We start from the raw sequence: 72,089 nt of genomic DNA, 5'->3' as shown, positions 1-72,089 counted from the left end.
GTAAGAGCCTTTCCAACATTCATTGCATTTACAAGATTTCTCTGCCATATGTATTCCCTTCTGGTGACTAAGGTTTGAATGTGTAAACCCTGTATGCCATACTTGTAATCACAAATGCCAAGGGCAATCATCCCCTATGGACATTGCTTAATTGTTTTTCCTTTTCAGTCCTGCTGAGACTACTTGTATAAATTAATCACAAGAGATCCCACTGAAAACAGTTAAAAATACATGTACCTACATATCTTAAAGTGCAGTGCTTCTAGCAGCCTTTTGGGCAATTTCTGGGAGTTGAAAAATGCGGATTACTAGCCTAGAGGATGATACTGGGGAAAACAAGGCAGTAACCCAAGCTACAGAATTCATGAAAATCTTTGTCATGGTGAACAATAGACAAAACCAGCATTGCCTGGAAGGGGAAATTTGAGTCTGCAATCTGTTAGACTTTACACACTGATAAGAGAAGGGATCCTGCACTGCATTTTGAAAGGAGTACAGTAAACACAATTCCAGTCAGAACAGGTCATTAAAAGTCTCTCCTGCCTCAGGCTTAACATGACACTTAAGTGCTACTACAAGTGAAAAGACAAGGCAATTCTGCACTCATTACAAACTGCTCTTTTTGTGTCTTTGGGGCTAAAACACTAAAGGAAGTCTTTAAAGCAGGGGAAATCTCTATGCAAAGACCTGTTTTGTTTTCATTGGATGCATTTTTTGTGCAAGCAGAACAAATAACATTTGGTCTAAATAGGACTAAAAGCAAAACTATGCAAAGTCTGTGGTTTGACTAAATGCAACAAAAGGGGCTCTGTCTTCAGACTCACTATCCTAGGACACAGCAGCTTTCCAATACAAAAGCATGAATGAAGCAGCCAGCTTTGAGCTTTGCTGTGCTTAAAACTCTCTGGTTTTTGAGTGCTGTTTTCAAAAACTCCAGCTGCTGCATTAAAATCATGCAAACATGAAACATAACTTATTTTATTCTTCATGAAAATATACTTGATAACAAATTATTCTCTGAGGATGAAATAAGACTAAAAACAATGCAGTGTCTCCTGTATCACAAGGCTGGACCCATCTCTCTGCTCCCAAGAATTGCCACCTGCCAAATGGGGTCATGACACCACTCAGGTTTGGCCCAGCTACTCCTATGCCATGATGGGAAGGTGGCTGGGCCATATTTGAATGAGGTACATTGCAACCTGTCACATGGGGTCACAGCACCATTCACTAAAATTTGGCTCAGCCATCCTTCCATCGCCATGATGGAAGGGTGGCCAGGCCAAACATGGCTGTTGCAACCCCATGCTCCAGGTTGCAACTCCCTCAGATGTGAGCTGGGCCCAGCAGAGAGAAGCCACCACCGTGGGGTAAGTGTGGGGTTGGATCAATCTATAACCCTGCTTCCAGGGCTTCCCACCCTCTGGGGGCAGGACGCAAATTCCCCAGGACCTCCAACCCCCAGGGTAGGATTGGACTCCCCAGTGTGGATAAAATGAAATAACACAAAATTCTCCAAAAATAAAATGAAATAGTGGGAATTTCACAGGACTCTATTTATGAGTTCTGCTATGCTTGATGGAAGGAAGGATATTATCTAACATAGATTTTTGCTCGATGTTATGCACATAAAGCAGCAAAGTAAACTTTTACACTTTATTCGGACTTGCAAAAGTTCCTCGCAAGATGCTATTAAGGAAACCAAGCTCATTTGGTTTGAGAGGGAAAGTACAGTCATTGAGCAGAAACTGGCTAAAAGATGGAAAACAAAGAGTAGGAATAAATTGTTAATATTGAACAGAGTGAAAGTTAACTTATGATGAGAAGTGCTGTTTATTAAATATTAAAAATCTCCCAATGGGATGAACATGTAGATGGTAAAATCATTTAGGAATGATCCACATGGCTAATTATGTCAGTTAGGTATGTGATTTTTTGCTGATATATCTATGCCAGTAAAAGCCCTGATCTAGACACAGTTATACTGGAATAAAATTGTCTTACACCAGTATGGTTTATTTTGGTTTCTGAACTGGAATAATCTGTACCGGTATAGGCACTTTTATAGAGAAATAACTGCATCTACACTAAGGGATTTTGGCCCATTTAACTAAGCCAGTGTTGTTAGAGTGACAAAGCTATTTTAAGGTAGACAAGCTCTTAGTTTGCTCTTCGGTAGACAAGACTGTGAGAAAATTCAGAGGGACCTAACAGAGATTCAAATGATGTCCTCCATATCTGCATATGGGAGAAGTGGAGATGGGGTCATTGTCTCCCCACTAGCTCCATAAGGAATCCCTGAATTACAGCCTGCAGCCTCCCAGAGATTTCCCAGGTTCTGTGTAGATCCTCAGGGATCATCCAGTTTGAGGAGCAGGCTCTGAGGTGTATCCCATAGGAGGCCAGAAGACAAACCTACCCCTCCTCTATGCCCTGATGGGATGATGATGTGGGTGGAAGTTGGATCAACATGAGAAGGGCATGCTAGGAGTGTGAAATGAAAAAAATGTCTGTGCCTTTCTTCCCCTTAACTCCATTGCATGTGAACTAAGCTCAGCCACAATGTGCTTCGTAGCTCTTTTTATCCTTCTTCATAACTCAATTGTTAAGACTCTTCATCACTTTTGTTTCACTTTGCTGAAACCCTTCTAATTTGTCAAGACCTTTCTGGTACTGTGGATGTGCCAAACTGGAGAGAATATGTTATGATGTGACAAGGAAAAATTTTATCCTTATTGATACCTCTGCAACTCCACATATGTTAATAAGGGTAGAATTTGGTCCACAAGGTCAGCAAGCTGAAGTAGTCCAAAATACAGGCCTGATTCAGCAAGGGAGTAATTTTGAGCCCACAAGAAAGTCACTGAAGTCAGTGCATCCACTTACATACTTAAAATTATGCACTAGGCCCTACAATCAAAGTATAGACTAGGTGTCAGACGTTAAAATTCTCTTAAGCAGTAAGGGCAGGTCTACACTACAGCCGGGATCGATGCTCTGAGAGCGATCTACCAGCGGTCGATTTAGCGGGTCTAGTAAAGACCCGCCAAATCAACTGCAGATTGCTCTCCAGTCGATCCCTGTACTCTACCCCTGATGAGAAGAGTAAGTTATTCACATAGCTGGAGTTGCGTAGCGTAGGTCGACTTACTGCAGTAGTGTAAACATAGCTGAAGTTTAGTGAGTCTGACTTTTTCTTCTCCATCTGCTATTTTAATTTGGTGTTGCAAATATTTGAAATAATAACTCGTTACTTAGATACTTCCAAGGCTTCTAATACACACAGACACACACATATACAATGAAAAATTATAAGTCTCATTGACAAGGATGTACGTTTAAATAACCTAATGCCTGCAAAAGAAAGGGCATTCAGAGATAAGGTTGAGAATTCTGTTCTTTTACTACTCCAGTATGATTAAGTGCTACAGCATTATTGATATGTAAAATCATACACCGATCTGATATCCTTACAACACCAAAGTGCAATGTTCACCCTGAACTCAAAATGAGTTGGATTATTGAAATTTGAAGATCAGACCCTTCATGTTGCTGGGTTTTTTTGATGATTATTTCAGAACTGTTTTTTGGTCAATTAATTTCCTTGTTTTGGTTGTTATTATTTCTGTTCCTAATATAAAAGATGAGAAAATAAGGTGCCATGAATTTACATGAGGATTGACACAATAGAATATTTTATCTCTTTCAAAGCCACGACAGTCTATTATGTAATAATACACATACTACATAATAATATACATTTGTATGGCATATAGGAAATGTGTGCTATTTACCTGATAGACCAAAATAACTGCTTCAAAGCTGTTAAAGCCTTTAGGGTAAACATGTATTTTAGCATGCATACTAATTTTGAAAACATATACTATTTACCCCATATGCTGTAATTACACAGTCTATTGTACAAATCTGTACAAAGGCACATTTTCTTAAATGGATTTTTGTCATGATGGCTCATAATGGTTCCTTTGGAGCTCTTATGTCTATCATGTAAACTAAATGCTTAGATCATGTAAAAGTCACTCTTAGACACTGTTACTTATTTTTAAAACAACGACAGTAGACAATGGGCAACAATATAAAAAGTGTGAGTGGAAGTTAGTGTGCAGTAAAATGTGTGTGAGCATGCACACCCGTATTTGTTTGTGCAAAATCTGACTTTGTATACAAAAGGTGAAATTAATCCATGTGCAAAGTGTCAGAAAAAGGTCTAGGCAGCCTGCATTAAGCTACACAAGTCTTTCACTGTTCCTCTGCAAAGGGGTGATTTTCACCCGCAAATAACTATTTAAGAGCATCAAATACCAAATGGTGTGCAATTGTTCAATTTACACATGGAAATGGGGGGGGTGCAAATGAGCCAGTGAGGGCTAAACAACCAGCAGGCTGCGTGACCCAAAGTCAACCTTTAAGGACACATTAGAAGTATTGAAATGGTAAATAGGGCCATTCCTTGTAGACAGTTAGCAAAGCCACGTAATAAACTAAAGCCCTTGATATGTAGGCCTGTATTGTTAGGGGATTAAGAATATATACTAATTGTATTTGTCTGTGTTTACCTATACCTCATTAGAAGTTTTACAATGTGATTTGATTAGCCTGTAGATGCTAAACTTTGGTTCCAGTCTGTAATGTTTCATTACTTTATTCTATTGATTCAGAGATCAAAAGGGAATATTAACATTTAGATGAAATTCATGATATAATAATATAATGGTATTTATTTATCTTGGAGTAAACTATGTATGAACTGTTTGAATGGTTAATTGCCTTGTGGTAATCAGTGCAACTAGTTATGGGTATATGCCTAGGAAATAGGGGTTTATGTCAAAGCAACAATATGCATCCAAGGGATGCCTGCTATGATAATTTGTTGACAAGAGGCTAATCAGCTGAGCTTTAGCTATAAAGGAAGCTTTGGGCCTGATCCTGTTTTATCTCAGATCTGTTTAAACTTTGTGAGGGTAAGTTCAAATCGCAAGACTGAGGTATCCAGGTGTAGCCTAGATTAGTCCTGCAAATTCTCATGTAAGAATTGGAACAAACTCTACACGTGGACTGCCTATTGGACTATAACCCATTGAACTGATTCTGGAAGGACTTTTACAAATAAGCAGCCTCATCATCTCTCCTATGAAACTGACCTAAGAACTTTATTCATATCTGTATGTATAATTAGGGTGACCATATTTCCCTATGCTGAATATGGGACACCTGGTAAAATTACTCATATTCAAGCGAGTTCAATGGCAGTCAATCAGAACTATGCAGTACAAACGTTCAAATTAACATCAAGTTGACTGAGACCCTGTTAACCGAGACCCTGCGTAGTTAGATTATTTTTATTTACCTACTTATCTTTAAGGCTTTAGGGTTCACACAGGGAGAAGTGATACACACACACACACACACACACACCCCTCTCTCTCACACAGGGGATGACCGACCCGACCCTCCCTGCTTGGCGCTATCCACCCTCGCTGACTGTCTGGGCCCCCAGGACGGACCCACCTCTCCTGATACTTGACACCGCATCTTCCTGAGGCAACACATGTGGGAGGGCACACAGGGTCAGATGCCCTTCTCCCCAGATTCCTGCCAGGGTTCACACCAGAATGTGGCCAGCAGCATCCTTTTCGCACTGTGCGGGAGGAAAGAGATGGGACCGGCTTCCAGCCGCAGGGGACAGTGTGGGGAAAGGGATGACTGACCCATGTCTTTGCAGAGCTCATCTTTAAGAAAAAATCAGGACACCTGCAGGAGGGCTTAAATACGGAACCGTCCCTTTAAAAATGGAATGCCTGGTCACCCTATGTATAATGATCTTTTAACCCAGTAACTTGGTTTTCCTTTGTAATAAATCTTAGATTTAGTTAATAAGAATTGGCTGTAAGCGTGTATTTGGGTAAGATCTGAAATATTCATTGACCTGGTGGGTAATGTGTCCAATCTTGTGGGACTGGTAGAATTTTATATATGGTGAATAAGATTTTAAATTACCCTCACTATACAGACTTGGCTGTCTTGGTGGGAGCCAAAGACTGTATTGCTTAAAGGGAACTGTATTTTAGCTTCTTGGTAACCAGTAAGCTCTTCAGTTACTGGCTTGGTAAATCGGTTTATAAAATAAACCACCAGTTTTGGGGATCATCTGCCCTATTCTTTACAGTTTGCCTTGATTGAGCAATCAGTATAGCCCCTCCAGCGACTATGGTCATACAGGGCTTTGTACATACATGTGTACACATTTTGGCACATACAAGTAGTCAAACTTTGATTATTTGTACTGTTCACCATCTTTCCATCTTTGGCCCCAATCCTGTTCCCAGTGAAATCAGTGGCAAAGCTTCCACTGAATTAAATGTACTCTTTGTCTGTTTGGTTTTGTAAATTAAAGATGCTATGAATTACAAAAGCACAAAAACCAAGCTTTGACGAGGACATTTTTTCTTCTAAATTTCAAAATGTCCACAGAATATGGAAACCCTCCATGCCAAATTTCAGCCATTAGAGAATATTATTGTTATTATTTTTTATTGATTTGTGTTGCAGTTGCTCCTACAGATCAATCAAGACCAGGATTCTATTGTGGTAGGCAATGAGACACGGAGATAGTTCTTATAGGTTTAAAAACACTAAAAAAGAAAAGGGGAACTCTTTTAATACAAAATTTGGGGGAAATCGCTTCAACAGAAACTTTATGATGCCCAAGAGGGCAAGATATGAGGCTTTGCTAAAAGAGTACAGATAATTAGTAATAACTGCTATAAACATTGCTTTCCAGTATGATTATATGATGGGGTAGATTTTGATATCTTTGTTAATGCTAGGTAGCATCATTAGTAAAATGGAGTAAAGTGGTTACTCGGCATAAGTAAGATTATCAAAATCTGGCCTTAGATGTATTCTGAAATTCAATTTTATTTCAATAGTTCAGAAACCAAATTTCATTCTGACTGTGATCATTTAATTTTAAGAAGTGTCCATGATGCATTAAATGTATAATGAAATGGGAAAGATGCAAGGAAGAATTTGCAAAATTCGGTATATAGCTGTGTGTGCAGTCCTGAATAGTGCCATTTGCTTTTTAAATAGAAGAAAATACCCATATTACTTAGAAAATGATCACTCGTTTGTTGCCTCCCCCCTCCACTTTTATATCCAGCTTTCAGATATCTGAAATTATAATCATGATCTCACTCAAAACAAAAGCCATTTGTTGAATGGTGCTTTGTGTTCTTTTCACAAATGAAATTCAAAGTACTTTGGTACTGCATCTAATTTATGTATTTAGTTAGCTAGTTTTATCATTTTTAAGCTATATAAAACTGTTATTCCTGAGGCTTACAAATGACCAGAATTGTTACGCTTAACATAAACCAGAGACAATTTAACCTCTGCTATGTTTTATTGTGCCATGTCAGAACAGTATGACAGCTACTAATTGTCAGCCGTTGCTTTTTGTTGCCTGAGGGATCGGCTAAAGAAAAAGAAAGCTTCAGAGAATTGGAGGTGGAGACAGAGGAAGGGTCCACATATCACTTCATTGCGTTAGTATAAATAAATATTGTGCAAGGAATCTACACTGTAAAGTGGAGCTGCATTGAGCAATATAGTCCATATACTAGCTGTTTTCCATTTTAAATAGGTACTGAATTCTTTCCAGAAATTTAAACGATATTAATAACAAAGGGAATTCTTTCCGCTTTCCAGACAAAAGCTCTCTGTTTACATGAACAAAATGAGGAGTGCTGCTAATGAAAGTACACCCAAATATTTACCACTGTTAAAAAGACAGACAATGCAAATGCAATCATCATAGGTATTTCTTAACATTCTTGATGTTAATGTTGTAGGGCCTGATCCAAAGTCCACTGAAGTCCATTGTTTTCATTGGGTTTTGGCTTAGGGCCATAATATATAAACCTCACACAAACAAAGACTATGGCCCTGTTCCGTATCTTTTAGTCAGTGGTACTTTATGTGAGTACCACATAGGGAAAGAGTGAGTACCACAGAAAGAAAGAGTGGTGAATACCATCAAGAGGATGGGTTGGTTCTGCATTCTGTACGTACCTATGAGTTTTGGATGGAGAAAAATGCTATTTGAAGGTTTTCAGGAGGAAAAGAGAAACCTCACTGCAAGAAGAACTAAATGACTGAGGGGCCAGTTCTGCTCCCATTGAAATTAATTGCAAAACTCAGGATGACTTCTCTTGGAGCAAGGATTGAGTTAAACATATTTTTTTAAGGATTGATCTGTATCATCTGATAAAAGTCCAGTGGCCACAATTAATAGACATAACTGACTTGTCTAAAATGACTTCATATATATGAGTAAACTAAATGTATGTGAACACCTAAGGGACAAGACCCCAGATCTGTTCATAAAGTTAGTGGTAATTCCCAAATAAACTTCATATCCTACAAAGACAAAATGTTGTTAGACATATGGTCTGATTCTCTCTTATCAAAGTAATAGCAAAACCTCAGTTGATTTCAATAAGAAAGGAAGCTGGCCCATATTTTTTATACAATGGTTAACAATTGAGAAAAATAGTATTGAATGCCCTTTTTTAAGGGAGCAGGCATACACACTGGTTGGACTGCACTGTATGTAATATCTATGGGCAAATGAGATTGTATGACCTTAGTCAAGTAAGCCTATTCACATAATATTGTGCCATTTTTGCACAAAAATAAAAATAGTTAATACCATGTTTATATTCCTACATGTTTGAGCAAATATGTTTAAAAAGACAGTAGAATTAAAACACCTTGCTCATTATTTTATATTTTAAAAGAAAATAATACAAAACCAAATACAAGGATTTTTTTTTTCCCAAAATAATGGACATGTGAAAGATTTTGTAGACCAGAAAACTACTGTCTAAGGTTAGAAAAGCTCTTATATGATTTGAAATACACAAGCCTGCCCTTGTTATGTCTCCAAATGACTGCCATAAAATGCAGGATAATGTCAGATTACTGTGGAAAATAGGAAAACGGGATCCAGAATGTGAAATTATCCTCTGCTATAAGGGACAGTTTAATGGTCTGAATGAGTAAAACACAATACATATGTCTAATAATAATGCAGAAAACACAAGGGATATTCAGAAATGCTAACAAGCAAACAGACCAGGAGAATATATAACAATCTACCAGTTACTATGCAGGCTATTGTAAGTTTTATCTCTAAGGGGGTGGGGGTGGAGAGAGCTTAAACAAGGCCTATTAGCAGTAAATAGTTCTGCCAATATCCCTCACAGTAGGGGAACTCCTCCAGCAATTTTCACGATTAATTACCAGTGGCAAGCGTATTCATAATCTGGTGTTAATTTTGCAGCGTCTGAATGAACTCGGCTCTGGCACGCTCAGTTATTGTTTCCCTGCTACTAGTAGGATGAACTACTTGTTCAGGTCATGCTGTGTCAAAAGAGTGCTAATGTGTTTATATAAACACTACAAGCAGCACCTGCTTTAACCACACTTTTTATTATTTTTTCCACCACCAGTTAGAACATATAAAATTCTCTGGTACAGGAATGCAAAGGGAGAAAATTTTGCTACAGCCTGTATTTTTCATAGTGATTTGAAATATAGTCAGATGGCAAAGTTTAAAAGAGATGTCTTTATAACATATCTAGATTGAAGCCTTTTCTCTCTATTGCTTTATTTTATAAGGTTTGGACGGAACGTTAGTAGCTAATTTGTCAGCTGCTCCTCAGTACCTTGATGCTTTTATTGAGGACATCACGTATTAACAGGAGAATGAATTAGACAGAAGGGATGAACAGAATAGATACTTTGCATTCTTTTTCCTATTCTGGTTTATTTCACTGTCCATGTTTATCCTTTTGGTCAGGAAAACATATACTTTTATAATATATTTTGTAATACAGTTTTACACATCTGAAATGTAAGAAAAGAGATTTTACAGATACGAATAACTGTTTGAAATACACAATGACTTGCATAGAAGAGGCAATCCTGATTGGTTAATGAGGATTCTCAGCTGTGTAATTATGAGACCATATCTGTACAGGTTGGAATGCATTTCCTAAGACATTGAAAGAACTATGATTTTATAAAAGTAATAATACACTCCAGGATATGCATTGTCAACCTTATGCTCTCACCATACTTGAGGCTTATGTAAATGACACCATAACTGCACAACAGGTCCTACATTCATTTAAAAGATTTATATATACAAAATCAGAGAAAGTAAATCAAATAAGACTCTGACATGTATTTTAGCAAGGCTAGTGAAAAAAAATTAAAGGACATATTTTGGTCTAGCTGTGTATGTAGATAGATTCCATTAATACAGACAATCGTGTATTAGAAGGTTCACATATTAAAATATAAAGTATGACAATATTTTAAATGATGAAAAAATGAAATATTTAGTTACTTAGTTGACTGAATTAAAAAATGCAATTTCAAAAAAAAGAAAAAAGAAATATTTCAGGCAAGGTTATAAAACAAGAACCCAAGAGTAATTCTATTCTATGAGGTAAACTAAATATGCATTTATTTGCATGATGAATTTTTATGAAGTATTTTATTTTCCATCACAGACTACATTTATTAATTCTTTAAAAGCTTTTTGGTCAGTCAGGTCTATAAGTATTGATTAAACTATTTTAAGTACTTATAGGGTGCTTACAAAAGTGATAAACCAGAGTAGTGGCTTTAAAAAAAAAAAAAAAGATTTTATGGCCAAATCCTGCAGTTTGCTTTTGAGGCCCTCACCATCCCTGTTCATCATATTAATTAGCACCTACCTTCACAAGTACCTTATTGAAATTAATGAGCTATTCATGAAGTGAGGTTTAGTAAAGTCCCTTATGGTTTCCAACTAGCTCCACATTATTCCCATCAAAAGAAGGACTCATAGATGGAATATCACCAATGAGCTCTTAAAAGACCACCCCAATGTAAGTAAGGCTGGCAAAATTCTGCCCTGTGTGCCCATGAAAGGACACAGAATAGTTTTAAAGTTAGGGTGGCTACTCAGAGAACCTGCAGCACCATAGACACTGTGCATTGCATCACTTCACCTCCCTGAGCACTGCTGAGATGTTCTCCATCCTGGTGTCTGCAGTTCCCCCACAAAAGCATTGCAGGTAAGATAAGGGGAGGACTACCTGATCCATTTAATGTACATACTCACAGGGATGAAATCTTGAGTAAAGAAGAGCAATAGCTTCCACTACTACAGTATTAATTGCCATGATTTGATTGCCCAACAGCTTAGCTCTTTGAGGCTGAGGATGATTTTTAAAAGCCTCTGGTACTTTGAATGCCTCAGTTTTTGGGTGCTTGACACTTTCTGAAAATCAGGCCCCTTTAAGTGTCTCGAGAACCAAGGCACCCAAAATAGAATATTTTTTTAAAAGTCTTGTCTAGTGTCCCTCAACCCCTCGATGTTGTCATCTGAGTAAAATTCTCTTATGTGGTCTGCCAGAATTTGGCCCTTAGTCATTTAATTCTCCCACCACCACCTTCAGAATACTTCACCAACTAGCCCATGCAATATATTTGAGTTCTACAAGTGCAAAAAAGCAAAGGAAATTGGAGTGAACGTCTATCTGATTCTATTATCATGCTACGTACCTTAAATTGATCAACTAATATCTTTGGCCATATCAACCCCAATAAGAATACAACATAAGGGTTAGAAAACCCCAGGGGTGAAATCCTGGCCCCGTTGAAATTTTGGTTTTAATTCAGCTTCTTTCAGATCATTCAAGCAGGATACTAAGGTTCCCTAAGATCTGCAAGGAAATCTTTTTGGAGTGATGTCCTCCTTAGTTTACCTGCTGGCTGGTGCTCCAAACCTCACCAAAACCACAGTGTAGAGTGGAAAGCAATATAAGATAGTGATGACTTGGTCATAAAATTCTCAGCTTGAAATAGGAAAGATACCACTGGGAGAGGCCATCCTTCAGTGCTGCCTTTCACCACTCAGCAATGGCCCCATCCGATCCACATATCCTCATCCCTGCACTATTGTAGGTACTAACAGTGATTCCCCCAAGAGACAGTGACCCCCTCATAATTTGGCCCCCACACTTTAAAATCCAACAGTTTCACCAAGTACAAAAATCTCTTGGGTCTTCTGTTAAAACTTGTAAGCTACTGTCTGTAGAAACCATTGATTATATCTATCCTGTGACTACTATGTAAAACTTACAAACAAGTTAACTGACTTTGTTATACAATGTAAACAAACACTATAAGCTGTTAAGTGTCTTTCACTTCATTCAACTGCTCCTAGGACAGACCCCCACCCTCTGTGATTAAAGGGCCGGGAGTCTCAAATGAATTAGCACACACTCTGAAAGTGGTGGAGACAGTAAATTAAAATATGGTTAAGAGAAGGAATGTATGCTGATGAATGCTTGATATACATGGATGGTTAGGGAGGTGCCAGCCTAGAAAAGGAGTATCCATCGGCCGAAGAATGTGTCAAGTGGATGACCAGAAACCCCCGGAGGGTAAACTGGGACCCACCCCATCACCTGGAAGGATGAGAAACACAAACTTTGGACAGTGTGGAGCCACCAGGAATGTGCCACTTTGGACAGGAATGTGTGCCATCTGCTGATTGAGTCAGCAACAGCAGGATGAAACAGCTCCCATAGACTAACATAGGAATTAATTCCTATAAGAAGGGACTCTAAAGACTGATGACTTTGAGTCTCTGGTTCTGCTGCCAGCCTCCAGGAGCATCAGGTGCACCTGACACAGACTCGGCTCCATCCTCATGACCAAGATACCTGGCCAGTAACTTGGCATGAGCAACTTCTAGGCTGGTAACTATAACACCTATACAGAACTTGAATGAATGATTGTGTGAATGAATCTCTCTCTCTCTCTCTCTCTCTATATATATATATATGTGTGTGTGTATGTGTGTATGTATAAGAAATAAGTAGTCAAACAACGTTGTTTACTTTTATCTTTTGCTTTATCAGTATATTTACAATAAATGTGGCATCTTTGCCTTATCCCTCTTAATAAGATCCTGCTGGTTTTTATTCTATTGGTATAACACTATATCACCCTTTGTGAGAATGAGGGAAAGAATGGAAGGATACTACTGAGTCCCAGCTCTTCCTTTTGAACCATTCTCTCCATCCAATGTGTGCTCTCTCTGTGACCCCTTGGTCAACACAAGTGGGTCAGGTGTTTGGGACTTTTGAAATTTGGTTAAAATCATTATTTCTGCACTGAATTTTTTACTAGGAAATAGATTGGAACGGACATCACTCCAATAATAGTGTTGGGTTCTGCACATTAAACAGAGCAGCAAAAGTGTGATACTGTGACTCTAACTGTGATTCCAAATGGGAAGAAAAAAAGTTTGTAACAATGTTTTTATTTTGTGTGTGCGCGTGTGTGTTTGGAGGAGTGACAGGGAGAGACAGAGAGAGGGTTGTGGAGGGTTAAAGGGCTAACATATGGAGCCTGAAGTAGGGCAGAGTGTGGTTTCAGTTCTTAATGCTACCATGGGGCCCATCCTAACCTTCATTGTTGAGAAGAAGCCACCAGCTGGATGAAGATTTGTAGCCAGATTAGAAATAAGTTTCCAGGTCTCACTGCTCCAGGCAAGGGATTGTGAGCAGCTGTCTCTCTTGAGAAAGGAGGTCTGCTGCAGTGAATCCTGCAGTGGTGTTTGTGACCTGTCACTGACAGAGGGTGCTGATGCAGCCATACAGATGGGAAATCTAAAAGGCAGGAATCAGGGTCCAAAGGGGAAAGTAAAAAAGCTAATGATAATTAATGCTGACTTTTTTTAATAAAAGGTTTAGTAGAAAGAAAATTATTCTTATCAGAAAGCTGTATGCCATCTACACTTTAAGCTATACAGGAAGTCATAACATTATTGGGATATGATAATCCGGTGTGAATTATTGGGCTGTGAATTAACCCTGCTAGAACACTTTGAATCAAATTCTGTCCAAACCAAGGATTGAGTTTTTTGTTGTTGTTTTGTAACCAAGTTAACTGCAATAAACTCTCTCATGGTTTCAAACTAACTGTGTTGTTCTCATCGAAAGAAGGGCACAGTAATAGAACATCACATTTTTAAAGTGCTTCTTCAAACACGTTCATGCTATTATTAACCAATCTGGCTCTTAAAACATGACTTTTCTTGAAAATTCAGTCACTAGTTCTTTTAGATCCAGTTTTCCAGCTATTTCATGCTCTATTGACAAGTCCAACAAGTCTCTCTTGCACCATTGTTGAACGCAGATATGTTTTTATCAATTTTAACTTTGAGAAGCTATGTTCCCCACTAGATACGGAAACTGGCAAAGTTAAAAGAATGCGGAGAGCTATAAAAATGTTTGGAAAACTGTCTGAGAGTTTACAAGAGGAAACTCATTAATGGGGAAGAAATTCATCGGAACTGGTTACAATATTCAGTGTCGAAGGACTTGTGTTTTGCTTGTTTAGAAACCAAGCAATTGGTACATCACTTTCTGAAAATGGTTCGAAGGACTGGAAAAACATATCTTCAATTCTCTCTTCACATGACAGAAGTACAGAACATTTGGCATGTTTTCAAAATTGGAAAGAACTTGAGTTATGATTGGAAAAAGGAAAAACTAATCGATGAAGAAAATTTATGTGTGATCAAAGAAAAAAGAAGAATATTGGCAACAAATGTTAGAGCATCTGATTGCTTTAGTGAGAGTTCTCGGTGGGCAAAATTTAGCATTCCACGGCTGCGGCAAAAATGAAAAATTATACACTTCAAGTAATGGAAACTTTTTAAAATGTGTTGAATACTTATCTTTGTTTGATCCAGTCATGAAGGAGCACCTATGTAAAATAACTGATCATGAAACACAGGTTCATTACTTAGGAAAAAATATGCAGAATGAACTGATTCAAATCCTAGCAAATGCATTAAAAAGAAAATTGTAATGCTGAGCAGAGAATTTTCTTTTATTTCCATCCTTAGGGAAGGGAAATCCATGAACCTGTATGGGTCCATATTCCACGAGAATTTGTCGCACACCATCATCACATCTGGGCCATGAAGCTGGGTCCCCATACTGTACCTTGTTTGTAACTTCCTCATCCTTTCTTCCTTCTACTTCATTTACTTCAAATTTCTGCATGTGTCTCTGAAGGTGAATACATTTTCTCCACTTCCATATCAGTCTGATGCTGTGAACTGCCTTCATCTAGAAGTAAGTTTCCATCATCTTGAGTTTCCAAACTGCTTTTTGTGGATGTGAGCTACCCTTATCTCAAAAAAATATACCTTCATCTTGATGTTCCAAACTGCTTCCATGCGGATGTGAGCTAACCTCCTCCTCTCCAAGTAAAATTCCTTCATCTGGATACTGTGAATTGCTTCCATATTTATTTGGATTAAAGAGAAAATATTTCAGGAAGGAGCCCTGCTGTTTTGCTTACTCCTTTTACTTCTCAGCATTTTGTTTATGATACTCAGCTCCTGAGGGTTTTCTTTTTCCTCTTTCTGCCATGGGGCATTTGAATATTGTTATGTACTGTGCTCCCGACTGCAAGCATTATAGCGTTAAGGATGGCTGACACACCCACCACATGGTTGGCTATTTAAACCACATTGCAGCCATCCCAACACATCTTTTCACTGCTTAAAGGTTCAATGATTAGTAACATACACTCACTTACATATTAAAACAGTTAGTTACGGCGTTTACACAGAAACAAAATGACCTTTTTTGATGTTATAACCCGACACCAGTTGTTTGGAAAGTAATCCCCTTCCTCACAGTTACCTGTTTGGAATGTGACATCATCACTTTCATAGTATATTAAGCATTAACGCTGTTATTTATTACACATGATCCCGTTATAACAAAGAAACGTTCATAATTATACAGCCTGATAATAACGCTAAGGTCTAATAACACTTAAAGATACTCACATTTTGGATTTATAATGCTGAAATTCTTAACCATCTACCTGTGACGTGTGTTAAAATGACCGTTTGACATGTATCAACTCACGATATCTCCACTCTACCTGAATTTCCGTCTATGCGACCTTGATGTATATTCGAGTTAGGTGTCACTAGCATTGAAGCTCTTGCTGCTGGTGAATGTGTTCCATTGTGGCTGAGTTATTGCTTATCAAAATTTACTTCACAAATTGAAAACCCCCCCACTAAAATATTGTTTAGTTTTGGAGTAATAAAAGATTTGACCTATTAATAAATTCTCAGAAATGTAGAGAAATGAATTATAATTCATATTTCCTCCATATGCGCACAGGAATTGAAATAATGACATCTTCGTTATTTTATTTGTATTTTTTTCCATCTTTTTCATTTGATTTTTTTCCTCGAATTTGGTGCCTCATTTAACTTGGCACCCTGGGCGACCGCCTAGTTTGCCTATATGGACAGGCCACCCCTGAATGTGACAGATTTTGAGGATAATGTTTTTGCTGATGATTATTGAACTGCAGGGTCATGAAATAAAGGTTTAATGCTAATATCATCTTTACTCCAACCTGCTGTTGTGTTTTTCTTTTTTAACTTGGTTCACTTTTGCTCCTTTATTGAACATGGTTTTGGACAGAGCTGGTCAAAATTTTTGCATTAAAAAATTTCCTGTTGGAAAAACGTAGATTGACATCATCAGTTGATTTTCAGATCAGGACAATCAAAATAAAAACAAGTGTTTTGAGTCAACATTTGAAACAAAACTTTTTTTGTTTTGAAAGGTCAATTTTTAAACAAAAATATCATTTCAAAATACCAAATTGTATTGTTTCCATTGAAAGTGTTGATTTTTTTCATGAGGACATTTCTGAATCAAAACCTTTTGGGATGTTTGTTCTGCCAAATGTTTTGAATATTGAATTTTTGTTCTGATCTAGAATGGAAACAAATTTTTAAATGTCATAATTTCCTGTGGGACAAAAATTCTAGTTGTGGACTTTATTCAAGAGGATTCAGTGAGTAACTTAGACCCTGACTTTCAAACATTAATCTACTTGGTTAACTGTAGTCATGTGAGCAGTCCAACTGAAGTTGAAAGTTAAGCATTTGTGTAATAATTTGCAGTGGACTAAGTACTGAATTCAAGATACTGCCTCTTAGCACTCAGACTGAAAGAAACCTAAAAATTCTTCAAATTAAATGTACATCAAAAACTGAACATTAAAAAATTAAAGTATTTTATGGCCAAACTGATGTGTGATTTATACATTATTTTACCACTTGTGTAAGTTGATGCCTCTTGGGGCACTAACCCTGGATAGTGACACCCTTGAAAGAGCTGCAGAATGATTACAAAAGAGCATCCTAGCACAAAGGGGGGGGGGGGGGAGAACTTTTCTGGGTTTTATGAAGTGTGGTTTGTTCTTCTACTGGAGTCTGTGAATTGATAATGATTAACTGAGTTGAAATTATCCCCTTTTTGGTGTGGGAGCATAGATTCCCTAGGCTGTGAACTGCAGCTTTCTTTTCTGCTTGTGCATAATCTGTTTTATTTAACAAATGGCTATGATGTGTAGCAGATTTCAATGTCCTGTCTCATAGCATCCTGTAGAAGAAAAGAGGTTTTTAAAAAAATATTTGTAATCTGTAAATACTTTTAGGATTGTGAGTGGTCTCTCTTTCCTATCACGCCTGCTGAGAAAGAGAATGCAACCAGCTCACCATCCACAGTCAGATATGTGAGGTTCTTACCCACGAAAGCTTATGCTCCCAATACTTCTGTTAGTGTTAAAGGTGCCACAGGACCCTCTGTTGCTCCCTACCCTAGCGTTTCCTGATGTGGCAGACAGCAGGGCTTGGACAAATTTGCTATGAAGGCTGTGCCTTTAAGCACAGCCCAAAGCAAGGAATGATGCACAACTTACACCACCTCAGGTTGTAGTGTTCCTCGGAGTCACCACTGTGAGGCACAACTCTTCTGGAGTTTCCTGGCTTGCATGGGGAGAAGTAATATGCTACAGCTCTTCACATACTTCAAGCATACTTCCCTCCCTCTTATGTATCTGAAATGAGGAGTATGGTCATGGCTCAGAACCTTCATCTATACAAGGTACTTTTGTGGCCTTAGTATCTGACCACCTCATAATCTTTATCTTTATATCTCTGTGAGTTAGGGAAGCCCTATTATCCCCATTTTACAGATGGGGAACTGAAGCACCAAGAAACTAAGTGACTTGCCTCAGATCACACAGGGAGCCTATGGGAGGGAAGAGGAGAGAATTAAAAGGTCTCCCCCAAATCCCAGGCTACAACTCTAACCACAGAACTATCTTTCCTGTCTTCATGTCCCTCCTCATCCACTTGCTTATGGTGGTGAGCATCAGATAATACTCAGAACTGTGATCCAGGCAGGTCTAACATTGATGCACAGAGTAGATGATGGTGCCATGCTCCCCTTTATTCCACTGTGTGGCTGACTTAAAGCCAGCCCAGGGTCTAGCCCTATAAATGCAGCTGACCAAACTCAGCCTATGGGAAACAAATACAGCAACCGGAATGTACCATTACCTGTATTTGAGGAATCAGTTGTCTCCTTGCTTGTATGTAGCAAATTGTTAATAAAACGACATTTGTACCCAGTAGCCCTAAGCAGAAAACTCTAAATCAATTTACATATTGTCTTTGTCTTTACTCTGGGTTAAGATAATGTATGTTTTTTATTAAGAGTCGCTTGTGACATGGTAGGTGCACCTGCCCTGAATTTTATTTCACTAGGAAACAATTTTGAACATAAAGACACAAAATTATTTCTGGTCACTTTGTGCTAAGTACAGTATATGTGGCTTCTTAGCTATCAGTATGGGCTTGTGTTGCAGGTAATGCCATAAAAAAACATGCTCTGGGTGCTCAACTTTATAGAGCCCTGGCTCAAGGTATATATTTGTTTTGTATTGAGGATGTAAACAGACTTTGGGGTTTATTGCTTCAAGTTGCAAATGGTGTGTGAAATGAAACATTGCTTCCCAGTACAGGAGAATACTGACAATGCAATCATTGCTGAACTGTACTGTATAGTTTGCTGTTATGGTTAGCTTAGACACAGAAGCCTCCTAGTATCACCCCAAGCCCACCCAAATACTTGTTTTTAAAATATTTTTTTAATTAGAGGATCACCTTCCTGTGAACATTGATTTTTTTTCTTGTTTTACAAACAAATGTCTGAAATAGAGTCATTGCTGGCATTACTAGGGAGACAGAGAGCTCACGACACAAACAATAGCTTACAAGGGAGGGGGAGAGTTTAGAAAGGCTCTTTGTGCTATTGCAATGCTGATTCAGACTGAAAATGTAAATTTTGTGATTCACTGTGATGGTGGTGGTGCGAAAGAGTGGTCAATGGTTCTGGGAAGCCCCTGAGCATTTTCAGACTTGTTAGGCCCATTTCTAGCTAAGTTAATATAAAGACTGTTTCTTAAAAAAAATCTTTCAAAACTTTAGCATTGTGGTCAAGGTTTCCAGTTCCCATGCACTCTGATGCAATCACCAGTTGAAAAGAGAATTGAAAATGAGGCAGCACAACATAGCAATGCATTTTTAAGGTTGGGTATAGCTGGAAGATAGATGTGTTACTTATCTTGAAAGGTTAGAGAGTTGTAGGATGTCACAGGGATTCCTGGCTCTTTATAAAGCAGGGAAGGATGTTGGCGGGAGGAGTCTAGTCTTAAAAATAGGATCATTTTAGATTAGATGCTCTTGTTCCTTGTGACATATGAGGCAATCTAGTGTTTCCATCTCTGTCTATCTAATGCCACGTTTCTTACTCCATTGTAGTCTGTTTCCATGACAGAGACATCTTTCTCAATTATCAGAGGGGTAGCCGTGTTAGTCTGGATCTGTAAAAAGCAACAGAGAGTCCTGTGGCACCTTTAAGACTAACAGATGTATTGGAGCATAAGCTTTTGTGGGTGAATGCCCACTTCGTCGGATGCATGTCGACGAAATGGGCATTCACCCACGAAAGCGTATGCTCCAATACATCTGTTAGTCTTAAAGGTGCAACAGGACTCTCTGTTGCTTTTTATCTTTCTCAATGGTTTTCTTATAAAATAACCTTAAAATAGGCGAATGTTTGAAACCAGGGGATCTGAGCAGGAGAAGCTATTTTGGCCATTGTTGGAGGGGGTTGGAAGAACAAGGGGCCTGCTGATGGTGGTGTTTGGACAAAGGACATATGTATGGGTGGGGGGGAGGATCTGGGATAGAACAGCAGGATGCAATAGGCTGATTTAAATCAGATTTCATTACTGTTTCTAAACTTTAACAGGGAAAGATACCCAGAACCACTTGTATTTGGTATTTTACCCTTCCAGGAAATTCAGCTTCTTCCTTAGCACTTCTTCTTGCTCTCTCCATTCCCCTCCCCATTCAATTCTGAATCCATCTTCCAGAAAGCATCTCTCACAGGCAGCTTCCGCTACTTCTCGTCCTGATCACGCCCATTTATTTTAAAAGGTGAACCCTGAGCTCGTGTGAGTCCTAATTTCCCGTACACATACCTCTGATCACTGCTAACATCTGCTACTGTATGCCTGATGTGACTAAACTACAAATACCAAGAACGTTTAGATTAATTTTCCATAGCATGGCCACAGCTGCCCCTCTTTGACCTTTTCTCTTAATTTGTGGCAATGCTCAGTGCAGAGGCTGACTCAGGAGGTAAGAAATGAATGACCCTCCTCACCCCACTCAGAGGAAAGAGATGGATGCATAATATGATGAGACACTGCTGCTGCTACAGCTGTCATATCTGTCCCACTTCTTGCTCTTTCCCATTTACAGAGGAATCTGGTGCTTTACTAGTAGCAATATTCTTATTTTCTCCTCCCCATTTAAAATGGCTTATCCTTTCATTTTCTAGGATATTTTTTCTTCAAGCTTTTAGAGCACCCAAGTTTTTTGAGATTCTGGATGTGATGACCAGGGGTCAAAATAGGTCCAGGCAACCACACAATGGGCAAGGGGGAGGAAAGCACTCGTTCACTGAGGAGATGATCTCCTGAGGAAGACAGCCCTCAGCTTGACCTCCATCTGAAGCAGCCATATTTCCTCAAGGAGGACACCAGTAACCTCACTCCAGTGAAACAAAACACCAATTTACTCTTATTCTCTGATGATACAAAGCAGGCACAAACTGGGGTTGTGCATCAAACTGGCTCAGAGCAGCTGGAGCGTACCTGGCTAAACATCTGTTTATAGAAGGCATCCAAAGTAGAATCTCCTTAGGGAGGCTACCAATGGCCCAAGCCCTTCCAGAGATGTGGCATGTCTTCAGGAAGGCAGCTCATAGTCTGGTTAAAAATAAATCCAAAACCTCAGGAAGAAGTTAGGCCTTTTTGACCACTTTTGGAGCAATGACATCTTTATGAAGGAGCTACTCTATGGTACCTCCTCTGAAGCCGATTCATTCAGCAGTCTTTCAGGGACCTGGTGACACTACATTTTTGCAGTTAGTCTCTTCCTGTGGTGAGTATAATGATACCGAAAAGATGTGGTCAGTGTAGCCCTTAGCGTTAGACAATTTTGTTGTCACAGGCTCTGAGACTGGATAAAGAAGGGACAATTTGAAGCTGCGCTCTGCATCCACAACTGACTCAAACAAAGAAAGGCAATCACAGAGGTCGGTAGCCTCACAATTCAGCTAGATGATCCTCTCATTTCAGACTCTAGCCTGGACACCATTTTCAAAAGCAAATTTCCTAGGCTCTGTGTATGGTAAAAACTGGAGTTAAATCTTAACTATCATCAAAGACTGATTCATAAGCCACTAACAAAGAAAATTCAATGACTTAACACTGAAATGGAAAGTTCAAAAGGCGCTGCCTAATGTTCTAATAAAGGATAAATCTCTAATGCATCAAAAAATACAGAGCTTGCAAAAATCAAAGTGACTGTAAGTAATTGACTTTTAGTGGGAATGGAGAGCAATTATTCTGATTCTAACCTTGGGCTATATTTGAATACATTTAGAATTTTTAAAACAATGTAACTGTCCTTTTAAATCTTAAGTATATTTCATGTTTTAATCAGGTATCCACAAATTCAGGGACCAAGCTTCTAGGATCAAGCTTGCAGAACTCAGATTGTTCTTTTCAGGAATCTAAAGGGGAAGGAGAGTTCTATATTTAATGTGGGGGGGGGGAGGGAAGGAGAAATTCTCTCCTCTCAGGGCCTCTGAATCCACATAATTTCTGATCTAGCTAGACTAATAGAGTCTTGGCATAGAAGATTGATTTAATTAAAATCATACTTTTTCTAATTTCATTATTAAGACAAAAAGAGCCCTTTTAAACAGGTCTTGATTTTAATGTGTCAAACCTGCAATCTGAAACCAGTATGGAACTGAAGAGTCTATCGAACTCATCTGAAGATTTCTCTCAAGATTTCATCATTCTAGATTGTGTGAAAATGCTAGGATTTTGTTTGCCTCTTTTTCTCCCATTATTCTTACTGCATTATTTTGTCTCCATGGGAGTGCAATAGAGGTTAGAGAGATGGGACAGTAAAATGTTCCTCTCCACCCCTTGCATCTCTGAAGAGAGGCCAACCACAATCACAGACCTTGTGAGGACAGGGAGGAAGTAGTGCTATTTACTACCTTCCAACTTTCTGTCATGGAAGGCAGCACATAGTGTACCTGTAGTGTCTTTTGCTTTTTACATGACATATGTAATATGGAGGAATGACATGGGGACTGTGAGGGTCCAAATAACTGTGCTTCCTAAACATATGTAACACTCAAGACCTAGCTACATGTATATACTGCTGCTCTGGCAGGGTTCTGGTGGCTTCAGAAATGTGGAAGATTGTGAGGGCCACTAATGGGCTCACAAATTTAAAGGGATATACCCAATTCCTATATACTACAGTACCCTCTTAAAGAGTTGCATAGTCCTTGAGCATCCTCTAAAGCACTATGTCTCCCAGAGCACATGCTGGGACTATATGGCTCCTTACTGACCAGCCAATGATTAATGTGGCCAATGATTTGGACCTTTATGTACAGCAGGATTCTTAAGGGTTTTATGAAAATATTGATATTATTCTTTTGATTAGGCTTTGTACATTTATTTGCCCTTTGCAGACTTCTAGTCCAGTTATGTCAATACGTTCATGTGATTTGTATTGAAAAGTGAGAAAATAATAAGTATAAATAACAAATAGCCCATGTCTGACACACATTAAAGATTAATATGTTTATTTGATTTCCATATTTTCTCCCCCATGCAAGATTTGTGAAGTGAAACAAAGGATAAAGTTTTCAAAAAAACCCTAGTGACTCAAAAACATAAATCTCACTGAGTTCCAATGGGTTTTTGAAGCCTAAACCACTTAGGCACTGTTAAATATTTTAACCCACGATCCTCAAAAGAAAGATACCAGCTTCTGAAAAGACAGATGCAATGTATGATAACTGAAAAGTATGAACTTAAAACAGAACACTGCTAACTATTTTCAAAGCTCAAAAAGGTTTGGGTTAAGTAGGGCTGGAGATTTGGTTTGGCTCATATTATATACCAATCTCTTTAATGATCCCTAATTGATACTAAATTATATATTGATCTTGCTTTTGATCTTTCACTTTCAGGTTTCCCATCACCCCTGAGATCAAACACCCTTGAATTTTGCTTAGAGCAAAATCTGGATGTGATGGGCTATCAAAAGCCACACAGCACAACAAAGGGATAAGGAGCTCCTTTGGGCTCAGCCAGATCCACTCTGCAACATCTGCAAGGCATGCACAGGCTGGAGGAAGAATTAAAAAGGAAGCAGAATAGCTCAATTGTTGGGAGACCGGGGAAGAAACGAGACCTTCAACCCTCATCTCCTGAGGAAAGGGCCAACTGAAGGCTGGAGCTTCTCAGGCAACCACTGCCGGAAGGTCCCTCCCAGAGGGAAGGGATGGCCAGATCCTGACACACCCTGAAAGGGAGGCATTCCCCCTTTTCTCTTACTAACTCAGTTTATTTGTGTTAATTCCCCTTGCTTTTCGTTTATGGACTACCCTGGAAAAGGAGAGACTTTGAAGTGACCTGGTCGAAGAGTCAAGTCACAGGAAGAGGCAGGCCATCGCAGAGGCAGAGCAGCCACTGGCAGGAGATCCCAGTGGAGAGAGGAGAGCTACCGTGCCACGCCCGGCCATGAGGAGGCGCCGTGCAATGAGCCAACCCCTTCACACCTGGTAAAGAAAGTAGGCATCCTTCCAACCCCTGAAGATGGGGTTGAGTGACTGATCCAGATGTTTATACACCCTCAAGCTAAAGATGTGGGTTGGTAGCACAGACAACATGGATCTAGAGCATCTTCTCAAATGGACAACTGAAAACTAGTAGCAGCAATAGGCAGCCCAGCAGCAGCAACAATTCCTGCAACAAATGGATGCCCAGTGGCAGCATCTGGTCTAGGCTTTAGGGTCACAACAGCAGGAACAGCAGCAATGGCTGGTCCAAGCGGTAGTGGCCCTGATGTAGCTTCAGGGAGTCCCCATGGCTTCTTCTTGAGGGACTGAAGATGTGGGCTCGATGGCCCCACCCATGACAGTGAAATTCAAAAAGATGGGCCCTGTGGATGCCCCAGAGGCTTTCCTGGTGACATTTGAACAAGTGATGGCAGCCCAGTGGCCACTGGACGAGGGCAGGGTGAATATTGGGGTTTGGATGCAGAGTCTGCCCAAGAATTTGTGCATGTGAAAGTGGCCATACTTGACTATCTGGACATCATAGAGGAGACAGAGGTTCTGTGGGAAGAAATACCCTCTGGGAACTCGGTCCAACATGGTCACCAGAAATGAAGAGACCTATGCTGATTAAGGCTGGAAACTTGGATTGGAGTCATCATGGCAGAGCAGTTTGCCCACATACTTCCAGCAAGTGGTAGGGACTGGGCACTCAAACAGCAGCCAGAGTCCCTTGCCAGTGTTGTCTGGCTCATAGAAAATTATTTAACTGAGAAGATGGCTCTTGTCATATCACATGAGAAGCTGCCTGAGGCCAAGAGAACCCTTTGAATCAAGGAAGAACCCAACTAAGGGAATTGGTGAGCAGTGCGGTCTTGGAAGCACCAACCTCTAAAGGGTCCAGCAAGTAGCCCGGCCCTGGGCTGGCCCCCATTGGGAAACCCAATGACCTCAGGGCCCAGCCAGGACAAAGGCCCCTGTAGCCCCTGTGGGCTCCTCTGCTGGAAAGTCAGGGGGTGGGATCAGACAAGCCACACAGGGAAGGGATACCTCTGACAGACTCAGGGACAGTGACCATGTAGCCAGCAGTGCAGGCTTCCTTTTCATGTGGGTGCCCAGGTCATCAGGATCATGAATACCCTTATATGGAGTGTGGTTATGGACAGGTGTGGACAGCAGAAAGTCTTGTAATGGTCTCTGTTCAGATAAATGGAAATGAGGTAATGGGTCTGGTGGATTCCAGGTGTGGGCAGACCTTGGTCCAGGACAACTTGGTCCCAAACCCTGAAGCTGCCAGGGAAATTATCTTTCTACAGTCTATCCATGGAGACATCAAACCCAGTTCACATGTGCAGTTGACTGTAGGGGAAAACACAAAGTCCCTTTTAGACAGGCTAGCCTTAACACTAGCCTACCACATTAACTGGGGTTGGAATTGGGAGCATTTCTCTGAGATACTGGGGGGGGGGGGGGTATAAAAGAGCCCCAGAGGTCCCAAAGGGAGTAACTGAGGGGACCTTGGCAGATGGAATCTCAAAACCTGTGATGTTGGCAGGTGTAGGTGAGGAGCTGGACCATGGAGAGTGAGGATTCAGCCAGAAGGAAGCTCCTCGAGAAGGGCCACCTAAACATGAAGAGATATTTGAACCCCTACAGGAGAGGGATGCCCTAAGTAGACCACTTGACTTCATAAAAGACCAGAGAGAGGATGAAACCTCGATCCGGGTTTAAAACCAACTGCCAGTGGTTAAGGGGGAGGTGACAGACCTACAGTGAACAGAACAGTAGACCCGGTTTGAGCTCCAGGCAGAGCAACTGTACCAGCTGGAGAAAGACCAAATGATGTGGGAAGTTTAACGGGTTCAAAGTTATGCAACTGGCTCATACTGTCCACTCTGCAGGTAACCCTGGTCATGAGAATACCCTGACCAGGATTTTGGATAGTTCCTTTTGGCTCCGGATTCATCAAGAAGTTAAAGACTTTAGCAGCTTCTGCCATGAATGACAACTCGTGGGACCTAAAGAAGTGACAAAGCCCTTTTGCTCCCACTCCCCGTAGTCCACATCTCATGTGAAAGGATTGGACCTCATTCGGCCCCTGTAAAAAAGTGAAGATGGGTACAGATGTAACATAGGGGTTACATGGACGAGAAGCTGGATATGAGTCAACAGCATGCCCTTGTTGTCAAGAAAGCTAACGGCATTTTGGGCTGTATAAGTAGAAGCATTGCCAGCAGATTGAGGGATGTGATCATTCCCCTCGATTCGGCATTGGTGAGGCCTCATCTGGAGTACTGTGTCCAGTTTTGGGCCCCACACTACAAGAAGGATGTGGAAAGAGTCCAGAGTCAAAAATGATTAGGGGGCTGGAGCACATGACTTATGAGGAGAGGCTGAGGGAACTGGGATTATTTAGTCTGAAGAAGAGAAGAATGAGGGGGGATTTGATAGGTGCTTTCAACTACCTGAAAGGGGGTTCCAAAGAGGATGGATCTAGACTGTTCTCAGTGGTATCAGATGACAGAATAAGGAGTAATGGTCTCAAGTTGCAGTGGGGGCGGTTTAGGTTGGATATTGGGAAAAACTTTTTCACTTGGATGGTGGTGAAGCACTGGAATGGGTTACCTAGGGAGGTGGTGGAATCTCCTTCCTTAGAGGTTTTTTAAGGTCAGGCTTGACAAAGCCCTGGCTGGGATGATTTAGTTGGGGATTGGTCCTTCTTTGAGGAGGGGATTGGACTAGATGGCCTCCTGAGGCCCCTTTCAACCCTGATATTCTATGATTCTATGAATCCCACTGCACAACACCAATTCAAAAATTATTACAGCAGAACTACAAAAGTCTTTGCCATAGTTGGGGTACTTAATTCTCACTGTTCAAGGCATCACAGTTACATCTTGGCTGCTGAAGGAAGTATGCAACCTACTAAAAATAAAGACTTTATGTATGCCTATCTATCATCCATAAACAGATGGGCTGGGTGAACAATTCAACCAGCTCCTGAAATGAATGTCTAAAAAGTTTATTGCTGAGGCCCTCATCACTGGGATCAGCTGATCCCTTCCCTGTTATTTTCTGTTTGAGATTTCCCCAATCATCTACTGGATTCTTCCAATTTGAACTCTTATATTGGAGACAACCTCGGGGGGATTCTTGACCTAGTCCAAGAAACATGGACAGAACAGGTTCCCAGGATGGCGAATGTTATTCAGTGCATAACTAAAGCTCTGGGAGAGGCTCAAAATCCTAGGGGTCTTTGCCAAAAAAACCCTCCTCAATGTTCAACAGGCCCAAGAGCAAGTCTACAACAAAGGAGAGAATATGCACATATTGATGGTGAGTGATTGCGTATTTCTACTCCCAAATGCAATGTCCAAGTTACTCTCTAAATGGCAAGTGCCATACAAAGTAGTCAGCCAAGTTGGGCCAGTTAACTATGAAATCAGGTCGCTTTACAAGACGACACTAACCCAGGTCTATCATGTTAACCTTCTGAAGCCATGGAAGGAGCGAGAGAGCTTATTTATCCCTCCTTATCTTCCTGAGCCAGAACTGGAGCTTCAGATGCCCGTCTCACTGGACCCAGATCCTATTCAGATGGGGGAACACCTCTGCCTGGAACAAAGGGCCCAGGTCAGAGGCCTAGTAAAAGCCTTTTTGATGGTGTGTGTCTCCCATCTGGGGCAGACTCATCTCATGCAACACAATATCCAAACAGAACCTAGGCAACTAGTTCTGGAGAAATCACAGCCACACACCCCAAAAATGTGAGAGGCCATGAGGCAAGAAGTCCAGGCAATGTTGCAACAAGGGGTTCTTGAAGAATCCTGCAGCAAATGGCAAAATCTGGTTGATTCATTCCAAAGCCAGACAGCCATATCCTGTTTTTCATAGATCCAGGAGGGTCAATGCTTACACCATGTCCCAAGTGGATGAGCTATTACACCAGCTGGTTGAGGTCTGATATATCACCACATTACAACTAACCAAGGGTTACTGGCAGATCCCATTCATACCGGCATCAGAGGAGAAAACCGCCTTTGCCAAGCCATTGGCTTCTATCATTTTAGGACTATGCTTTTTGGCCTCCATAGCACCTCAGCAAAAGTTCCTATGGTTCACTGATCAAGTTCTTCAACCACATGGCTCATATGCAGCAGCCTTTTTAGGTGATGTGGTCATCTACAGCCAAGATTGGGAGGAATACCTAGCACAAGTCACTGCCATAATTCGGTCCCTATGGGGGGGGGGGGGGTGGCTAACTGCAAAGCCAGCAAAGTGTAAGATTAGGAAGGAAGAGACCACCTACCTGAGATATACTTTGGGAAAGTGCCAGGTCTGGCCCCTTGTGGACAACGTCCAGTCATGTAAAGCACGCGAACCAAGAAGAAACAAGTCCAAAGGTTTTGGGGCTCTCAGACTACTACTGCCCATTTATGCCAGGGTTTTCAATGATAGCAGCCCCCCCCACAGTTCTAATTAAGGACAGTAGCCCCAAGAAGGTTCACTGATCTGAGGCCTGCAAAAAGCCCTTTCAGAAGTTGAAAGACCACTTGTGTAAAAAGCTGTCCTCTCCAAAAGAGTTTATTTTACAAACCAACACCTCAGAAGTGGGACTAGGTGCAGTATTGCCCTACTAAACAACTGGAAAGGAACACCTGGCACTCTATTTGAACCACAAACAGTTCCATTGGGTGCAGGAATATTCTGTGATAGAAAAGGAAGAACTTGTCATGAAATGGGCTGTGGCCTCTCCCCAATATTAACTCATGGGAAATCCATTCGAGCTTGTTTCTGACCATGCCCCCAATTGGCCCCAGTTCTCGAGGTGCCATCTTGAAGGGGAGACAGTGTGTTGGGGGTATACAAACCCCACACTGGACAACAAGAGGTTAAGAGGCTGCTCTGGACTCAGTCAGCCCCACTCTGCCATATCTGCAAGAAGTGCATAGGCTGGAGGAGAAGCATAAAAGGGGAGAAGAACAACTCACTTGTGGGAAGACCAGGAAGAGATCAGACTTGCAACCCTCAGCTCCTGAGGAAAGGGCCAAGGGAAGGCAGAAGCTTACCAGATAACCACTGACTGAAGGTCCCTCCCTGAGAGAAGGGAGGGTCAGATCCTGATATAAACTTACCTTTCAGAGTAGAATTATTGTGTTATAAATGGAAATACTTCCAAGGGTCACTCTTTCCCAAAAGCACCAATCAAAATTTAGTAATGGTCTGTCTCAGTGGTGGTATAATTCACTCTGCAGGTGAGAGCTGGGAGTGGGGTGGAGGTGTTACACCATGATAAAAGGTTTTAGAGTGGTTTCCATGATAAAAGGTTATTTAATGGTAGACAAAATAATATACTGGTTCTAAATAAATAAATAAATACATAACAGGGATTATATTTAAACCATATGTGACAAAGTTCCTCCTCTATCTTGGTGGGTCCTGCACTTATTGGTGGATTTTCTTGCCTCAGAGATTCACCATGTGGGTTGGGGAACAGCCCAGAGACCTTCCCCTCTGGAAGAACCCACAGTCCAGGTCAAGTTGGGAGGTTTGGGGGGGAACCCAGGCCCGCCCTCTACTCCGGGTTCCAGCCCAGGGCCCTGTGGACTGCAGCTGTCTATAGTGCCTCCTGTAACAGCTGCATGACAGCTACAACTCCCTGCGCTACTTCCCCATGGCCTCCTCCAAACACCTTCCTTATTCTCACCACGGGACCTTCCTCCTGGTGTCTGATAATGCTTGTGCTCCCAAGTCCTCCAGCAGCACACCCTCTCACTCTCAGCTCCTTGTGCCTCTTGCTCCCAGCTCCTCACACTCGCACCACAAACTGAAGTGAGCTCCTTTTTAAAGCCCAAGTGCCCTGATTAGCCTGCCTTAATTGATTCTAGCAGCTTCTTCTTAATTGACTCCAGGTGTCCTAATTAGCCTGCTTGCCTTAACTGGTTCTAGCAGGTTCCTGATTACTCTAGTGCAGCCCCTGCTCTGGTCACTCAGAGAACAGAAAACTACTCATCCAGTGACCAGTATATTTGCCCTCTACCAGACTCCTGTACCCCACTGGTCTGGGTCTGTCACATATCCCTCCCCCCTGCTCAACGCCAAGGGGTTCGGCAGCTTGGGATGCCAGACAGTGCACATGTGACAAGTCATCGGCGTTGCCATGACGGCTCCCTGCTCTGTGTTGCACACGGAACTGGAAAGATTGGAGGGATAAGAACCATCTGGTCACCCTTGTGTTCTTCTCCTTGTTCTGCTGCATCCATTGAAGAGGGGCATGGTCGGTCACAATGACAAATCTGCACCCGAGCAGGTAGTAGTGCAATGTTTCCATGGGCCATTTTACAGCGAGGCGTGCTCTCTCCACCACTGCATATTTTTGTTCCCTTGGAAGGAGTTTCTGACTGAGGTATAGAATTGGGTGTTCCTCCTCCCCGACCATCTATGATAGAACGGCCCCCGACCCTACTTCCGATGCATCCGTCTGCAGGACAAACTCCTTAGTGAAATCAGGGACTATCAGTACGGGGTTACTGCAGAGGGCAGTCCGTAGGTCTGTGAATGCTTCCTCTGCTGCGTCAGACCATCTCACCAGATCAGGTCCACGGGCTTTCACTAGGTCTGTCAGGGAGCTTGCCCTTGTGGCAAAGTGGGGGATAAATCGTCGGTAATACCCCACCATACCTAGGAATGCCCAGACTTGTTTCTTGCGACTTGGTCGGGGCCAATTTTGGATGGTCTCTAACTTGTTCACTTGGGATTTTACTAGACCTTTTCCCACAATGTAGCCAAGATATTTGGCCTCTGTAAACCCTACAGCGCACTTGGTAGGGTTTGCTGTAAGGCCAGCTCGCCTGAAGGTATTGAGGACTGCCTCCACCTTCTCCAGGTGGGTTTCCCAGTCTGGGGTATGAATGACCACGTCGTCCAAGTAGGCAGCAGCATAACTGTTATGCGGGCATAATAGCTTGTCCATGAGGCACTGGAAGGTAGCTGGGGCCCCATGTAGTCCAAAAGGGAGGACAGTATATTGAAAAAGACCCTCTGGTGTAGAGAACGCAGTCTTTTCCTTTGCGTCTTCCGCAAGGTGAATCTGCCAGTACCCCTTTGTCAAGTCTAGGGTAGTCAAGTACCGGGCATTACCCAGACGGTCTACTATCTATGCGAGGTATGGGGTACGCGTCGAACTGGGATACTTCGTTTAGTCGCTGGAAGTCATTGCAAAATCTTGTGGTGCCATCAGGTTTGGGCACCAGCACGATTGGGCTGGACCACTGACTGTGGGATTCTTCGATGATCCCCAACTCCAGCATTTTTTTTACTTCAACTTTAATTTCCTCCCTTTTTGCCGCTGGCACCCGATAGGGCCTCATTGTTACTCTGGCCCCAGAGTTCGTGACAATGTGGTGATATGTCTCAGTTGTTCGACCCGGTTTTGTCAAGAACACATCTTGGTTCCAGAAGATCATCTCAGACACCTTATTCTTCTGGTATGGTGTTAAATCGGGAGACACTCTCACCTGTTTGGAAGGCTTGTTTTCCTAGGTTAGGTCTTTTTGGACCGTTGTGCATGCCTCTTGTGCATGCCAGGGTTTCAGAAGGTTAACGTGATAAATCTGTTCTTGTTTTCTGCCTCCTGGCTGCCGCACCTTGTAGGGTACTTCCCCCACGGGTTCAACCACCTCAGAGGGCCCCTGCCATTGGGCCAGAAGCTTGCTTTCTGCCGTGGATACCAACACCATAACCCGATCCCCCGGTTGGAACTGTTGCACTTTTGCCTGGCGATGGTAATGGGTTCGCTGGGCCTCCTGTGCCTTCTCCAAATGTTCCCGTACAATAGGGGTAACCCGGGCTATCTGGTCTCGCATCTGCATTACATACTCTATTATATTTCTCCCTTCATTGGGTTCCTCTTCCCAGATCTCTTTGACGATATCTAGTATGCCATGGGGGTGACGCCCGTATAATAACTCGAAGGGGGAAAACCCAGTTGAGGCCTGTGGTACCTCCCGGATAGCGAACATAAAGTAGGGTAGACGGGTGTCCCAATCCTTCCCATCCCGACTTACCACCTTCCTTATCATAGCCTTGAGGGTTCGGTTAAACCTTTCTACCAACCCATCAGTCTGCGGATGGTAGACCGAAGTGCTCAGGGTATGTATATGGAGCAGCATACAGAGGTCCTTCATTAGCTTCAACATAAATGGGGTTCCTTGGTCGGTTAATATCTCCTTCAGTAGCCCCATTTGGGCAAAGATCCCCACCAGCTCTTGGCTATAGTTTTAGAGGCAGTGTTCCGCAGGGGGACGCTTCTGGGTAGCGAGTAGCATAGACCAAAACAACAAGTATATATTGGTGGCCCCGAGCCGTCTTCTCCAGGGGTCCCACTAGGTCCATGGCTATTCGCTCGAAGGGGACCTCTATGATGGGAAGGGGTACTAAAGGTGCCCTCAAGTGGGGACGGGGTCTGTGCAGCTGACACTCTGGGCAGGAGGCACAGTACCTCCACACTTCTTCAGGTACTCCGGGCCAGAAGAACTGTCATAGGACTCGTGCCAGGGTCTTCTCTACCCCCAAATGCCCCCCAAAAAGATGACTATGAGCAAGACTTAATACAGCGTTCTGGTGTTTTTGAGGTACTAGGATCTGCTGTACCTTCTGCCCCTGTACTGGTGCAACCCGGTATAAGAGATCCTTCTTCATTATGAAGTAGGGTCCTGGTCCCTGGTTTTTCCCTTCCATGGGGACCCCATCTATCTCAGTCACCTCCTTCCTAATGTTGTCATACCTTGGGTCTTCTGTCTGGTCCTATCCAAAATTTCCTCTCCCGGGTCTAATCTGCCCAAGTTCTAGGGGCCCAGTCTCTGTTGCCTCTACTGGTTCAGAAGCATTAGGGTGGGGGTCAGACTCAGGTGCTTCTCCCTCCTGCGTGGCCTCCTTTTCAGCTGCGCGGGTCTGCCTACCTACAAGAGCAACCCTCTGGCTTTGGGTCAATATTCGGGTTCCCAAGGCCTTAGCTGCCCTTCTTTCCCTTTTTGTTTTTCTACCCTGTCTGGGAGTGGAGAACAAATCTGGGGATATTTCAGAGAAGATTGGGGGTTGACAGTCTGCTGTGGATGCCTCACCAATTTTAGGGTCCCCATCTTTCTCCAATCCCCCTACTGGGAGTAAGTTTCCAAACCCCGGGAAGTCCCTCCCTATGAGCACCGGGTATGGGAGTTTAGGGACTACACCTGCTGCTACCTCAGTAGTGTTCCCTTGGATCTCGATTTTTATTGGGATGGTGTGGTAGGAACTAACTGTCCCATGGACACATGTTATCCCCGTACATTTAGCCTGCAGCAGCTGACTACGCTTCACGAGCTTCCCTGAGATAAGCGTGATAGCACTCCCCGAATCAACCAGTGCTGTGGTCCCTACCCCATTTAGTTTCACTGGTCTGGTATACATATGTGGGGTTAGTGAGACCCCCACAAGGTGGATTAGGGAGCATGGATCTGCCCAGTTCCCCAGGTTACACTGCATAGGCTTCTCAGCATTGGGACACTGTGCAGCTATGTGTCCCCACTCCCTGCAGGCATAACATCAGTATGGAGCCCTAGGCATTCCCCGGTCTCTTGGTTTGGGCAGTCTAACATCACGATCCTCGTCTCCCTCAGTGCTCCGACTCTTTGTGGCCTCTGCTGGGCCTTCAGCCTCTTTCTTTTTCCACCTGGGCCTCCTGGTGGCCCAGTCACCCGAACTTTAGGGTTTGGTGCTGCTAGTTTAACCCGGGGTGCCTCTTCCTTAACTAGTCGTGTCAGCTTCCTCGCTGTCCTTCGCCTCTCTACCAGGGCGACAACCTTGTCATAGGTGGAGGGTTCATTCTGGCTTACCCAGGCATGAAGTTCTGGTGGTAGTCCCCTCATGTATTGGTCGATGACCAGAACCGCTAGTATCTTTTTCAGACTCCTAGACTCTGTTTGCAACCACTTTCGTGCGAGATGGATGAGGTCATACAATTGGGACCGTGGGGTTTTGTCTTCCTGGTACCTCCAACCATGATACTGCTGGGCCCGCACTGCTGTCGTTACCCCAGATCTGGCCAGGATCTCTGCTTTCAGCTGGGGTAGTCTGCTGCAGCCTCTTCAGGCAGATCATGGTAGGCCTTCTGGGCCTCCCCACACAGGAATGGGGCAAGGATGCCAGACCACTGATCTCGAGGCCAGGCCTTCCGTAGGGCTGTCCTCTCAAAGGCCAGAAGGTATGCCTCTACATCATCCTCCCGTGTCATTTTCTGCAGCCAATGGCTGGCCCGTATGAGCCGCATCCCATCATGGCCACGATTAAGCTCTGTAAGGGACTTTACCTGGTTTACCAGTTCCCGCAACATAGCTCGGTCTTGAGCAGCCTGGTACATCAGCAGGCGATTAGTCTCTTGCTGCAGCCGCACTGCCTTCTGTTGGGCCGCCGTAGCTTGTATCAGTGCCCGCACTACATCATCCATTTTGGTGAAAAAAAATAAACCCTCTCCCTTTTGTTTGTTTGTGTTTTTTTTAAATCATCCTCCTTCTTCCGCCGCGCTGTGCACCCCAAGATCCCACTTCCAACACCAATGTGACAAAGTTCCTCCTCTATCTTGGTGGGTCCTGCGCTTATTGGTGGATTTTCTTGCCTCGGAGTTTCACCATGTGGGTTGGGGAACAGCCCAGAGACCTTTCCCTCTGGAAAAACCCACAGTCCAGGTCAAGTTGGGAGGTTTGGGGGGAACCCAGGCCCGCCCTCTACTCCGGGTTCCAGCCCAGGGCCCTGTGGACTGCAGCTGTCTATAGTGCCTCCTGTAACAGCTGCATGACAGCTACAACTCCATGGGCTACTTCCCCATGGCTTCCTCCAAACACCTTCCTTATTCTCACCTCGGGACCTTCCTCCTGATGTTTGATAATACTTGTGCTCCTTAGTCCTCCAGCAGCACACCCTCTCACTCTCAGCTCCTTGTGCCTCTTGCTCCCAGCTCCTCACACTCACACCACAAACTGATGTGAGCTCCTGTTAAAACCCAGGTGCCCTGATTAGCCTGCCTTAATTGATTCTAGCAGCTTCTTCTTAATTGGCTCCAGGTGTCCTAATTAGCCTGCCTGCCTTAACTGGTTCTAGCAGGTTCCTGATTACTCTAGTGCAGCCCCTGCTCTGGTCACTCACGGAACAGAAAACTACTCATCCAGTGACCAGTACATTTTCCCTCTACCAGACTCCTGTACCCCACTGGTCTGGATCTGTAACACAGAAGAAACAGAACTGGATTCCACATACCTAGAATAATGTTAAATACATGAGGAATATATATAATAAAAAATAACAATTCAAATACACACACACAATAACTTACTACTAAGTGTATTTAGCTAAATATAACCCTCTAAATAAAAATATATCTATATCTACTGTTATATGTACAGGCTATTAGCATATAGGTTATTAATTATTGTTATTATTTCTCTTTTCCCCAAATCTCTCACTGGATGCTGTCTAATGCCCAAGTCAGCCTTTGAGCCTCAAGTGCCTCTTGTGACTTGTTGAAGGAAGGACTTAACTCCAGTGGTGCTGGCTTGTGGAGGTGTACATTAGACCAGACCCAGACCAGAATCTTTGGTTCTCCAGATCTCTGGAACAATATGAATCAATGACAGGAGAGGATGGGAACTGATGCTCAGGAACAGATGCTCAGAAACATGCCATCATACACACACTGACCTGACCAACCAGCTTTAAAGTAACGGGACTCTCTCCCGCACATCTGTTTGTCCTGCCCCAGCTCAGTCTCTCCACTCACTCTCGGCTTCTCTCAGTCCCAGTTTTCTTCCAGCCCTCTGGATGCCTTTCTCCTCATCCTCTTTCTCTCAGTTAACTCTCAGATTCTCTCTTTCTCTCAGGGCTTGTCTACACTTTCAGTGCTGCAGTGGCACAGCTGCAGCACTTTAGTGAAGATGCTACTTACGCTGATGGGAGAGCTTCTCCAATCAGTGTAGGTTCTCCTCCTCTCTGAGAGGAGGTAATTATGTCGAAGGGAGAAGTCCTCCAGTCAAAATAGTGCTATCTGCACCGGGAGTTCGGTAGGTATAACTGTGTCAGGCAGGGGACATAATTATACCGACATAAGTTTGTGGTGTAGACTGTAGGGCTCACTCTGTCTCCCAGGCTTCCCCCTGCCTGCCTCTGTTCCTCACCATCCCCTTGTTCTCCTCCAACTCTCACTTCCTCTCCCCCATAGAGTAGAGGCAACCTTCTCCCACTTTATCAGAGAGGGACTACCTCCTTTCCCTAGAACAAGGACAGAGAATTCATCCTGAACACCCGTAAATCATATAACCTTTACAATTATTTACATTGACCCTCAGAGGGAGTCATTCCCCTCTATCTATTACTAATTCAGTTTATTTGTGTTAAATCCCCTTGCTTTTTGTTCATAGACTACCCGGGAAAGAGAGAGACTTTGAAATGACTTGGCTGGAAGGATAAGTCATAGGAAGAGGCAGGCAATGATAGTGGCAGAGCGGCCATCAGCTGTAGACCGCAGTGGAGAAAGAGATGCCATGCCACACCTGGCCACGAGGAGGCACCAGCAGTGAGCTGACCCTTTCACAGTGGGGTTATTTGATTGGGTAAGAATCTGATTCCTTATATAGAAAAAAATATATAAAAGAAGTCCTATTGTAGTGATTCCACCTTGTGTAGAAACATATCCTCCTCCCCCATCCCCGCTCCACACACAGCTCTACGTAATTCCTGCAGAAACTTTAAGATTCTTTAAAAGTATGTTCAAAATTAGATGAAGGGTAAAATTATGAATTTCCCACTTGGAAGAAAGTGGCTTAAATTCTATCCAATTATTTTCCATGGCAACCAGCTAAACACAAAAGGGCTGGAATGGATGTAGAGTACTGCCTCTATAATCATCACTGTATGTCCTTCAAATCATGGATATGCAGCACCACTATCCCCAGCTACTTCAGGGCCATAAGCCTACACGGTAATTACATGCTTTGGAACACTCCACTTAAGTGCATCAATAATATAGTGAGTGAACACATTCTTTAATTCTGCACCTGTAAATTGGACAAAAAATAATAATAATAAAGAATCTCTATCAGAAAACTGAAAAAAAGAAATTAGATGACTACATTACTTTTTAACCTGCTCTATGATATATCTTTTTAAAGTCCAGTAGAATGCTCATTTGAAATTTCTTATCAATAATCAATGCACACAAACTATGCTGATGGAAGCCCTGTGGCCTGAAGACTGAGGAAGAAGGGAGCTCAGTGCTGACTCCTGTGTGAAATGGGAGAAGGGCGTCCCAGAACTGCTTACAAATTGCAGATGGAGACAGGTTCCACTGGAGAGGGAGTTCTGGCTGGCCTTTGTTGGAGAGCAAAGAGAGCTGACTGAATGGGCTAGGCCTCATTTACATTTCAGTTTTGGGATGACTTGGGTCATTTTAGATAAAATCCAGTTAAGTTTTGAGTTTGGGGGCAATAAAATGCAATTGACCATTTTGGGAAGTACAAGGATGAGACATTGACATTGAATGCACCTGGGTCACCCTGACTCAGGCTGCTGTCAGGTGCATTTGGAGAAGGGAGCTTGGATGATGCTAAGCAAGGAAGAGAGAAAAGAAAAAGTCCTGTTTGGTGGTGAGGACTGATCTCCCACTAAGATCTGAGTGAAATTGGTGGTGGGGAGAGTACAAACTGGCAGCGGGTCCAAGGTGATGAAGGGCACCAGTGGCAGGAGCAACTTCTGTAAGGCAACAGAATGCAGAGTGGTGGCAGAGCTAGGCAGCTTGGGCCAAAACCCCAGACAGAGCAGCAGCATACCCAAGGGCCTTTGGTGCTGGCCTCCCTACTCAGGAATTAAAGGTGAAATCACTCCAGCTGGGTTAGGTAGTAGAGCCCCCAGAGCAGCCCAGGCAGCACGGACCTTCTAGAATCATTGGAATCCCCAACCCAAAACAGCTAACTGAGCAGGGAGCTGGGAATGAGGGAAGTGGCCAGAACGAGGACTGAGGTTAGTACTATTGTTAAGACACCCTTGAGGGGCGGGAGTCTTATATCATTGAATTTGGTAACTTGTTAATTGCCGAGTTTCTCAAATGTATTCTGTTTTCTTCCCCGCTGCCCAACTCTTCCTAATACATTTTTGTTGTTGTTGTTGTTGTAACCCCTGGACTTGGTGCTTGTGAGTGGGGAAGAATTGCCCATCAAAGGAGCCCCGTGTGGTTTAAGCAGTGTACCAGGTTTCTGGGTGGGGGGTCAAGCCGGTGTTAGTTAAGTCTTTAAGGAAACCCCTAGAAAACTGAACTTGACCCTTTTTTGCTGACACCACCACCTGGTAGAAGGGTTAGACTTATATAACTGCTAGAGTTATATAGAAAAAGCAAAAATAAATGGGAAATGCCAGATTAAGTGTCCGATCCTGCAAATAGTTAGTTCTTCCCATCCATGATCTTATTCCCACACAAAGTTTCACTGAAGTGTGCAGGATAAACTATTTTAGGGTTACCATATTTCAGCAAGCAAAAAAGAGGACGGGAGGAGCCCCACCCTAGCCCCTCCCACTTCCTACCCCCCCAGAACCCCCAACCCTCCCCCCGTTCCTTGTCCCCTGACTGCCCCCTCCTGGGACCCCTGCCCCTAACTGCCCCCCAGGACTCCACTCCCTATCTAAGCCTCCCTGCCTCTTGTCTCCTGACTGCCCCAACCCTTATCCACACCCCCACCCCCAGACAGACCCCTGGGACTCCCAAGCCCCATCCAACCACTCCCCACCCCCTGACAGCCCCCCCCAGAACTCCCAACCCATCTAAACCCCTCTGCTCCCTGTCCCCTGACTGCTCCGATCCCTCTCCGCACTCCTGCCCCCTGACAGCCCCCCCCCAGAACTCCCAACCCATCTAAACCCCTCTGCTCCCTGTCCCCTGACTGCTCTGATCCCTCTCCCCACTCCTGCCCCCTGACAGCTCCCCCGCAGAACTCCCAGCCCCCCACTCTGCTCCTTGTCCCCTGACTGCCCCCTCCTGGGACCCCCTGCTCCTAACTGCCCTCCAGAACCCCACCCCCTACCTAAGACTCCTTGTCCCCTAACTGCCCCCTCCTAAGACCCCCCCAACTGCCCCCCAGGACTGTACCCTGACTGCCCAAAACTTTCTCCACTCCCCCCAAAAAGCCCCCCGCCGTTTCTTGACTGCCCCCTCCAGAACCTCCCTGGCCCCCTTACCCTGCTGCTCAGAACAGGGTGTTGGGCTCTGTGCGAGCCGGACATGTGGCTGCGCTCCCCAGCACAACAAAACCCGGTCCCTGGCTCTGCACAGTGCTGCCGGACCGGGCTGCAGGGGAGAGCTGCTGGCTCAGAATGCAGGGCGGATCCGGCTCCTCTACAGCTGCTCCTGAGTCCAGCCCGGGACTTTTCTGCAGCCCTCCCAGCCGCTCGCTCTGCTCTGCCGGGGGAGGGGGGAAATCCCGGACATTTTGAGTGCTTTACAAATTCCCCCCGGACGCTATTTTTAGCACGAAAAGGAGGACATGTCCGGGTAAATCCGGACGATGGTAACCCTAAACTATTTGCAGGATTGGGGCCTAGTACTGACATTCAGTCCTTAACTCGGCTGAATGTTGTGGCACAGTCTAGGTCTCACCGTATGTACATATCTGACCACCTTTAATGGATATTACGGAGGAAATAAAGCCCACAGTGTGCTGCTTTAGTGGATAAGGTATTGGAGTGGGAGTCAGAAGACCTGCACACCATACGCAGTTCTGTCACTGACTTACTGTGACAAGGAGGGTAAGGTAATATTTTTTATTGGACCAACATCTCTTGGTGAAAAAAAAAACCAAGATTTTGAGCTACATGGAGTCTGAAGAAGAGTTCTGTGTAGCTCGAAAGCTTGTTTTTTTCACTAACAGACACTGGCCCAATAAAAGATATTACCTCACCCACATTGTCTCTCTAATATACTGGGACCAACCTGGCTATAACAACACTACAAACAGACTTACTGTGTAAACTTGGGAGCAAGTCTCTACACTTCTGTGAGCATATTTCCCCTCCCACTCTGTTTTGTCAATTTAGAAGGTAAGCTCATTAGAACAGCAATTGTCTCACTCTATGTTTGTAGGATGAATATGCAATAGGACTCCTCTTCTGAGGCCTCTAAGTGCTACCATAATACAAATAATTAACAACAACAATCATAACTTGGATGGTAGAAAGGGAATCCTGTAATCTGTACTTAGAAATTGCTCCCTTTGAATAATTGGGTCTAAGAATGAGGAAGGAGTGTTGGTTTGTGTTACAATCATGATGCTGAACAAATGTGCTTTTGTGTGTGTTAAACTTTTGTTTATAACTGTAGATTGTTTCTTTTATGTTAAAATAAAAATTCCCTTGTAGTAGGATAGAATTTACATGAATAAAAAGCTGTGCATTGCAACAATATGTTTTTTAGGGAATTAAAAAATAATTATTGACTTAGTTGAATATGAATGTATCAGAGGGGTAGCTGTGTTAGTCTGGATCTGAAAAAAGTGACAAAGAGTCCTGTGGCACCTTATAGACTAACAGACGTATTGGAGCATAAGCTTTCGTGGGTGAATACCCACTTCGTCAGTCGCTTTTTTGAATATGAATGAACTGGTATTTATGTATGGACTTCTAAAAATGTTTGTTTACTCGCAGCGTAACGCTTACAATTGTATCTGGAATCTCACAACATTTGTTGTTCATTCTTAAAGCTCCAGCTACTGGAATCAAAAGACGAAAACTCCGATTTAATTTTCCAACATCATGTGAAGAAAAGCTTGAGAATGTGAAAACAGTGCACCCCAAAGGCTAGCAAGGTTCTAGAAGGCCAATAAAAATAACAAAGTATTATTTAAAAAAACAAAACCTCATGATTTTTAAGACAATCTCGTGATTTGGGGAGCTTGACTCATGACTTTTGAATGCTTGGTGATAGTGATACTACTTTTCAGCCATTACAGTTAATATAACAGACATTATAAGGAAGGAAACAATGGAAAGGTTTCCAACTATACGTCTCTCAACAGTCTCTTACAGCTACAGTTATAAAAGTTCACTTACTAAAAAGTTCATTTACAAAAAAAAAAGTTTTCAGTGCACAAAATTTAGATAATTCTTTCAATGATATTTTTGATAAATATTTAAAGTTTTTAAAAAATTCCAAAAATGAGATTTACAAAAAATCATTTTTTCAGGAGTTTTTAAAAATAGGCTTTTTTAACTAAAATTAATTTTGTCTGAAAAATATCAACCATTTCTACTAGTTGTAGATGCATCTCAGGTGGCAGAAACTCAGCTATCTGCCCAATGCTTCACAATGGATTTGAAGCACGAGGGAAACCATTCTAATTTTATGAGGCAATCTGAACAGCCTATAAAACTGATGTGTGCAAAATAATTGGATTTTTCACAATTAGGCAACAAGCACAACATTTTGTGCTTTCACTTCAGATAGTTCACTGCTTCTACTCAAAATGGAACTCAATTTTCTCAGGTGAACACACAAATAAAAAAAAAATTCCCTTTTAATCTGGAAAGTGTGCATTTGTTTTGTGTGTAAACATGCTGACCACTGTGGTTTGTTCTTAGATTTTCACAAAAGTGAAAAATGGTGAAATCCTGCCTGTGTTTGAGCACAAGTAGAATGATAACACCACAGTCCACATTCTCATGAAAATCTCCATTTTTGAAGAAAAAAATCAAAGTAATAATAGTAGTAATATTTTACATGCATGTCCCATTACATTCTGCACGATCCCCAAACACTTCACAAGCTATATACTACAGCATCACCAAACGGCAGCATACTTGCCAGAGGTGAGATGACAGGATCAGAATGGTCCCTTCTTGCTTTATAGTCTATGAATGTGTTTCTAAAGTGGAATGCAGCAACCAAACAGACACTACACACTGCAAATGGGTCAGAAAGTGTGGCCAAGGATCCCAAGGTAAACTTTTTATTTTCAAAAAAGTACTACAAGATTGTTCATATCCATGAATTGCTGACATGACATTGGTTTTTCAGGTCTCATTCAAGAGATGTGTAACCACTGCTTATTATACTGATCACAATCCTTTCACTGTTATTTTGTGCTCCCTCTTTACCCATCTATTAATTGTGTCCATCTGTTGTCTCATCTTTTTCCTAGATTGAAAAGATTTTGGGCAGGAATTGTCTTTTTCATCTGTGTTTGTACAGCACCTAGCGCAATAGAGCTCTAATGCATGATTGGAGCCTCTAGGTGCTACCATAATAATAATGAATAATTATTAATAATAATATTAAAAGAACGACAAAGAGGAAAGTGCACTGACCTAATTCAAAGTATTTCATGAGGGTGAAGAATGGAATCTGCCATATTGGGATTTGAACCTCAAGTTTCAGGAAGTCCAGGTAGGTCAGTTCTATAATTTATTCCACGAAGAGCTATCCTTGTTGAAACCCTCAAAAGAAGATATCAAAACTGGTTAGTGTCACAGTTCTAGTACCTGATTTAAGCATACACTTGTTCTTTGATTTTGCTTATATGTGCAGTGTTCAAGATTGAAATTTTTACCATTACTCTTCACAAGTTATTAATAAAGCCATGATAGTCTCACCATCCTCTAAAAAATGTATTATAATGGATATAATATGTAATTCTTATTAGTCCACTGACAAAACTATAATGATTATAATGACAACAACTGTAGACCCAAATTTAGCAATATCAAGGTTAAAGTGCATAAAGGACATAGGTACTTACAAATTCATAAATTCATGTTAGAAAAACAATGACACCATTTCTTTGCGAAAAACAATGAACACTTGTGGGATTTTTTTGCTTTAGGTAAAAGGGGATTTTTGGGGGGGAAGGTTGGGGGTACAACAAAGATTTGGTGAGGTTAAGCAACCCACAAGCTTGCGCAGTTGCTGAATAGACAAAATAACCCTCTGTCTTTTGAAAGCAGGCTGTGCAGCTCTATTTGACGTTATGTCACATAGCTAAGTCTCTGTGCATGCACCACTTTGAAATTTAGAGCATTTTGATCAATGAAGTACCCGTGCAAGCCTGTCAGCTTTAAATGCTTATGCATTTAAATGCATTTTTTGTTGCAAAAAGTCTACAAATGTCAGGTAACCAGTTATGAAAATTATATAACTCAATAATTAAAAAAAATTCTCCTTCTTCACAAATCCTAAACTGCACTAGTCCATATTATGGACTATTCACGTTTAACATTTCAGTAAAAAAATAGAAGTACAAATAATTATCTAAAAACATCATCTGGAATTAAAATTGTGTGAGGAAAAAAAAAAAAGAAGAGGAACACAATTCTTTTAAAATGGATAGAAATACTCACTCCTGTCCTGAGACATGGCAATACCACATTTTCACAGAGAGTGAATTTTTACCAGTGAATTATAAGCCACTGAAAAGAGAGAGAGATAGTATTTCCATTGCTGACAAACCCCTAACTGTGGTGATACAAATGATTCTGCTATAATAACTAATTAAAGGTACACACAGCAGGAAAAGAGAGGTAGTGTTTGAGGTCCACTGTCCAAATGATCATAAATTCCAGGCTCTTTGCACTCTAGGACAGTAATTGGTAATACTAAAGTAAGGTAACTATTAATACTTGCCAGATCACTTAATTTGTGTACCTCTGTAATCTTAATTACAATCTCAGCAAGAATGTCACCTTTTGAACAGACAGATGAATAAAGAATAGAAAATCAGGACTATGGGAATTATCTCTTGGTGTCATCTAGTGGTTACATTCCCATACTGCATAAAAGAATTTCTGTTCTGAGTTCTTCATATAAAATTTGCTTCTGCTGACTGACTGGAGAAAGAAAGCTGGCGTTTTTAACAGACAAGGCAAGGTTAGGAACAATCAAGCCTTTCTCTGCTCTTCACCCTGGCCTTTTTTGCTGGTCTTCTTATTAGGTCAAGCTACATCAATGGAGAGCTCAGTTAACATACACTGGTGTGAAGGTGCTGTCTGCTGCCCCATTTAGGCTGCATGACTGAGTGACTGGGTGTTGTTAAGGGACATCCGCTGCCAATACACAAGGTATTTCCTCATGGCTGACTGAACAGCACTCAGGGGATTCTGACAGATTGAACTGACATGCTAACAATCTGATTGCAGATGGCATTGGAGGAAGACTCAGAGTGAAAGAGAAGAGTCCCCTGACCCTCCTGTCATCTCCCTCTGTCTCTTTCTATCCAAATAAGGGAGCACCACAGCTGACACAGAAAAAGGTGACACAGTGAGACTGACTTAGTCACAGACGTGCTGTAATGTTGCTATGGATGTTGCAGTTTCTTTAAAAACAAGTATTTTTAATATATCTCCCATGGTTGTGAAGGGGAAAGGAACTAAACCATATCTGGGAATGAATGAGTAGAAAGAAAGCAAAGCCTACAGAAGATACCATTCAGAAATTCATGTGGTGACAAAGCCCTGAACTCCTTTGTTTTTAGGCAGAACTTCCATTAACTTCAATGGGGAATCAATAACCATTTCCATAAGGAGGCAGCATGATGTGGATAAGGAACATGCCCATAGAAGTCTTTACTCAGCTCTTTGGCTTTAGAAGATAGATTACAGGATTGGGACAATAAACTTGGTCAGATTTTTTGCAACCTAAACCAAGATTTTCAAAAATAGGAGACTAAAATTAGGCGTAAAACATCATCTGGAATTAAAATTGTGTGAGGAAAAAAAAAAAGAAGAGGAACACAATTCTTTTAAAATGGATAGAAATACTCACTCCTGTCCTGAGACATGGCAATACCACATTTTCACAGAGAGTGAATTTTTACCAGTGAATTATAAGCCACTGAAAAGAGAGAGAGAGATAGTATTTCCATTGCTGACAAACCCCTAACTGAAATAAGTGGCCTGATTTTCAAAATGCTGGGCATGAAGTAGCTTCCAGTGATTTCAATGGGACTTGCTGAGTGTTCAACACTTTTGAAAATAATTGCAATAATACCCATCTCTAGATCAGAAAGCACTTTGCAAAAGAGGTTGGAAGTCAGTTCTGCTATTTAGGAGCCTAAATATGGTCCTAGGAACCTAACTTCTTACTTCTAAATAGGAAATCCTATTTTTCCAAGCCTTGGCCCTAAAGACTTACTTGTCATGATGGAATATATGATGTTCTAAACACATTCCAGATACAGATGTAAAATTAAACATGCAAGCATAGGAATTAATTGTACCCGTTATTTGGAATATTGTTCCAGAAGAAGATGCCATTAAGAAAAGAAAATCATAGTGTATTTTATAAAAAAGATTGTGTTACCTGTTAGATGTAAAATTGGTTGAATTACAGTAGTTCAGGGAGAAAAGATGGTCTTGTGCTTAAGGCTCTGGTCTAGGATTCAGCAGATCTGGGTTCAATTGCTGGCTCTACCATAGTGTTCCTATTTGATGTTGGGCAAGATAAGCCGTCGCTCTGTGCCTCAGTTCATCATTTGTAAGCTGGAGTGTTGTGCGGATAAAATTCATTAGTGACTGTGAGGTATTCAGATAGTCTGTTAATGAGGGACACATAGATAAACCTTACTCCACCATACCTTCCATTCATGGCTGTTGACTGTTTTAAGTTTACACACAATATCCATATGTTTTCTTTATAGACTGTATTTTCTGTGCTAAACTGAGAGAGATATGATTCCATACTAAACTTTAACAGATACCTAGCCTCAGCGGCACTACAAAGACTACTGTAATTTATTTAAACAAGTATTAGTTATTTTATTAGACTGAACATTACCTTTTATGAAGGGCTACAAATAATCACATTTTCTTATGTTTATGTTATCAACCATCTGGTCAAATAACATGCTGTGTGATTGTCTACATTATTCTTAGTATGGCATACATGTGCATACTTCCAGCATCACAATATGGCTATGAAATCTGGGAAATGAATCTTTATAATTTGTATAAAGAAACCTAAAACTCTGAGTTCTGAGAATAGACAACATCTGAGCATCATCTGCAAGAAATTGCACTGCTGGGAAAAGAGCAGAGATGAAAAGAAAGAGGCTTAAAGTACATGCTACAAGGCTCTAATGATTATCAATAATTTATATTCCACAGATACAGTATATTCAACTTCATCCTTTGTTTTTTTCTCCTTGCCTAACTCAGGCTCTTTTTAAAAAATCTGTACATTACTTATCTTCATGAGATTGTGTGCATATTCACAAAGAATCTGTTCAAGGATCTGGTCCATACTCAATACTGTAGTAACCAAGCATCTGTGCTAACTATAGTAGCTGAAGTTTGTGTTTTGCCCATTGCAAAAAAGTTCCAACTTCCAGCATAATTTTTAATAAATCAATCTTTTAAGGGAACTTAGAAATCTACATATAAAGCAACGTTACACATACTAAAATCTCTTTATACTTTCAATAAGGATTTGGTTTGTTAAAAACATAGACATATAGCAGAAGATTCTCTGACTCACTGCTGCGTGGTGCCGAGGAGCAGAGACTGGAAGGAAATCCTGTGCTGGAAATTCTCACGGTAAAGACAGCTACTACACCTCTCACCCAAAGAATCCTGGTGCAGGAATGGGGGAGGAAAAGCATAATGTGCTCCAGTAATTCACACTGGCATATGCCCCTTGGAAACCATTGTTAACTGACATATGTTAGAGCAGTGCCCATGCTGTCCTAACCTGTGCCTGGGGCCGGGGGTGGGTTTGGACAGAGAACCATCACCAGCTCACTGATGAACTCCTTTTCTCTGCTGGTCCCTTCAAAGCGAATCCCATCACATAATCATGGCTAATATTCATTAAGAAAAGTCATTGACCAGCAACTAATAAGCCTATTCAATTTGCATGAGTACCCAAAAGTATGAAGCTGTCATTCTGTATCTCAAGTTAGAAATATGGACTAGATAACAATTATAACTGGGTGTGTATTGGGAAGACACCCACCAGACGACAGGCCATCAGATTTGATGAGCCACCAGGAAGGAACAACAAAACCATGAAGATACTAATCTCTCTCCCTCCTGGAAGGCATCCGGGGATGTAACTGTGACACTACGAGGTCAGGTGGTCTTGTCTTGATACTAAATATTACCTGGGACTTCTTGTAACTTTCCACTGGAAGGGAAGGGTGTGTGTGTGTCAAGTTTGGGAAACAAAGGATTCCTGCCTTATGTAAATCTTATTTAAGGGTTGGGAGGAAGGCAAACGGGACTCCTCCGCTCTATGGCCTGTCTGCCCAAGGAGAAGGGCTGCTAAAGCCACCTGAGACAGGGGTCCAGTCTGAAAAGAACTATAACTGGAACTAAACCACAGAAACTTTTCAACCTGCCTAAAATAACATTTAGGGTAAGAAATTACATTTTGTAACCTGTTTCTTAAGTATATTGAGCTTTACTTGCGTACTTCGGTTTATTTGCTCAGTAATCTGCTTTGTTCCATCTATTATCTCTGATATTCACTTAAAATTCACCTTTTGTAGTTAAACTTATTTCTTGTTTATAACATAACCCCATGTGTACAATTCATAATTGAGGGAGGAGGCAGATTTCATAATATATCTTTGGGTCTGCACTCCAAGGGAGGTGGACAGCTGAGTGGTGGGGCAAGTCCCTTAAGCTGAGCCTTCCCAGAACTGATCTCAGTGTCTGTTACGTTTTGCAGTTTGGTGTGGCCCTGCCTGTGTGTGTGCTGGAGGAAGCTTAATTGCTTGGCTCAGCAAGACAGGTAAGAAGGGTGTCCAGGTTGGCCTAACAGGCAGGCTCAGTGGTATCTCAGCACATCGGTGGCATCCAAAGGGGGGCAAGCTATGACATTAACTTTTCCTTAAGGGCTCTGATTCCTCAAGGCACTTCAGCAGCAGCATCATTTATCAGGGCTACACTAGTATGTAAATTAGGTGAAGAGGCTTTGGTGTCTTTTCTCTGCTCATGTAACACCATTGGGTCAATGGAACTACTAACATGCTTAAATTCAGGCACTTGCTTATTTTCGACACCTATAATGTTGATAATTAACCACATCAATGTTTATCAGTTAACACAGGTGCCTTCCAAAGTTGGCTACCCAGAAGTTTCTCTTAGAACCACCTCTGTTTCTTCAAGGGATTAACGTGATCTACGATCCAGCTGTATAGATTCAATTATAACACGACAAAGAAACCAAATGATTGCACCACATCTAATTACCAAACAACATAAATCTATCCAAATAAGCAACCCATGTCCACAGAGTAGTAGGGCTAATAAATACATTTTGTACGCATACACTAAAAGAAAAGAAGAATACAGGGATGAAGAATCAGTTAGTGGAGTACCTCAGAAAGCCACAGATGCAGCTGACATTAGTTCAAGAGCCTGAGAAACGGGAAGTGGGTGTGTTTTATACCCTAATGTATGCGGATATCACAGATGTGTATCTGTATTTGATCTGGTACCCCAATTACAATAAGGCTTCTCTCCTCCCCACCCACCTAAGTTGCTGAAGCTCTCTTTATAGTGCTCCTTTCCCCTGGGAGCAGGCTTGGCAGTGCCTGAGGGGCAAAGCTTTCCTGACCCAGTACTGTTCCAGCTTTTCCCTGCCTCGATCTTAGTATGGGCTTTGTAAACCCCATCATGTACCTGCAGTTGGAAGTTGTCACACAGCTCTTTCTAAGCAAGCACATTTATTCTTAATGTGAAAGCATAAAAGAACCTAGAAGCATGCTAAAATATTTACCAGATATCACCCCAACTCCAGCCTCGAGGTCTGGTCGGTGTCAGTTCTTCAAAACCCAGAACTAGGTTTTTCTCATGGATACAAATTCATAACTGGCTCAGATTCAGAACCAAAACCCAAAGTGGGCAGATCAGCCTGTTGCTTTAAATAGTTAAGGGCTTTTATCTCCAACCACCGAGAACAGGTAATCAGCAATCACCCTCTCCTCAGGGTGTGGTTTCAAAAGGCTGGAGTTTTGCATAACCGGAGGTGGGGAATTTGCACTTAAGTCTCCCTAGGCATTTCTCAGGAAATCCACTTCACACTTACTGTCCTAAACAGTCCATTTTTTTTCCTGGTGCAATTTCCACATAGTCCTTTGAATTCCCAGGCCTCACATCACATGTCCCCCTGAGGGAGGTTACGTACAATCCCAGCCCAGAATAATACATTTGCATTTAATACAATAAGATTTTCCAAGGATAACTGCCATGTCTGTCACACTCAATTCATGGATGCGCAAATGGAGCCTTAAAAATCTGGCCTTTTACCTGTCTAATCGCTAGCATGAAAATGAGAACACCACACATGAAAGGATGTATAGAGGGAAGGGGGAGAAGTGAGGCAGAGTGAAGGTGCAAAAAAGTGGAATGGAAGGCTAAGGCAAGGCCTAAATTCTAAAACTATTGCCAAATCTCCTTTAAGCACAATACAGTAGCAGAAAACAGTCTGTAGTGTGAACAGATAATTTTGTTCTTAAAATTACAAATATAGAAGCCAAAAAATATATGTAAATAGCCCATACTGTAGTTAACAGGTGTATCTTCTGACAAGAATAACAGTTATACACTAGGAGTCTACTCACATACACATACTAAGTACGAAGCATTTCTTTAATTCAAAATTATATTTAAATGTAAATTGTGAAAAATGCATTTTTGTCAAGGGGCAACTTTCAAAATTTGATTAAACTCTCTATAAACCACAGGAAGAAATTGCAGAATGCTTTATTGACTACTGCATAAAATACAGCAAAGGACATTTCCCATGATCAGTTCCCAAGCCCAGGAGTGCATTCCAGCTCCTCTAAAGTGCCATCGGAAGAAGTAACTTGCTCTTTAGCTTCAATTCGTAAAGTGCTACATAAAATATCTTGCATTGAGAACATTGGATGGAGGACTTGGCTAAATTCCTTTACACACATATTAATCAGAAAATCTTGTACTAAGCTTCTACATCTGGTTTTATGAAACTGAACATGTTTCTGAGACAGAAACGCTGGAACCTTCTAAAGTGGGACAAAAATGCTTTGTTTCTACTGATTGCAAGGTCTGCTAAAAGGCAATGAAATGCTAATTGTATAAATAACTTTTTCCATTACCGGCAATGTGAAATATAGGATTCCTTGTACTGTAGAATCCAGCAATACCAACACCAAGTACAACAGAATCTCATCTGACCCAGAAATTGGAGAGTTCATTTCTATTTCTTTTAGTTGCTGCTTCACTATTCCATTCTACTCTTCAATGTGCTAGATCCTGCATGGCAGTTTTACTGCACTTCCCACATAGAAAATTAGATTAAATCAAACCTACTTCTCTCCCTTGATAAAATACATTAAGTGCTGACCTGGAGCCCACTTGACATAACAAGAGTACTTTTTGTAACTTTTTCCATGTTTAGTCATAACCTGATTTTCCTTCAAGCTCACGGAAACTCAAGTCCTAACTCAGATGAAAGTTATAAAATGCACCCATTTAATTTCTTTTTTGCCAATGTAATGTTGCTGTGTACAACAAGCAAAGGCCCATATTCTGCCACTGTTTTTTACATTGAAGGGTACCTTAGTTGGCGAGTAATCCATTGGCAGTAAAAGGTTTATTCAATATGAATAAAGAGTCCAGAATCTGTGGTTTTACTCTCAAAAGGAATTCTTGAAAAATGGTATCTTGGTCTTTATTTTTATTGTTTGACAATATGTTTTATGTCAGTGTGCTAAGGTTATATGTAAATACATGATTCTTGTGTCTTGCAAATTCAACCTGGGACCTGTTAATTAAGTTGAGTTGTCTTCTGTCCACATATCATCACTAGAAAAGAGATCCTATGTTCCAAATTCATCTTTTGTGACACCTGTACACACCGAGTGAGTTCAGTGTGGTGTGCAAAGGGATAACCAAGGGAAATTCATTGAACAGTTTTGTCCATTTTGTATAAGTTAAAGGAAAATCCAACTCACTCTGTCTTCGCTAACAGAAGGAAAGAGCAGAACAGGTTGAAATGTATTGAAATTCAATCAAATTTTGAGGAAAACTACAGGAAATTAAAAAAAAAAAAGACTTTGTGAGATTCCCCACCTCCCCTTTTTTAACTCTACCAGCTCATTTGAAAACAGCTCATAAACAAGCACTCCATTACATTGAGGATTACATACTTCAATAGTTATTGTCACAATTGAGGGCAACTGCACCTCCATTCCCCCTCTATGGTCCAATAAGGGCACCCTCTCTCAGGCTCTAGGCTCCCCAGCCGCCATCTCTCTTTGGCGGAGACACAGGTCTCATTCCCTCCTGACCAATGTATTTCCAGGCTTCACAGTACCCTGCCTACATTGTGAATTTCCCAGCAATCAGACTGCTTAAGGAGGCCTGCTTTGCTTTTCTCCCCAAAGGCTATAAACAGTGTAATTGCTCACAGTTATAAGGTACCACACAGCTTTTGCTGAGTAAGCACATTTATTCTTAATGTAAAAGCATTACAGAGAAAACATATTAAAAACAATAAAAGAATTTACACTTATGTGACCAGGTAATAATGACATAACATACTTAGATTTCTGTAAGGAGTTTGACTTTGTATTGCTAGACATTTTGATTAAAAACTAAAGCAATATAAAATTAACATGGTATGCTTTAAATGGATTAAAAACTGGCTAACTTATCGGTCTCAAAATGTAATTGTAAATGGAGAATTGTCATTCAGTGGATGTGTTTCCAGTGGGGTCCTGCAGGGATTGGTTCTTGATCCCATGCTGACATTTTTATCAATGACATGATAGAAAACAAAATAATCAATTATAAAGTTTGGAGATGATGCAAAAATTGGGAGAGTAGTAAGTAATGAAGAAGACAGGTCCCTGATTCAGAGCAATCTAGCTCATTCTGTAAACAAACGCAAGCAAACCATGTGTGTTTTAAGAGGGCTAAATGTAAATATATAAATCTAGGAACAAAGAATGTAGGCCATACTTACAGGTTGGGGACCCTATCCTAGTATGCAGTGACTCTGAAAAATGTTTTGGGTCATGGTAGATAATCAGCTGAACATGAGCTCCCAATTTGACTTCTGCCAAAAGACTTAATACAATCTTGGGATGCGTAAATAGGGAAATCTCGACTAGGAGAATACAGGAGGTCAGACCACATGTGACGATGGTTCCGCCTGGCCTTGAAATCTATAAATCTCCACATGGGCTTTTCTCGTCGGTGTCAGTCCTTCCAACTCTTTCCTAAAGGATTGGGGCCCTCCTTTTGGACAGAAGGTCCTGTCCCTTTGCGGGATCAGAAAGAAGGCTCTAAATCAGTTTAAACTCAGGCCCTTTATCCAAAAGTCCTTTCTTTGTCTGTTGGCCTTGGGAGAGTTCAGTTTGAACTAGGTGTAGTATAGGTGAGCCTCCACAGGAGGTGGTACCTCTCTGGAGGTGTTGCAACTTAAGTGAATTTGCCTAAGCACCCCTCACTGTTCTTAGTTCCTGGAGGGTCTGTGGTTACCTTCCCACATGTAATTACATACAGTCTCTGGCCCATAACAATAGGTAAACTTAATACTATAAGATCTCCCAAAGATATTGCAGGAAATAGCCATATCTGTTACTGCTATATCCTAAAGAGTTATCTTACAGTTTTGGAAATGTTTTGGGGTGCTGGACCTGGAGTTTGTGTTTCCGTAAGTTTCAATGCTAAAATTTTCCTTTTTTTTCCCCTTTAGATTTTGGGTTATATTTTCAAAAACATCCAAGCGATTTAGAAGCTTAAGTACCATTTTCAAAAATGATGTAGACACTTATGAAACTAAGTATCATTGAAAGTTAATGGAATTTAGACTCTGAAGTGATTGAGGCACTTTTGAAAATGGGACTTAGCCATCTAAGTCACTTAGGCCTTCCAATACTGAGTGACACAATTCCTAGCTTTAAAAATCTGGGCCCAAGCCACTTAGGCACTTTCAAAAATTTTACCCTTTGTCTTGATTGTAAACTTATTGTTCAGATGTCAGTGAACTCGCAAGGCTCAGGGACTTCCTTGACAGAATGTATAGCACGAATTTTCTAAGCTATCATTTTGTACTGGCACAACCCAGCTTGCATTCGCAAAGTATGGGTTGCACATACCCAAGTCATACTTGCAAAATTGTTCCTCTGAAGATTTGGGACTGACTTAACGGAGGAAGCTTGTTTCTTCTTTAAGAATAATCTATATTTCCAGAACCTTTCTTCAGTAGAGGGTAGAGTCAAAGCATATTTGTGTATTCTTGATCGCTTTTCAGATCATCAGATCTTGAGCAACTATACTGAAATTTTTAGAGTGTTAGCTTGAGCCTCTCTAGCATGAGTCTCTCTACCCAATCTAGGAGGCTCAGTCCCAACCACAGTGCAGATATATCCTTTAGAGTCAGAATATAAGAAAATGGCAAAACCTTTTGAAAAAGAAACTAAAAATGTTATACATATAATATATAATTAATCTGTACAAACAATGTAAATGAGAGCAGCATTTGGCTCAATGTGGAAAATAATCTCAAGAATAAAATGCCTCCCTCCTTACAATGCACAGTGCCAGATTGTGTTTTCCGGAAATACCTATTTTTCACTGTGTAATTCCAGTGAGTTATTCCTGATTCACACTGATGCAGGAGAAAAATCAAGCTTACAAAATCAAGAACTAGTACAAGCTTTCCTAAGCACCCCAAACTAATAGACTTAAAAATAATAATAATTTTTAAAAAGGGACAACATAAACTTGACATTAGAGTCACTTTTCTCCCAGGCGAAGTTATTCCAAATCTAATAAAAAGACTTGAATTTTCTTATAATCTTTATAAGGAAGATTTTGTAATGCCCATCAACACATACTGATCGGATTTAACATCATTGTGAGCAGAAAGACACATTCAGTCAAGAATATCTTCTGGAAGAGGAAATGTTAATATGCATATTTACCAGACAGAGTTATGGTTTGTTTAATAATGTAGATAAACAATTATTTTATAGCAAATCCTTGAACTGCACCATGGCTGAAGAGCCCTAATATGTCCTTCCCCTGACAAATATTATTAGTGGGAAGTTAAAAGTTTGCCTGCTGTCACTGTGACCTTAGCTGACCTCTTAATTTCTTGAGTTCAAGTCCAATTAACCTCTGGGAAGAAGCACAACTGCTCTAACCAGACAAGTCAATAGAATCCAATAGTAATCATTTCATTTTCTGGTTTGTCAAAGGGCAGTGGTCCCGCCTCAACCATTTCACACAAAGGTGGTCATTTATCAATGTTTAGAATGATCTGTACTGGACTATACCCAGCCCTATCTGAAGTACACTAATCAATTAAACAGGCAGTATCTCAGTCATGCCACCCTGTGTGCTGCCACAGAAGAAGGCGCCAGTTGAAAAATTACTCTCCTCTTGTGATATTTGCCGGTTTGGTTTCAATAATGAAAATATTGATATACACTTAAAATGCTTGATGCCACTAGAGATTTGAAACAGATCTATGAGAGCATGTTGGGAAAACCTGTCTGGCAAGCAAGACCACTTCTCAACAGGGCCAGGGGTCCTATTCTCCTCACCATCACTCCCTGCAGCATATGTGTAACTCCTACTGAGTTTATTGTGAATTACTTGTAGTCTCTTGTAGTGACAGAATAGTGCCCCAGGAGAGTAGTAACTGCATGGGGACAGTCTAATTAAAGTTGGCTGTAAAATTAAAAATGGGGAGGTGGGGGAAAGCATAAAGATATCATGTTTCTGAATTCTGCTGTATTATTTTCTGTCTTCTGGATCTCTCTCCAGCTCACCTGAGGTAAGGCAACAGATATGTGTTCGGTTCTACAGATAGATAAGCAGTGGCACTCATACTGCTGCTGTGCATAGCATGTGTCTGATTTTTCAACAGCTATCTAGTCATCAGTACCCTGATTATTTTTATGAAGATTACACAGCGTGGTGGTGGTGGTGGGGGGGAGCTAGGTGTGTTGGAAGTCGGGATGGGGGGAAAGAGGTTGAGAAGCTGCTGGCAATAATCCAACCTTTCTGCACAACAGATTCAGTGTTTCATCTTGAGTCAGTCACTAGTGTTATTCTTCTCCAACACTGAAGTTTTGCTCATATCAGATAAGATTCTTGGCTGTCTTCACAAATAAGTAGGATATTTATTAATTTATGATTATTTTTTATTATTATTATTTGTCTGGAATTTGATGACCATATGTAAAGCAAATAACTAAAAGAAGGGCATTTGGAGCAAGATGGTAGGATACAACCCAGCTGCTGAAATATGTGGTCTCATTTTGAATGGCTTTCTTTTTCAGCTAATATTCTTTTGAGTTAATGGTTGAACTTGACAGAAACTAAGAAGAAAAAATAGGAAAGAGAGAAGGGAAGCATAACCTGATACTTGTTTTTAAAAAAGAAAAAGCTATCTAACCTGCTTGGTTGTCCTCGCCAATATTCTCTTTAACTGACAGTGTTCTAAAATACTGAGGCAATAAACTCACTAGGCCAATCACAGAACTGGTCTAATTCTTAGCATCTCAGCATCCGAGAAACTAGGCTTTCAGGACAATGATTAACAATGAGACCTAATTCCCAGAAACACCTCTTTTGGGAATTTCATGTTAGGGGTCAACAACATCCAATGCATGAAGGTTTGTAGCCTTCATTTTTTTCCTTTAGAGCATGTTGCATACATACTGGGCATGCCAGTACAGTTGCCTATAGCACCTTTTAGGTCTTACTGACTATAGGCCTAACCAAAAACATCTTTTGGACCCCACAAGGCAGAAGTTGTGTAATGATTAAACAGCAATGAGCCCCAGAGACAAGGGGTTTGTTTCTAGCAGAGATTCAACTTCTGGTTCACTACTTTCTGCATGTCTGATTTAAAGGTGTTGTTTTTCAGTTACTGTATATTCCAATAAGTTTTCAATTGGCCTGGTAATACATTTATACTATAACAGTATTTTACACAAATGACAAAGTAAGGCTCTGAATCCACCTTTTACCAATAAGAGCAGCAGTTACATTGTTGTTATTAAAGCCAAGTTTACAATAATAAGCAATCTTTAAAACAAAAAGGAAGTGCTTTTTCTTTTTTGCCTCTTTCTTGGGTGTTCTCATACAATATATAGCTAGGAGATACCTTTAATTTAGTTTTGCAGTTTCCTACTGTCCTATATTAAAGGCAGCCTAATAGAATTTATAGTAGTAGAACCCTTTTAGGCAGCACTCTTCGTATTTTTTATTAAGTCCATACTCACAGAATCTACTTAATGTCAATTTTGTACAATGGTTACACTGCACAGAGTATTTTATTTTAAACCTGCAGGACACAATGATAAATTGATAATTGACCCCAAGGCCATAGCAAATAAAGAATCCCTGTTTTTCATTAGTAAAGTATTACACAGTTGTAAGGGGAAAGGAGAGTGATGCTAATTGAGTACTGAGGACGTGAACAATTAAGAAACCATCCATGGCTTTAATTTCTAATGTTTAAGGCTGCAGAATTCCTAATTGCAAACAGTAAAATAAAATAGAATTATAGCAAGAGACCATTATACAGAGCTTCACTATATATACAGCAATAGTTTTCAGTCTTCTACATCTGGCTCAGTGTTCACTAGCAGAATAGTTCACAGATACTTCAGTCCCCTTTTCTTTTTGTCTGTCTGCCTGTCTAATCTGCAGTATTTATAGGGCATCAATCACCATGATATGTACACACAATACTGTGTTAATCACAAAAATGAATAGTTTCTGAGTTTTCCATCCTAGTGTGCATCACTTCAGGAATTTCCTAAACCCTCATTGTTGCTGAAGGTGAGTTTTGCATCAGGTCCTGAGTATGTTAAAACCAGAGCTCACTTTTATGTTCTCCAGTAGGGCATTCCATTGAGAATCCATTGCCTCCAGCTCCCAAAAGTTTCACCTGAGCACTTCCAGTTTCCATTCCTCTGATGAGCACAGTTGCCTTGGTGGGATTTGACTCATTCCAAAGCTCTCCTTCCCTGAATTAACATGTTGGACTGAATTCATTCCCTAGTTACACTTACTTGTCACAATGGTGGTGGGTTGGGCCGTCATAGCAGCATCAGGTTCCGCTACCACTACTCTAGCAGGGGCTTCAAAGGCAGCCAGTGAATCTGGCCAAATGGTTTGCATTTGCTGAAAAGGGGACATAATCCCCTAGAGAGATGCACTGATTCAGGTAGAAATGTGCAATAATGTAAAAGCATACAAATCAAATATTATTTCCAAAACCCTAACATTTAGAAAAGAAGGCAATAACACAGTAAGGTCAAGCAAGCATCATTAACTCTACCCTAATGGAATAAGAGCATAAATGAAATCCAACCACTACTTCTGGGGGGGGGGGGAGGGGGAGGGCGAAGGGAGTGGGACAAACCCTCCTGATCACATGGGACAAAGTCAGCCAGTCAGGATACAGAAAAAATAGAATATGACTTTTCCCAGGTGACCTAGTCCAACAAACTGGTCTCAGATCACAATACTCAAGGAGGAGTAGCCTGTTAGTTTGCAAGTAATAAATTATGCAAAATAAAAGCCTCACAGAAAGTTTCTGTGGACAGTTCACAATCAGAAAAAGTGGCTTTCACAAACCACTGCTGGTTCACTATTTTTTTGAATCAAGGCTTATTTTGTTCAAACTGGACAATTCACATAGCATAGTCCACAACAATAATTGTGTGCAATGGTTCAGAGTCATCCCTGTAACTCCATTCATTTCAGTGAAGTTATTCCAAAAGCTTGGCCCATTATTATTTGTGATTAAGATAATGTTTTGTCAATTAATGATTACATAACACAGGATCTGATAATGTAGTAAACAGGATGATTTCTTCTCTCACCTAATAAAGCCATAAGAAATCCAAGCCTGAACTTTGGCTTTACATGTTTATTTACAAATTTAGAAATTTAGATTCTGAATGTAACATAGTGCCTTAAAATACAGTAAAGTGTCCTTACTCTCCAACAATAAAAACTAGTTTACAATGCAAGTTTTTAAAAAAAATTTATCGTCTGACTCATCTTGTCCTTCTGAATGAAGGCAGATTTCTCTCACAGGTCCATTCTGAGATACTTTGCGATATCAAGTTCTGACTCGCATGAATGCTAGTAAAAACAACACTATTTTTTTGTCCTGTCACATGACCTGCATCCGAATAATAAAGGTCAATACTCATGTCACATGAAAGGGGCTCAGCCTTTACTGACTACTGTGGCGATTGTTGCACTTCAAAGCCTTAGCTGAGGTGTGCTTCATGAGCAAGATTCCAAACTTGCACAGATGCATAGGCTGTTCCATATTCCAAAGAGGCAACAGCACCAGGGGTCAGAGAGAGGGAATTTGTGAGGATATGTGCACTCCTCCTTCAAATCTGTAGAAGGAAGAGAATGGGGAAGGTTATAGGCAGAAGCTCTACAGTAAAGCAGTTTGTCAGGCTTTCAAGTTCCTTGGGCTACCCCGCTCCCTGAGATCCTCAGCTCCTTGCCTGATGAACCCTCTGGACCCCAGTGCTCCCTATTCCCTAACTGGTGGGCTCCCCAGGCAGTTCAGTCCCCAGTACTCCCTGCTCCCTGGCTGGTCAGTTCTCTGGGAACCCTGGCTGGTTACCTGACAGACTACAGATAGCCAGGACTCAAAGGTTCTCAGGGCTCACATCTCACCCCACCCCAAGCTTTCTGGCTCCACAAATTGCCTGATTCCCATACTGGGAGAAGTCATTCAGCCCAGGAAGTTGGGTAACCTGGAGAGGGAGTTAGTCAACCCAGGTAGCCAGATCCCCAACACCCAGCACAGCCAGATGCCTGACTGTCCAGGTGTCTAGCTCCCTGGACTTTCTGACTCTCTGGAAGCTGGGAAACAAGCAGGAAAATTCTGTTAGTTATCCCACAAAGGAATTTTAGAGAATTCAGCTCCTGTGAAAAAATTCAGATTTTTGACATTTTGTTCTAATTTGGGATGAATATTTTTTCACAAATTCATGTGTTTTCTGGACAACTCTAATATGGAAATGTTGTTGCTCAGCCCTGATAGCTGTGTCCATATCTTTGCGTGGAAGGAAGGGATGACGTTTTGTATGATGTTGTAGGTAGAGAACTGAAGCTACCTGGTTTTTAAGGCTCAGAGATAACCCTCAGGCATTGCAACACTCTGATAATCAAAGGGGAGAAGCTGTCAGTGGTAGGTGAGGGAGGTGTCCCAGTTTATACTTCAAAGCATTTCCCTTTCCTGAGCAGCATAATTTCAGTTTTACATGAGTTCATTTTGAGATGGTCACGGTCAAGATGTTGGCCATCATACCAGCTGTTCTTCAACCAGCCACCAATATCACTGTAGTAGCATTGGCTGCATCTGTGGAAAACAAGATATACATCTGAGTGCCACCAGTGTGCTATCAGCAGAGCCTGTGTCATCTCATCACCTCTCCAAGTGCAGATGATGAAGAGAAAAAAAAAAACAGGATGGGTCCCTGTGGGACACTACAGGTGAGCTCACTTGAGGAAGAGGGGCAGTTACTTATCACTGCTTTTTGAGTTAGGCTTTTAAATGTACAGCTTAACACTAGGCCAGATCCTGTGCTTCCAAAATGTCCTTTAAAATCATGGGAAATTTTGGATGCCCAAGGAATGGAGGACTGGGCTCATATATGGTATGGGTGAATTTACAGTGAGAAACAGCCATGATCATTAATTATTTTGAGGATGTAATAGGTGATTTGCCCTCTGAGTTGTAGATCCTGGGACTAACCCAACCCTGATTGCAGGGTGATTCTTGTATAAAAGGAGACTGCAGCTGGATCTGTAGAGACTGCAGGGAGCAAGAAGGCTCCTACAGGCCTGGAGTCAGCAGGGGAAAAGCTCTGTTGAAAAAAGGAAGCTGTAGGGGGGAGAGTGAGGAAGGAAAGCTCTCCAGATAGGGAGACACAGGAGAGACACTGCCAACCAAAGAAGTAATTGGGAGACCCAGAGCGTAACTTGAGAGGTAGGAAGTGGCCCAAGGAAAACCACAGCACAGGTAATGGACCAAACCTAGCTGTTTGGTACAGCCAGAACCCAAAGTACAGGTTGGGACTTGGTTCCCTAGTCAGTCCAAGAAAGGGGATAGCCAACCAAAGGTAGTTGAGCCCATCAAGGAGGCAGCAGGCTGAGCAGAAGACTTCTTGAAAAGGAACTCTAGAGAGAATAGAGGGATTTTTGTTTCTGCAAAAAACACTTTTTGAATGTTTAGTTTGGAACAATTGGGACCCTGGAACGGGTGGACAAATGAGGATGACCTGGTCAGAGGGCTGGGTTACCAGGCAGAGAAATGGCTGGAGTAGCTGTTACCGGGAGGTGCTAGTCCAGCAGGAGATCTGTGATGCCACATCTGCCCACAAAGGGGTGCCTAACTTTGAGTGGACTCTTACTGGCGTGTAGGTGGATGGAGGAGTTCTTGATGTCACCCACATTTAGGTAATTCTGGAGTAGCTTCTTTGAAATACTCCAGGAATGCCCTTTTATAACTGAGATCAGAATCTGGCCCTTTGTGTACAGCATATATGCAGTCTTGATATTTTATCCTTTTTTTTTTTTTTTTTTTTTTTTTAAATATACTATACTGTGTGCCTTAATCTGAAATTTTCCAGGGATACTTCAAAGCTCTACCAGGAAACTTTCAAATTGTTTTTAAGGATACTATTTGTAAATAATAAATAAATAAATAAATAAATAAATAAATAAAGCATGCTAGTAAATATGTATGAAGAGAATAACTACAATGGACTAATAAAAGGCTCTTTGAAGTAGCTCCCTTTGTACTGTACTTAAAATGGACTGACAAAAATATCTAAAACCGTAAGTGACACAAACATTGGAAATCCTTATCTTATCTGTGATCTGTTGAAAAAGAAAAGAACATGTGTATGGAGTATTGTCTTTTGAGGTCAAAGTGCATGCCATTTGATCCATGAAGAAAGAGATAGCCAACAATAATTCAGTTACGCTTACTGATTTTATCAAGAAGCTCTCTTAAATAGATCTACACATAGAACTTCACAGAAAAAAAAAGTAGCTTTCTGTCCTTGTCTTTGACTAATCTGTTGTCACTGTAATAAGTGTGAAATCTGCAAATATACGCACATTTACTACAAGCAAACAAGCTGTCTAGAATCTAATTAGACAAAAATCTGCCCATCTGTTCTACATTATCATGGGGCTTGCTCACATGCATGTTGTTTCATTACTAAAAGGCAGAAAGGCAAATTGAATTGAGCTGGACTTCCTCTCTCAGAGAGGGATCAGGGCATGAAGTCAGGCCCTTGCTGTGAATCAACAAAGCACCACTGGGAGAAAGTGGGATGAGAGGGGTTTTCTTTTTCTGAGGCCACATGTCCAGTGTTTTAGCATGGGCCATAAGGGAGTGCTAATGCCATTGTTTTGTACAAGACAACACAAGTTGCCACCCTATTAAACCTTGTTCCTTATGCAAATTGTTGATTTTTGTTCTTACTCCCCCATGGCGGATGCCCTTTTATTATTAGCTGGCTGCCATGGTATGCTGCATTTGTGCTAATGAAAAGTTTATATTGAAACAAGTCTTCGTATGGAAATTATAGAAGAAAAGTGTCTCATTATGACCTAATACTGTATTTCTTAATTCTTATAATTATACACTGAAATGTAAATTAGGTTTTTGAATAAAAGATACAGTGCCACGTTCTTTCGTGCATTACTATTTATTAAAATATTAATCTGCATATTCTGTTACCAATATTTGTACCAGTAGTAATGCATATGTTATTTTTAAAAATATTATATAGATTGTGTCATTTTCATTGTCTACATACAGAAATAAACATTCTTACATCTGGCTAAAAACATCTTTTTAAAAATATATCCACAAAGTTGTCATTTTTCTGTGAAAAATTCTCTATTTTCACCAAGAGCAAAATTACAATATTGCTCATGCAATGGAATTTTGTTTAATTCTTTGGCAGAAATGGAGACTTTTCTTATCCTAGAGCATGCTCATAGATACCTATGTGCATATATTCTGGAGCAAATACTTCCTATGAAAATCAGTGTTTTCTAAATCTGATGTATGATTATGCTATTTCAATAAATAAATAAGCTGTTCAAATACCTGTTTCATTTAATATTATAAACCATGTATAAAGCAGATTTCAAGCTTTGAGTTGAGCTTTGTATGGGTATTTTTTAGGTCTTGTATTGCATTCTAAGGCCTCAATCCTGCTTGCAGCTCTCTGCATGTGCACAAGAAATTTATAGGATCAGGGCCTAAATATACTAATAAAATTAAGTAAGTAAGCTGTCACCTCATGAACAGAATCATGCTGAACGATTTTGATCTCTCTCTGGTACTTGTATAGCTCCCATTATCCTAGTGCCTGAGCATCTCATGGTCTTTAATACCCTCACAACACCCCTGAGATTACTATCACCCCCATGTCACAGATGGGGGAACTGACACAAAGACAGCATAAGTGGCTTGCCTAAAATCACACAAAGTCTGTGGTAAAGCATGAACTTGAACTCACAACTCATAGGTTAATGCTCTAACCACTAGACCATCCTTGCATGTCTTTGAGGTATGTTGAAATCACTAGATAACACTTCTTCCTAATGAGAAGTTTATGTAGGCCTGTTGGGTGGAGCAAGACCATGACTCCCAAACCCTACAAACACTCAGGGAGGCCAATTCCCTCATCACCACAGACCATCAACCATCTGTGTAGAGGACCTACCCTTTTGTAGTTGTTACCTCAGCTCCCATCTTATCTATTAGTATGGGTTTTGCTGCCATTGACTGTCTACTTAATGACTTGGGAGTTCCTTCTCTTTCAGAAGAGTGAGAACAGGAACTAATACTGAAACCAGCACTATTAACTGGTAGAGGACAATACCTCATAAGCTGAATTTTCCTTTTAGCTCCCTACCTATGCTTATACAGTAACATATCCTTTCAGCATATGGTAAACTTTGAGTACTGAACCCACTTACCATGGCAATTACTTTGATATAATTGTTGATCTTTCCGAAGTTATCTGTAAGGTAATCGGCATTCTTTTGAGGAACACACAACCTCAACAGTTGAGCTACCACAAAGATAAAGGATTCAGAATGGCTGAAATTCTTTCATGTGTAGCATGTTCACCACTAAGAAATCAATTGCACCTTTACAGACCAGGCTGGCATTGGCGAGAGGAGTGAGGCTACATGGCCTAAAGAGAGCTCTGGGTTGTATTGAGCACAATGATTCCCAGAGCACCAGATGGGCCCCATTGCTGTACCCCTTGAGTATAGAAGCATCTATTTCTCTCCACTCTGGGAATGAAAGATCTGATCAGTTCAGGGGGTTGGGACCACAGCCCTGCCTGCTCTCCATCCACCCCTTGCAGCATAAAAATTACAAGGAATACGAATGTTTCTGGCCTGTGTCTGGGGAATGTGTGAAGAAGTGAAGTGTTCACACCTTCCTCTTCATCTTACACAGGGGCTGGGCATAGTCTGGACCTTTTCCATTGGCTCTTTTTATTGGTGGATTTTAGTTAGTCTCTGATTAGGATTTAATTAAGCACTAGTATTAGCACGTAAAATGAAAAATGAATGGGTCAGATTTTTAGTCAGTATAGATGTTAATTTGCACTGAATGAGCATCTGGCACAATCTTTGTTGGGTCATTTAGTATTTCTTGAATTGACATTTCATATTTTATCTGAGAAGAAACTGTGTTCTGGTTACATGTTGTTCTAAGCCAAGAGTTTAATAAGTATTTTTCAATATATCGTTTGATTTAAGATAAGATCATATTGATGCAACGGATGTTGTGTTCACCAGAGGGTGATATTGTTCATTCATTTTACAAATGATAAGATGATAAAATCTCAATACGATAACCTGGATAAATCAGCACTGTGGTGGGATTATCTCCACACAATGTACTTCAGCCTCTCTGCTAAAGCACCTGGCACAAAGGTGTTGGGGGAAGAACAGGGAATTCAAACACCTCTGGGCCCAAAGAAGATAGAGAGGCTGTTGATCCATGATACTACTCATCACAGTGGTCTGTGAAGATAACTGGGCACATTGGAGAAAGGGGAAGACAAAGTTGTACCATGCAATTATGTGTGACATCTTCCATCTTGACTGACACTGGGGGTTGAACTGGAGACATCCAGAACTAAAATGATAAATAACTATAGATCATGCTAGAAAGCCAGGATCTCTAGCAAAGATGTGTAACACATTCACAGCCTCTGTAGATTGGGCACAGGTGGGGACATGTAACACAGTAACAAGGGGGTTACATATACATTCCTTCTGCATACTTGGAAGCTCTGTCTCTTGCTTGCATTTCCTGAGTAGAAGTGGTAAAAAATGGGGTGGTGGTGGTTGTAGAAATTTCAGCACATTTGAAAACATTTTCATTTCTGTAACAGTCTCAGATTTATTTTTTTAAAAAAATCCCACGGAATCCTTTTGGATATTGGAATATTTCAGACTTTCAAATCAAAGAATTTAAAAAAATGGAACTTTCCAGTTGAGAAATCCAAAATGGCCCCACTCCTGCTATTGGATCAGTCGGGTGGAGCCCTCCACCCAGATAGGCTGTCTGGGCAGAAGGACCAAAGTAGATTTAACTGCAAATTCAGGGCTTTACTGATTTATTTATTACTTTAAATCCCAAACTATGACTAAACTGTCCAATCAAGAGCTGCTTAGTGAAAAGTTGTTGTGGAACAACTAACAAGCTGAGTTTTCTCATTTGAAGTGAAAATGTTTTTGAAACCATTTTTTGTAAAAAGAAAACTTTAGAAAACACCACTAAATTTTCCTTTTGGAATCTCAACTGCATTTTTTTTCATTATGATGAAAAATTCTGCCCAGCTGTATTCCTGAGACATAATCCTTCACAGAGCTCCTTTAGGGGCAGTGTTGTTACACATGGCCCACAATTTGGCATAGGTCTAAATGCATCAATCTGACCAGGAGTGAAAAAATAGAATGAGAATATGGAGATAGGGGGTCATGGGTAAGGGCTTGAGGGAGACAACCCAGAGGAGGGGTAAGAACAGAGTAGGTGGATAGATAAGGTTAAGGAGAAGGGAAAGAAATTACACGGCGTGAAACACTGGAGAAAAATTGCAAAAAGGACACAAAATTCAAGAAAAAAATTGAAAGAAAGAGAATAGAAGGGATGAAAGTCAGAAAGTAAAAAAAGAAAGAGCCAATGTAAACCCATTGTTAAAATTGCATTCACAAGTGAATTCACTATATAACTTTTGCAACTCACTGTGATCTATTTTACAAGCTATTAGATCAAAATTTGCTGCATGATACGTGTTCAACCATGGCCCATATCTGAGGCCAAAATCTGTTGTAATTCCCTTTAAAATATACATACTGGTGCTGTTCTAACTTATACTCTGGGCTGCTGTACGAGTCAAAATGGGAATAAGTGAGGCAAAGATGTCATAAAGCCCTGAGATGCATCTAATGTGCTGTCTCTCTCAAGAGACAGAGTACAGAATCTAGCCCTGTATTTTTCTATGAAGCTTACAAAACATATTTGTACACATTTTCCACATAAATCACTGAACATAAATGTAATAATAATGATTTTTGCCATCTTTTCTCTTTATTCACAGGAGTGGGCAAAAGAGAGGCGGATAGCTGCACTGTAAATATCATTTGCCAAAAGAAAACAAAATATATTTCCCCTTTAGATGATGTGCATTGATATATTGAAATAGTAGGGACGGGTAGGGTGCAGGGAGCCCATAATGCTTCATTAGTTAATTGTGCAGACTACAGCTCTTTAGGGGTAAACAAGTGAAGGACATTTGCTGAATGGTCTTTGCCCATCATGCATATTATGGCCTAATGATGCTAGTAATGGTAGGAGGCTCCTGGAGAGTCATCTGTCAAATTAGCACATTGAATTATTTATTGCCTCAGAGTAAAATTGTTGAAAGGTAGCAGCTGAGACATGTTTTTAAGAAAATATAAAATTCTGGAGAAGCAGACTAACTAGTACAGCTGTTTTGCATACCCAGTAATTTTACAGGTGTATATAAATATCTATATCTATAGATATAGTATATATATATACACACACACACACATATATATATATGTAATTTATGCATGCATATGAATTTAAATGTCATACATATATATATATATGCATAAATTACATGTGTATAGAGATATATGTGAAGAATGTGTCTATACATATATAATTAACAGAAATAATACTGCACATAGTAAGTTATCTTTGTGCACTAATATACACATTTATTAAAATAACCCATTACAAGACTATAGTGCTATTGATCTCAACATATATCATTTATAATTCATTTAATGTTTATGAAAGCTCTTTGCAAAACTCAGATGATAGGTGCCCAATACATACAAATTGTTATTATTTCATAACAACAAAAGTATAACAAAGCTCATGATCACTGGATAGCCATCACTGCAGCTTTGCATGGAGATGCTGAAGAGTTGCAGAGTTTTGTGACTCTTCAGAGTGGCAAACAGAACTAGCTTCAGAATTCCCCATAGGTAATAGCTTGAAATAAATCTCCATGCTCAGGCAGTCTTCTCTGTCCTTGATGATCATAGGATGCCACAGTTATGGCCCAAACACGTATGCACATGAATAACATTACTTTTGTGAGCAGGCCCATTGACTTCATATTCAAAAGTGTTTGCACAATTGTAATTTTAGAGTATACCTCTTACTCTGCTATAATGTTCAGATACTGTATTTATGGGCAGATTGGCTATGGGTTCTCACCTGGTTCCCTCAAGTTTGTTTAGGAGAGACATTGTGACTATGGTGTCTGGCATCACCAGAACATGGGTGCATTGTGTTATCAGCATTCCAGTCTGAACGTAGCTCTATTTTATTTACTCCTGGGGGCTCAGTTCTACAAGGTGCTGAGTACTCTGGTCTTAATCCAGCAAAGCACTTTGGCATGTGCTTACCTTTATGCAAATGAGCAGTCCCATTTGAAGGTCCTTTGAAGGAACTACTCACATGACTAAAGTTAAGCAAGTTTTGCTGGATTAAGGGGAAGGTGCTCAGCAGCGTGCAGGATTTATTGCTTAACGAGGCCTCTGAACAATCATTTACCCACTTACTTTTTGATAATTGGAGGCTCCTTATCTTTTCTTTCAGACATCTTTGTCCTGGATCTCTGGAGTGTGGGTACTAATACATTTTGGTTCCCTTGACACTCCATGAGGTCTAGCCATCTAGTTACCTAACCACCAGACCACAGTACCTCCCTCTGGCTCCAGGAACCCCATCAATATGTGACTTTTGGCTGGTTTCCCATCCTGCCCCTTTTCTAGTATTGGTTTCCAACTATGGTCTGGAACTACAGAGTAGCATTTAGGAGGCTCACATATCATGGTGCTTCTCAGAGGGCATGGCCTAGGATTTTGTGATCTAGAGATAGTGAAATAATCTCTGCTTCATTGACAACCTTTATCTTTCATTGCCAAATTTTCATCAGACCAACAGGCCAAAATAAGTAGTCAAGGTTGAAGAAGTCCCCTAAGGCAGATATTTTTTCTAGCTCTTGAAAAAAAGTCGAAAGGGCAGGGGTAGCTAAAGGGGAGGCTCTCAGGTGATGATGTCAAAATGGAGGACATACTCCTCCAGTTAAAATATATCTATATATTGCAACACTATCTAGAAGGTAAGACCAGAGGGCCAATCCCCTGAAAACATGTGAGTAACGTTGCCCATTTGAGTAGTGAAATTGAATGCATGAGCAAAGTGATTCTTGTGCTTAAATATTATTAAGCACCTCAGGCCCCAGTCCTGTTAAAGCTTGCACCAAGTTACTTCACACATGTGAGGAGTCCAATTGAGGCCTTCGTGTATGAGCATGGGAGGGAAACTCAAACCTTTTACACAAAGGTCAAAAATCTCACTGGACACACTATCTTAAAGAGCAAGCATGCTGCTTACCCACTACTATAAATATACTTTGGCATTAATCCCCAAGTAAACAGTTAATTAAAAGACATATCCATTTTGCTATTTGCCTGCATGAGATAAAATACAAACCAAACTTGTCATCCCCTATAAATGCTAGCGCCGACGAACATAGACTCGGCCGCATTTTAGGGAAATTTTCTGCAGCCACGAAAATATTTATCTCTAAAATATTTTCTCAAAACTGTTTAGGTCTATTTAAGGTAATATCTTCGGATACAAAATAACACCTGGGGATTCTTTCATTGTGTAGTTTCCCCATCTCTCTCTCTCTTTTTCATGCTGTGAAATGTGTGTGTGTGAGAGACTATGATTGTCCCATTAAAAATTCAGTAAAAGAGTAATTTAAAAATAACGGTAACATACATTTACTAAACCCAACCCCCCCCCCCCCACACACACACACACTCACAAAGTCTTCCCACTTAGCTTTAGGCTTGCAATGCATTGAAGATATTTATATTTAAGTGAATATCTTTTGTTTAAAGAATCCACATTAGCAGTGATGACCAGACAAAGAGGAAAAAAGCCATTCATCTGTATAATGCTGGGTAATTGAATTTCCCCTATATTTCACATTCAGATTGCCTGTCTGTACAGTTGGGTTTCATTTGAATAAACTTTGTCTACAATGAGTTTCCTCTAAAGATGTGGAGTTATAATAAAATCTGAAAACTTGAAGGCCAATGATTTTTAGCTGTCTGTTCTATCAAATGTTTACTTGTGAGGATCTCTATGAATATTTTTGTCTCTCTTTCAGAGAGAGAGGCTAAAAAAAAAATTACATCTAGACTTTGTGTATTGCCTAGTAGAAAGAACCAAAAAGGGATGCAATTAAGCACAGAATTGCCTGTTGGTCCATATGACAAGCAGGCCACCACGCTTGAGCATAGGAGGCCACCTAATGTTTAGCTGTTGAAGTCCACCCCAATCTGAAAGAAATAAGCCTACCCCTGAAACAAAGCCAAGCAGCAAGACATGTTACTGCTAATTACCTAGTAAACAAAAAGAGACTTGGTTTCAGTGGCAAAACATCAACCTCAGTGGAGCAGCTGATGCTGCAAAGGACAGTTGGTTTTACTTTGATTAGCATTGTCCTGTGAGCTGACAAACCCTCCATAAAGAGCTAAAGTAATTGTACTCTGAAGAACTGTTTACATGTGATACCCCAATTGCAACAAACAACCTGTGCATTGTAAACAGCCGACATCTGCTAAGGATCACACAGGAGCAGAGACTACTTTCATTACATTTAAAACTATTATTCCATCGATAAAGAAGCCCAGTGACAACTGCATAGTGTCAATTTAAAGCTTGGCTAAAACTCCATTATAAAAGAACACCTAAAGTACTCAGCTTTCTTAAGGGCTTATATATGAATAACATGCACAAGGGAGAGCCTGTCCATATTTTTAATTGTAAACTGGTACTCCAATTTGGAAACCAAAACCGATTAAAGATAACAACTTTTTAAAACTAATTTTATTTTGGTGTTATTGCCTTTTATATGCTGCATTCTACATTCTGCCAACCTTATTCATGTTGAATAGTACCCTCCTCCAATAGTACCCACTGATTGCAATAGGTTTATTTTCAGATTAAGGTACTACTAAGCCTTTATAATAGTGAGAGCCTTTGTCACTTTTTTGGACAAAAACGTATCAATGAATTGTTATAAAACAATAAATATAAAGAACATTTAGGGGAAGAGAACTCAATATCACCTATATTTTTTGTAAATAATATATTGTGCCTTCCATTTAATTGTGGATTAAATGTTTTGCCTTTAGATAGATAACTACCTTTTTTCTAGGTAGCTTGAAATCTAAATGCTTGCATTTCTGCCTGCAATTCATTGCACCTACAAAAGAAAGTCTAATCAGACCCTTTGATACACATTTCCTAAATTGCATGAGCAAACAGTCATTTGCCTTTCCAGCTTGCTATTTTTCTGTGCATACTGTCTACACAAATGTTTCACAAAAGCTTATGCTTAATAATTTTTCTGGAAAAATATATCTGCTTTCTTTGAAAATATTTACCACTTACACACACAACTTTAGAATTAGTTTAATTATTTAGATCTAAATTAAACACTGTTAAGATGTAAACTCTATGATTATGGTGAATTTGACTAATCAAAGTCATTTATCCAGGTTTGTTAATTACATAGCAAAATGATTCCATCTTTTTAGGATATTGGCAGAAATATTCTGATGAAGGATCTTGTGAAAGGAGGTTATTCTCATAAACCAACTAGTTTACTTTTCAGAAGTGTTCTTGAGTAAATAGATAGCAGCAGTAGAGAATAAATATCATCATTTTATTTACAGTTTTGCAAAGTCTTGAGTGAATGGTAATGATTCTTGCCGATTTGTCTGGCATATTTCTTTCTAGACCAGATTTGTTATAAAAGGAGCACAAGTGCATATTTCCTTTCTTAGGCTGGGAAGACGTTCCCATTCAGAAAAACCTTAATATACCAAAATGAATGCTTTCAGTGAGATGTGGTTTTCTTACATGGCAAATCATGGACTTTTAAATAATTATGACGTTGAACATGTGTATAGTAGGGTAGATGTTTATCAGGCCTACTGTAAGTGCTTACATAAAATGGAGTCAAACTCTGCATTGGCAAATACTTTGATGGACTGAATTCCCATCACTGTAGCTAGAGTTATTGTTCTGATTTTCTTCTCCAGAATTTATAAGCTCCCTCTTTTAAATAAAGCTTCCTCTTTAATTTAAAAGTTCATAAAAATGTACCATCTCTGTAAATATTTCTTAACAAAATTGACACCAGATCATTTAAAATTAATATTTTTGTTAAGGAAAGATATAAAAATGTCTCTATTTTTTTTCCTGAAAGGTCACCAAAATTATTGGTGTTGAGACTTCCAGCATTTACTACTGCTTTTGTTATGTGACCAACTCTGTTTATATAACATGACCTTTAAGTCTCTAGTCTAAAGCAATAAAGTGAATGCTTCCTGTCTTATTGATTTGGTAAGGCCTATTTTCACACTAATTAAATGAAGCCCAGTTTACTAAAATACTTTCTCAACCAATGACTATGGTGAACCTGAGTCTTGACAATTTTGGAAGAGGTCAGTCAAGAGTAAAGGGGGTCAAATCTGTGGTAAATCAACTTCCAGGAACAAATCACTGGACCCTATAAAAATCAAGAGTGGTTCTTTAAGAAAACCAGCTTGAACCCTCCTTAATCAGAAAATAACATCTGACCTGGCAGTGAAATTTATCACAACATTTCAATTGAAACTTGGCAGCCACACAGGCAACGCATTGCTCTGCTACAGTTGACCTTATTACAGGAAACATAGTTGTATGTGGGGAGGAGAGAATCAGGTACTCTTGCTACAAATTGTTCTATGAATAGGAACAATACAGATCAGGGGTCTTTCTAGTGTCAGTCAGGGTTTACTAAAAAGCTTGTTATCATTCTACTAAATAGGGATAGCACTCATTGCCTAATGCTGTCTATGATCATGCTGTATATATGTAGCTCATTTCTGTGTACACATGCACATTAATATTAATGTAATTCTACTTACATCTTTTGCTCCATGATTAATGGAAACTACTGTAAATGACAAATAATGAATTCATTTTCTGTTTACAGATTATTAAGTCTGAGAAGGAATGGAGCGGAGTTAAGTCCTGATTCAGCAGACCATCCATCCTCAGCAAAGCAATGAAGCACATGCCTAAGTTAAACACATGCTTAAATACTTTGCTAAATAGGAGCTACAGAAACTGAACTTTCCATTTTCTGAGTTGCTTACCAC

The sequence above is a fragment of the Malaclemys terrapin genome, chromosome 6, assembly GCF_027887155.1.
Source record: "Malaclemys terrapin pileata isolate rMalTer1 chromosome 6, rMalTer1.hap1, whole genome shotgun sequence".
Classification (NCBI taxonomy): Eukaryota; Metazoa; Chordata; order Testudines; family Emydidae; genus Malaclemys; species Malaclemys terrapin.
The sequence above is the reverse complement of the archived record's forward strand: the minus strand, read 5'-3'. Positions refer to the sequence as shown.